Genomic DNA, 66,477 nt, shown 5'->3' on the forward strand with positions numbered 1-66,477 from the left:
TCACCTGTTTAAGGTTTTGGACTTCTGTTTATTAAAACTGAGCTTCCCGCAGGAAAAAAAGGGTAATTAAAAGTCTAAAAACAATGATAATATTAAAGGAGGTAAAACATGGAGTACTATAATTTATTGATATAATAAAAATCAGGCAAGGTACCATGAAAATGATCCCATACTAAAGTAAACACCTTGCTACCACGATGTGTAGTGAGTAAATGCTGCATGGTCGGTTTACAGTACATACATATTTTTGTTGTCTTTTAATATAAACATTGTATTTTGAGGTACTGAAAAACCCTTAATCAGAGTTGGGACATTTAGGTCACTAGTCTCCTTGGGTTGTCAAGAGAGTCATCTGAAAACTTAAGAGATCGTTGCCTTGCACAAACAAGGACAAGGATCTACAAAAATTCACAAAAGAACACTGGCTACACTACCTGGTGGAAAAGAAAAGCTGTCACCGGCTGCCACTAGATTCCTGAGTGAGCAGGTGGGCAAAAAAAAACAAGTCACAGTAAAAACCTGCTACAAGATTTGGTGGCTGCGGGCACTGATGTTTCACTTTGCACAGAAAGGTGCATACTATTTGCCCAAACTCCAAAACTTCTACTGACCCAAGAGTGCAAGAAAAGTCACCTCCAATATACTGAGAACAATATAAATAAATCACAGCAGTGTCTTGGAGCTTTTCAGGCTATGGATCAGCTGTATGTCTAGAGTAGGAAGATTGAAGCATGAATACCCTGCCGACAGTGAAGCATGGTGGTGATGCCATGATGCCTACAGTGAGGCATGGCAAGGTGTCGGACTTGAACCACATAGAAAATCTTTTATAGGACTTGAAGAAGGTGTCTGCAGCATGACAACCTAAGACTATTAACAATATTAGTGACATGGAGGCATTGCCTATGAAAAATTAGCTAATTCTCCAGGAGCACTGCCAGAAACTGGCTATGCATCACCTTTGCAGCAGGTCATAACAGCCAGAGGGGCTCTACTAACCTTGATCATGCATGCTTTGATACCTGATGCCTACACCAAAACGTCACAGTGTGAAACATATTACATGTCTACGGTATGTTCCAGATATGTGAAGATGAATGAAAACAGTGTCTATTTTATGATCGCTCTTCATAACTTGGTAAGAACAAAAAATAAGAATAGTGTTCAAAAGTTGTAGAAGTAACACTAGTAGTAGTAAATGTGTTAAATGCATTAGTAACACTGATAATAATTATAATAATAATAGCAGCAGAAGTAATAAAAATGGTTATAACAGTAGTTGTAATAAAAAACTGTATACACCCCCCCCCAAAAAAAAATAGTAATAATAATATCTGTATTATTTTTGCAGTATTTTGATGCAATCATTTTTTATGAACCTACCTTCTTTTATTTCTAGAATTTGGTAACGTTCATGAAATTATTCACCATTTTTTTAGTTTTGGTACAACGGGCACAGTGCACGATGATGTTCCTTCTATGGAGGGTGTATCACAACACAGTGAGAGCTTTGTGCCCAAACTTCTGCTGTAGTTTTGACCTTATATACATCACTGCCCTCCTCGGTGACACACTGCACCATGCCCCTTGTGTATAATTAGAAATCCGGAAAGTTGTTAAAAGAAAATAAAAATGTGGATTTGACCTGGAAGAAAATCCTCATCAGAATACTATTAACGGGCTGTAATGGTGCGTTAATGTGATATTGTGAGACAGAAGCCCCATATAGCTTTATTAATTCACCATTAGTCCTGTTCCCTTCTCATTCTCCATTTACATCTCAACAGAGGAAGGGGAAGTGGAATTGGGTGTTTTATTAAAGGGAATTTGTCAGATCTTTCAAGATTTAGAGCCACAATTAAGCGTGACAGTCAAGTCCTCATGTCCGATCCTGCCATATGGTTGCAAAAACAATTATTATTGTCATTGCTCGGCATATACAAATTATCTCAGAATAGTCAAGTAGGGTAACACTTCCGCAGAATAGTCCAGCCTTACACTCTCTCGTAAAGGAATCTTTACTGTAAGGGCAGTAAGACGTTAGAGCACTCTAATTGGAAAGCAGGGAGCTCTCTACTGCTAAAACCATGGAGCACAGTAAGACTATAGAATGCTTTATGGTAAGTGAAGGGAGACCATGGAGCACCTTACTGTAAATGCAGAAAGACTGAGACTGTAGAGCTTCCTGTGTTACTACCAGGATTGCATGCTTGACATGTTTGTTTTTTTCTGGACGGCTTATAAAAAAGTAATGGACAAGCAATACCTTTCACAGTCACATTGAAAAACCTTAGTGAATCATTATGATTATCAGTGATTCATGTCTACAGACCATAATTTTGATATGAAGACATCAACTGTAAACTATAAAATGAGGATAATTACAGTCAAAATAATGGTATAAATTTCCTCAGCCTCAAAAAAATCACGGACTCCTTACATTTTTTTTACAGACGGGGGAAAAAAGTGACCAATGACAATGGTTATTTAGATTGCAGTAACATTTGGTTTACACTTTTGGAACTTTTCACTTTATTGGAAACTTTCAAAAGCTTTACTGAATGCAAGTATGCACCACAAGAGCCATAAACTCTACATTTAGCTATCGAACTGGAAAATTAGGTTACATCTTCTTTGGATTCTATTCTGAAACTGGACAAGGTAATGGATAATATTGACAGACAGACCATATGGCAGCCTGGATAAAGAGAAGCAAATCTGGATGGTATGAACGTGTGCGGGAATCCTATCTTCAAGGGATCTGCACTGGTAGAACTGGCCCACAGGTCATGGATTGTGTGTGGAGAGGGACACAAACACCGAGTCCTTCTTTCCTGGGTGGCAAATCCTAGTGTTATGCATGTGGTTGTGGAACCACTGTGCCATGGTCCAGTGAGAGCCTGGAGGGGCATAACTAGACGACCACCTGGTCCTTCACTAGAGCCCCTGATGGTGGGGTTAGAACTGAACCTAGGTGGACACCACGTGCCACTCCAGGACAGACCCTGGAGTCGCAGCAGCTGACCTCCAAAAGGGCACGGAAGCAAGACTAGCCAGGAACTGGTAAACTGACGGACGTGCGGCTGGTTAGACAGTACAGGTTCAGGGTAGGGCTGACCAGCTGGTAGACAGAACAGGTTCTGGATCAGGAACAGAAGGGATAGGTTCAGGAACACAGGGTGGACTCTGGTGCAGGGTCACAGGTGCTAGTTCAGGCTGGACAGGTGAGGGTAGCGGTACACGTGTGGACAAGGTGGATCAGGCTCAGCATTTGGTAGAGGCAGGACGGGCTCAGGGATAGGTCATAGTAGGACGGACAGGATCAGATGCAGACAGGATCAAATTCAGGGAGTACAGGTACCGGGACCTTACAACTAGGTAGCAGGAATACATGCTGGTAGCTAATGTTGCTAAGGCACCTTCCAATATCAGACGTCTCTCAGCTATTGGCTGAGGACGTTTTCAAAAGTGCATGCACTGCCTCTTTAAGAGACAAGAAGCACACTACCAGGAGACTTACGTGCCATGTGCATGTCCTGGAAGGAAGGAGATGCTGCGAGGACCAGAGCAGAGCGTATGGGTAAGTGTACACGTTGGCGTCTCTACTTAGAGGAGGAAGGGACTCGTACGGGAGCGCCGGCACTGTTTTCTCACTACCAAATTATCTTGATGTGCATTCCTGAATTGCCAGAACCTGGTTGACTCTCTCTACCTGTCCGTTGGATTGAGGGTGGTGCACAAAAGAGAAGTCAAGCACTACGTTTAAAAGTCTGCATAAAATTCGCCAGAATCTGGATGTGAATAGGACACCTCTGTCTGACACAATGTGAAGGGAAAACCCGTGAAGATAGAAGATGTGCAGGATGAATCTCTCTGCAAGCTCTGGAGTGGACGGGAGGCCCACAATGTAAAAGAACCTATTTTCGAGAAGTGAGCCACCACTACCCAGATGTTGGAGCAGCCAAAGGGCACAGGGAGGTTCGTAATAAAGTCCATGGCAATATTCTGCCAAGGCGCCGAGGACAAAGGAAGTGGTGGTAGTCTCTTGGACTGGAGTTGCCTGAGTGTTTAGTTTTTTGCATAACAAAGTCAAAACGGGCAAAAAACAGTGACCACCTAGCCTGGCATGGGTTCAGTCTTTGTGAGGACTGTAGATAGGTCAGGTTCTTATGGTCTGTATAAATGATGACGGGATGGACTGCTCCCTCAAGAATGTACCGCCACTCCTCTAGAGCAATCTTAATTGCCAAAAACTCTTGGTCGCATTGTTGCACTCCAGGACAGAAAAGGCCTCGGAGAAAAAAACGCAGGTATCCATATGCCTGGAGGGAGAATTTTGGGTGAGAACTGCTCTTGCACCAGGAGATAAAGCATCTTTCTCGAGAAAGAATTGTTTGCTTATTTCCAGTCGATGTAATACTAGATAGGAGGAAAAGGCCTGTCTCAGGGAGAGAAAAGCATTCTCAAGCTCTGTAGTCCATAGCTTTGGATCGGTACCCCTACGGATCATAGCAAAGATGAGAGTAGTCCAGGATGAGAAATGCAGAATGAATTGTCAGTAGCATTTGGCGAATCCTAGGAATCGGTGGATAGCCTTAACACCAGCATGGCGAGGCCACTGGAGGATAGAAAACACTTTCTCCAGATCTATCTTCAAGCCCATGTCCGAGATTATATAACCTAGGAAAGGCAGGGAAGATTATTTAAAAATGCATTGGTCAAATTTAGTGTACAGGAGATTCTCCCTAAGTTGCGGCAGGACTTGGTGAACATTCCGCCTATAAGAAGAAAGTTCTGGAGAGATGACCAAGATATTGTCCAGATAAACCATGACACAAGTATAAAGGAGATTGCGGAATTTATTGACAAATTCTTGGAAGACAGCTGGGGCATTGCTGACCCAAACGGCATAATTCGGTACACATAATGACCATCCCAGGTGTTGAAAGCCATCTTCCATTCATCTAATTGACGTATCGGGATTAGATTTTATGCTCTTCTCAGATCCAGCTTGTTAAAAATCCTGGCATCTCTGAGGCGATCGAACAACTCCTGGATCAACTGCAATGGATATTTGTTATTAACCATGATCTGATTGAGAGCCCTTTAAACTATGCAATGACAGAGAGTTCCATCCTTTATCTTGTTAAAGAAGAAGTTGCCTCCTCCCAGAGAAGAGGACTTTCTAATGAATCCCTTTGCCAGATTCTCCTTAACATACTCAGACATGACTATGGACTCCTCCTTGGACTTGGAATAGATACGGCTTCGTGGAGGTGAGGATCCTGTAAGCAGTTCTTATAAGGCAGTCGTACAGTGAAGATAGCGTCTCTGCTTCATTCTTGTCGAAGACATCAGCATACGACCAGAAGGCGGATGGTACTCCCGACAGATAAGATGGTCCTACAGGCATCTGAACAGGTACAAGACACCTGTCAAGATCCAGTCCGGTTTTGAGTTCTGTCTGCTCTTTTCCCAAACTGATCACGTCAAGGTTTAACTTTGCTCTGCCTCATTCTGGGTTCAGGTTTGCTATTTAGCTCCGCTGCATCCTGAAGGTGATGTCAATTATATTGTCTGCCTACAGCGTGTGTGTCTGACTCTGGTAGTACCCTGATTGGTCTTGCTGCGCTTTTTGACCTTGACTGTGTCTATTCCTCGTTCCCTGCCAGTCCTGTCTTAGTGTTTTCTGATTGCTGTTGAATTTCCCAGTGTTTGACTCGGCTTTGACTTTGACTTGACTTTCCCTCTGGTCCCTGGTACCTCTGCCTTTTGTCTGGTTTTGACCCTTTGGCTCTTCACTGACTCTGTGCTTGTTTTTTCCCTTTGTACTGCATGACTGTTTAGGTTTTGAATCGGCTTCGCTGCAGCAATGGTCTGCTCTTGCAAACTTGTTACTACCCTATTGCCATCTAGTGGAAGTTGCAGTTACCTGCATAGCGGCAGCATGACAACACTTATCTGAATCTCCAATCAATGATGGGTTCATGCACACTAAGCCACGGAAGACCCAGGAGAAGTGGATGAGACAGACTAGGGAGCACATAAAAGGCAATGTTATCAATGTGCAGCATTCCTATCCAGAGCTCTATGTGCTCGGTGGCCACCCAACTGGCTTCGGATAGGGCCCTCTCATCGACAGATAACACAAACAACAGATTTTGGAATCGTTGAATGGGGATCTGGTAACGATCTTCCACTGCTTGCTGCATAAAATTCCCTGCCACACCGAAATTCAGGTACACCGTCTAAACGAACCAGGAACCTCCACAAGTCACAGATACAGTTAGAATCAATGGTGGAGAGGGATTATTCTTTCCCAGGGTAGCCTTTCCTATGGGACCAACACTTGGGAGTTTCCCAACTTCATGGGACAAGAGCGAATGTAGGTATCCTGTGTCTCCACTATAGAAGCACAAGCCCTTGGCTCAACAGGTATCCTGCTATTGCTCAACCAGCTCCAAGCTGTCAATCTGCATAAGTTCAAGAGGGGTTGCGGCCTTGGAAAGTTGAGGTATGAGCAGACTTTGGAAGAATGGAGCAAGACGTCTCTCGGGAGTGCTCCTGGAATCAGAGGTCGATTAGTTGTAGTAGGAATGTCTCAACTTGCTAGCTCATCCTTATTCCTTCTGGACGATCCTTCCCAGAAGGCAGATACCAGTGCCTTGTTTCAGCCGATTTCAGAAGCTAGTGTGTGGAACGAGACTGCATATTGGCCTACAGACCAACTGGCCTGGCGCAATCTGAGGATGGATGAGGCAGCAGCAGTAACACAGCCAGGCTCATCAAATACCTTGCTGGATGCCTCCAGGAGAGCCTGCAGATTTGAGATGATAGCATCTCCTCTCTCCCACAATGAGTTGAGCCATGACAGGACCTTTCAACCAAGATGGGGTATTAGGAAGGCTACTTTTACCCGATCGGAGGGGAACTGATGGACAAGTAGTTCATGATGGTACAGACGGACGGGGTCCAGGACCTAGTGCATGGCTTGCAGACTAAGTAATCACTGCCAAGGTTGCCGCAGCTTGAACCGGAGCAGTTGCAGCTGCTGATGTCAGAGCATACAGGTGGGTGTTCATAGTTCGCAAATATGACAAGATCTTATCTTGCTGGTCTCTCTGACGGGTCATTTCATGGAACAGAAAGAAAGAACCTGGCACTCAACTTAATGCTTGTGAAATTTTAATCGTAGTAGCTAAAAATGTTTCGGTCCTATATCTGGACCTTCATCAGTTACGTACTATGGTGGAATAGTTGAAGGAAATGACTGAAGTGTCATATAAGGCACAGCATAGTCTGCGTCTGGTATTGCGCAGATAGTATTTAGGCACACAAAATGGACTTATTACGCTGATATGTGCTGTGCTGGTGTCCAGATGCGGTATCCCCGCTAGTCACAAGCATTAAGTTGAGTGCCAGGTTCTTTCTTTTAGTATCACATGGTGTGGGAACCTACCTGGGCACCACCAGTAGTAGTGCACATGGCCTTCTCTTTGACATTTCATGGAACAGGTCTGAGACTGGAGGGGTATGAGAGTCAGCGGGTTCCATGGCCTTAGTAAACTGTTACATACGTAGTTGGGAAATCATTGTGCCACGGTCCAGGGAGAGTCCTAAGGGGCAAACTAAGCAACCACCTGGTTCTTCACTAAAGCCTGTGAAGGATGGCACCAGAGAGATCACGCAGAATCTCACCACTGCCACCACATGTGAAGTATGACACCAGAGAGATTATGCACAATTCTGTTATGATCCGGTGGTTTGGACAAATAATGGACCTGATAGTTACTGATAATAAGGACGAGCTCTGGGACGTGGGAACTCTGCTGACCGCAATCCCTAAACCTATCAAAACACACTAGAAATAGCCGTGGATTGCGCCTAACGCTCCCTATGCAACTCGGCACAGCCTAAGAAACTAGCTAGCCCTGAAGATAGAAAAACAAAGCCTACCTTGCCTCAGAGAAATTCCCCAAAGGAAAAGGCAGCCCCCACATATAATGACTGTGAGTAAAGATGAAAATACAAACACAGAGATGAAATAGATTAAGCAAAGTGAGGCCCGACTTACTGAACAGACCGAGGACAGTAAAGGTTACCTTGCGGTCAGCACAAAAACCTACAAAAGACCACACAGAGAGTGCAGGGAAAAATACCTTCCGCACCGACTCACGGTGCGGGAGGCGCCCCTCTGCATCCCAGAGCTTCCAGCAAGCAAGGCAATATTGACAAAAGCAAGCTGGACAGAAAAAATAGCAAACAAGCAAAACAGCACAGAGGAACTCAGCTTCTGCTGGAGCAACAGGAACTCAGAATGATCCAGGAGCGAACTAGAGCCACAGTACAACATTGACAGCTGTCATGGGGCAAAGATCTAAGTGGAGTTAAATAGAGCAGCCCACTAACGAATTAGCCTCGTCACCTGTGGAAGGAAACTCAGAAACACCCACAGGCACCAGAGAAAGTCCATGGACAGAACCAGCCGAAGTACCATTCATGACCACAGGAGGGAGCCTGACAACAGAATTCACAACAGTACCCCCCCCTTGAGGAGGGGTCACCGAACCCTCACGAGAGCCCCCAGGCCGACCAGGATGAGCCAAATGAAAGGCACGAACCAGATCGGCCGCATGAACATCAGAGGCAAAAACCCAGGAATTATCCTCCTGACCATAACCCTTCCACTTGACCAAGTACTGGAGTTTCCGTCTCGAAATACGAGAATCCAAAATCTTCTCCACCACATACTCCAACTCCCTCTCAACCAACACCGGAGCAGGAGGGTCAACGGATGGAACCACAGGCGCCACGTATCTCCGCAATAACGACCTATGGAACACATTATGGATGGCAAAAGAATCTGGAAGGGCCAAACGAAATGACACAGGATTGATAACCTCAGAAATTTTATACGGACCAATGAAACGAGGCTTAAACTTAGGAGAGGAAACCTTCATAGGAACATAACGAGACGACAACCAAACTAAATCCCCAACACGAAGTCGGGGACCCACACAGCGCCGGCGGTTAGCGAAACGTTGAGCCTTCTCCTGGGACAATGTCTAATTGTCCACCACATGAGTCCAAATCTGCTGCAACCTATCCACCACAGTATCTACACCAGGACAGTCCAAAGACTCAACCTGCCCTGAAGAGAAACGAGGATGGAAACCAGAATTGCAGAAAAACGGCGAAACCAAAGTAGCCGAGCTGGCCCGATTATTAAGGGCAAACTCAGCCAACGGCAAAAAGGACACCCAATCATCCTGATCAGCAGAAACAAAGCATCTCAGATATGTTTCCAACGTCTGATTAGTTCGTTCGGTTTGGCCATTTGTCTGAGGATGGAAAGCTGAGGAAAAAGACAAATCAATGCCCATCATAGCACAAAAGGCTCGCCAAAAACTCGAAACAAACTGGGAACCTCTGTCCGAAATGATGTTCTCCGGGATGCCATGTAAACGAACCACATGCTGGAAAAACAATGGCACCAAATCAGAGGAGGAAGGCAATTTAGACAAGGGTACCAAATGGACCATCTTAGAAAAGCGATCACAAACCACCCAAATGACTGACATCTTTTGAGAGACGGGGAGAACCGAAATAAAATCCATAGAAATATGCGTCCAGGGCCTCTTCGGGACCGGCAAGGGCAAAAGCAACCCACTAGCACGAGAACAGCAGGGCTTAGCCCGAGCACAAGTCCCACAGGACTGCACAAAAGAACGCACATCCCGTGACAAAGACGGCCACCAAAAGGATCTAGCCACCAAATCTCTGGTACCAAAGATTCCAGGATGCCCAGCCAACACTGAACAATGAAGCTCAGAGATAACTCTACTAGTCCATTTATCAGGGACAAACAGTTTCTCTGCTGGGCAATGGTCAGGTCTATCAGCCTGAAAATTTTGCAGCACCCGCCGCAAATCAGGGGAGATGGCAGACAAAATTATCCCCTTTTTGAGAATACCTGCCGGCTGAGAAACACCCGGAGAGTCAGGCACAAAACTCCTTGACAGGGCATAAGCCTTCACATTCTTAGAGCCCGGAAGGTACGAAACCACAAAATCAAAACGGGAGAAAAACAACGCCCATCGAGCCTGTCTCGGATTCAACCGTTTGGCAGACTCAAGATAAGTCAAATTTTTGTGATCTGTCAAGACCACTACGCGATGCTTGGCTCCTTCAAGTCAATGACGCCACTCCTCGAATGCCCACTTCATGGCCAACAATTCTCGATTACCAACATCATAATTGCGCTCAGCAGGCGAAAACTTTCTAGAAAAGAAAGCACATGGCTTCATTCCCGAGCCATCAGAACTTTTTTGCGACAAAACAGCCCCTGCCCCAATCTCAGAGGCATCAACCTCAACCTGAAACGGGAGTGAAACATCTGGCTGGCACAACACAGGGGCAGAAGAAAAACGACGATTCAATTCCTGAAAAGCATCCACGGCCGCAGAAGACCAATTGACCACATCAGCACCCTTCTTGGTCAAATCAGTCAACGGTTTAGCAACACTAGAAAAATTAGCGATGAAGCGACGATAAAAATTAGCAAAGCCCAGGAACTTTTGCAGGCTCTTCACAGATGTCGGCTGAGTCCAATCATGAATGGCCTGGACTTTAACAGGGTCCATCTCGACAGTAGAAGGGGAGAAAATGAACCCCAAAAATGAAACCTTCTGAACTCCAAAGAGACACTTTGACCCCTTCACAAACAAGGAATTAGCACGAAGGACCTGGAACACCATTCTGACCTGCTTCACATGAGACTCCCAATCATCCGAAAAGACCAAAATATCATCCAAATACACAATCAGGAATTTATCCAGGTACTCTCGGAAGATGTCATGCATAAAAGACTGAAATACTGATGGAGCATTGGAAAGCCCGAATGGCATCACCAGGTACTCAAAATGGCCCTCGGGCGTATTAAATGCTGTTTTCCATTCATCGCCCCGTTTAATACGCACAAGATTATACGCCCCTCGAAGGTCTATCTTGGTAAACCAACTAGCCCTTTTAATACGAGCAAACAAGTCGGACAGCAACAGCAAAGGATACTGAAATTTGACTGTAATTTTATTAAGAAGGCGGTAATCAATACAAGGTCTCAAAGAACCATCCTTCTTGGCCACAAAAAACAACCCTGCTCCCAACGGTGATGACGATGGGCGAATATGGCCTTTCTCCAAGGATTCCTTTATATAACTCCGCATAGCTGCGTGTTCTGGCACAGATAAATTGAACAATCGGCCCTTAGGAAACATAATACCAGGAATCAAATTAATTGCACAATCGCAATCCCTATGAGGAGGTAGGGCACTGGCTTTGGGCTCATCAAATACATCCTGATAATCCGACAAAAACCCCGGAACTTCAGAAGGAGTAGAAGACGAAATTGACAAAAATGGAACATCACCATGTACCCCCTGGCAACCCCAGCTGGACACAGACATAGATTTCCAGTCCAATACTGGATTATGGACCTGTAGCCATGGTAACCCTAAAACAACCACATCATGCAGATTATGTAACACCAAAAAACGGATATCCTCCTGATGTGCAGGAGCCATGCACATGGTCAATTGGGTCCAGTACTGAGGCTTATTCTTGGCCAAAGGCATAGCATCAATTCCTCTCAATGGAATAGGATGCTGCAAGGGCTCCAAGAAAAAACCACAGCGCCTAGCATACTCCAAGTCCATCAAATTCATGGCAGCGCCTGAATCCACAAATGCCATAACAGAATAGGACGACAAAGAGCAAATTAGAGTAACGGACAAAAGAAATTTAGACTGTACCGTACCAATGGTGGCAGACTTAGCGAACCGCTTAGTGCGCTTACGACAATCGGAGATAGCATGAGTGGAGTCACCACAGTAAAAACACAGCCCATTCTGACGTCTGTGTTCCTGCCGTTCAGCTCTGGTCAAAGTCCTATCACACTGCATAGGCTGAGGCCCATGCTCAGATAGTACCGCCAAATGGTGCACAGTTTTACGCTCACGCAAGCGCCGATCGATCTGAATAGCCAAAGACATAGACTCATTCAGACCAGCAGGCATGGGAAAACCCCACCATGACATCTTTAAGGGCTTCAGAGAGACCCTTTCTGAAGATTGCTGCCAGGGCACATTCATTCCACTGAGTGAGCACAGACCACTTTCTAAACTTCTGACAATATATCTCTGCTTCATCCTGACCCTGACATAGAGCCAGCAAGATTTTCTCTGCCTGATCCACTGAATTAGGTTCGTCATAAAGCAATCCGAGCGCCAGGAAAAACGCATCTACATCACGCAATGCCGGGTCTCCTGGCGCAAGGGAAAATGCCCAGTCTTGAGGGTCGCCACTTAATAAGGAAATAATGATCCTTACCTGTTGAACAGGATCACCTGAGGAGCGAGGTTTCAAAGCTAGAAACAACTTACAATTATTTTTGAAATTCAAGAACTTAGATCTATCACCAAAAAATAAATCAGGAATTGGAATCCTAGGCTCTGACATCGGATTCTGAACCACAAAATCTTGAATGTTTTGTATCCTTGTAGTGAGATTATCCATCCAAGAGGACAGACCTTGAATGTCCATGTCTACACCTGTGTTCTGAACCACCCAGAGGTAAAGGGGAAAAGTGAGACAGAACACGCTGCAAAGAAAAAAAAATGGTCTCAGAGCTTCACTTATCGCTCTATTGAGATGCATCAATACTTTGGGCCAGCTGTACTGTTATGATCCGGTGGTTTGGACAAATAATGGACCTGATAGTTACTGATAATAAGGACGAGCTCTGGGACGTGGGAACTCTGCTGACCGCAATCCCTAAACCTATCAAAACACACTAGAAATAGCTGTGGATTGCGCCTAACGCTCCCTATGCAACTCGGCACAGCCTAAGAAACTAGCTAGCCCTGAAGATAGAAAAACAAAGCCTACCTTGCCTCAGAGAAATTCCCCAAAGGAAAAGGCAGCCCCCCACATATAATGACTGTGAGTAAAGACGAAAATACAAACACAGAGATGAAATAGATTAAGCAAAGTGAGGCCCGACTTACTGAACAGACCGAGGACAGTAAAGGTTACCTTGTGGTCAGCACAAAAACCTACAAAAGACCACACAGAGAGTGCAGGGAAAAATACCTTCCGCACCGACTCACGGTGCGGGAGGCGCCCCTCTGCGTCCCAGAGCTTCCAGCAAGCAAGGCAATATTGACAAAAGCAAGCTGGACAGAAAAAATAGCAAACAAGCAAAACAGCACAGAGGAACTCAGCTTCTGCTGGAGCAACAGGAACTCAGAATGATCCAGGAGCGAACTAGAGCCACAGTACAACATTGACAGCTGTCATGGGGCAAAGATCTAAGTGGAGTTAAATAGAGCAGCCCACTAACGAATTAGCCTCGTCACCTGTGGAAGGAAACTCAGAAACACCCACAAGCACCAGAGAAAGTCCATGGACAGAACCAGCCGAAGTACCATTCATGACCACAGGAGGGAGCCTGACAACAGAATTCACAACACAATTCCACTGCTGCCATGATATGTGAATCACATTGTATGCTCTCCTTACTTGAGGCCAGCTTGAAACAGTTTTACACAGACATACCCTGTCCACACGGGCCCAGGGAGGCACGGGAGTGAGAGGCTGTGGCCCATGCAGTCACTGACGTGGAACCACACTGGCTCACAACATTGACACGCTGAAATGCCCCTCACTAGCATCAGTGAAACAGCACCTAGTCAGCCCAGTAGGGCTGCCACCAGTTCCTCATTAGATTTAAGACTGGTGCGTTAACGGGATTATATCGGGCCAGAAACCAGCTCTGGTAGCATAGAAAGTTAAGCCGAGTACACAGATGTGTGAATTCATGGATTGAGGTAAAAGAATAGTCCAAGGTTAAATTATATATTTAATTGTCCTAAGGGCACACTAGACAAAACACTAAATCCACAATGGTAATCCATATACAATGGTCAGATATGCAAATATAATAGTGGTAGGTCAAACTATGCAGAATATAAGAGTCAGTTTCCAGTCAGATGAAACTGGCTTGTGGGGAAGTGGCTGCCACATGGGGTGGGAGGCTGGTGGTCCCCTCTGTTCCTTGACTTCTCCTTACACAATATGTTGTTGCGGCCTCTCCAGAGAAAAGCAATAGGCCCTGTTTTACACAAGCATTTAACCTCTTGGGTTCAGTCCCCTCCTGCCCCTGGGCTGGACCTAAATCCCCTCTCCCTACCTCTAGCAGCTAAACATTCCAAAACCCAAGATGGGGCATAACTCCTTAATGGATGGTCCTAGGGAGGCAGTTTTGGTTCCATCGGATCTGGTCAGGCTCCCACTACGCATTGAGACCAAACACAGCTTTGCTACCTGGCTCCTATTAGCCATTCTATGTAGCTCCACACCCTGGGGTGCTAGAACAGATCGAGACGCTGTAAGGCATTCGGCCCACTCCATAAATCTCGAAAATGTAACCAGTGTGTGGCTAGGACGTATGTTAAGTCCATATTCTCTTTATGAAATCCTATCTGTCTGAACAAAGCAGTTATACCGCATGGTTTGAATACTAGCTAAGCTGGTGGGGGTCAGAAGGCTTGGCCACCTGATGAGCCAGGTGACATATTACAGTTATACTTGTTTTCAGGAGGATTGTAAGCTGCCATTAAATCGCCGATCCTTCACAGAGCCCCTGATGGTGTGGTTAGACTTGAACCCAGGTGGATGCCTGGTGTCACTACAGCTGTCCCCCAAAGGTGCAGGGAAGCAAGATCGGCCAGGAACTGGTAAACTGGCAGATGTATGGGTTTTAGACAGATCAGGTTCAGGATAGGGCTGCCTGGCTGGTAGACAGAACAGGTTGTGGATCAGAAATGGACAGGATATGTTCAGGAACACAGGGCAGATTCAGGTGTAGCATCACAGCTACTGGTTCAGACTGGACAGGTGAGGATAGTGGTACAGATGTGGATCAGGCTCTGGACTTGGTAGAGGCAGGACAGGCTCAGGAACAGGTTACAACTGAAAGGTGAGGATCAAGTTCAGACAGGACAGGCAGGATCAGGTGCAGACAGGATCAGATTCAGGGAGCACAGGTACAGGAACCTTACAACTTAGTAGCAGTAATACACACTGATAGCTAATGTTGCTAAGGCACCTTCCAATAGGGGAGGGTGCCTTAAATATCAGATGTCTCCCAACTATTGGCTGGGTATGTTTTCAGAAGCATGCATGCTGTCCCTTTAAGAGGCCAGAAGTGCGTGCGCCCTAAGCACACTCCCAAGAGATCTGCGTGCCGTGCGCAGGCACTGAGAGGAAGCAAACGCTGCGGGGATCGAAGCAACGCAGGGGGGTAAGTGTTCACGTCGGTGTCCCTGCTGACAGGAGGAAGGGGACTCATGTAGGTTCGGCACCAGTGCTCTAACATCTAGCACCATAATTAGCGGAAGGGGGTTGACTCATTTTTATCCCTACTATGCGGCCTCTTCTCTGCAAAATGAACACAAAATAGATTAATAAACTCACAAGGAATCCTTTATCTTTTCTTATTCTATTATGAAACTTTGATTACGGTAATATCATCCTCAGTTTACAGTGTTCATTAGGGAACGATACATTGTCTCTTGTGCTTGTATCAAACTTGGCAAACAAATAATTGGTGACAAAACAAGGGTAAGAAGTCCTAGCAGTACCATCTGGGAAAGAGTTCCCCAGTGACATTGTGGAAGTTGTGTTTACTCATTACCCCATACTAATTAAGAGATCAGTTGAGGATAATTGACAAATAGGGACTAATTACTACTGAGGTGACACTCAGAGATTCCTCCAATCCCAACCTTTCACTATATTGAACATTCACCTGTCATTCTTGTCTATGGGAACTAGATTACTAGTGACCTCCCTCTAGCATTATATTGCCAATAGACTTTTTAAATTCGACAACACCCCGGAGAAAGAAGAACAGGGCCTCACCATAGGGTACAGCAGGTTTCTCAGTGTGTGAGATGGAATGACACAACTCTGATCTCTTGGTTTAACCTAATCCATGGAATAAATGGCGCTATAAAAATGTATAATAATAATAATAATTAGTGCTGGGAGGAGAGCACAGTTGCCTAACATCTTTCAGATAAGGTCCAGGCAATAGTACAGTCACTTGAACTTAATGAAAAATTAGTTCATTGGTTGCCAAATACTTTGATTATTTTTACCTCCACAACGGAAAGGTGAAAAAAACAACAACAAAAAACATATTTTTTTTTGTGTGTCGTGACTGTCACACAGATACGACACATGCAGCTGCAGTGCCGAACAGCTGATTATCGGGAGCGCTCCAGGTATCTGGGTTCTCGATGCAGCTATTCGATAAGTGCAATAGCTATTCATATAAGGACTTATCCAAAGCTATTCGCTCATCCCTATTTATGATGCTATCACATCACACCCAAAGTTTTAATACCATTAATCATATACTCACATAATCCAGGATTATGGCGAAGCTCAGTTAGACTACAGCGCTGACATCATGGCGCTGACACATACACAGAACGTCCTGGCATCACCTCACCGCGCCGAGACTCTGAAGTCCTGCGCATGAGCCGTTGCCTCTGACACTGTATCACCAATGGATAGCAGCAGTGCATGGGGATCGAGTCTCCCTGCACTACCCCACAGCTTAGCTATATTTAACATAGTGGACCTGTCCCACTAAAAATGCCCCTGGTATTCCTCCTAGTGTTAATCTGTTAAATGCTGCTGCCAATCTCTGACAGTGGCATTTAACACGTGTGGTCTGGTTTGCGTGTCATTCCACCCTCCCAGTGGAAGAGTGCCCAGTGACTTGATGGGGCGCTGATGGATTTGCTGAAGATCGTGCCTGTTATTATGATATTTCTGTGAAAGTCAGCATGTGGCTGGTGTTCATAAGAGATCTTGATTTTAGCTACACAAACCACAATCGATCAGACAATTGTAGCTTCATTTGATGGTGATCAATGAGTGGAACAGGCGGCCACGAGAGGTGGTGAGTTCTCCTTCCATAGAAGTCTTCAAACAGAGGCCAGACATACATCTGCCTGGGATGGTTTAGTGAATCCCGCATTGATTAGGGGGTTGGACCATATGACCCAGGAGGTCCCTTCCAACTCTATCATTCTACGGACTATTAAATACAGTAAAAAGTAAGAAAAAAATTACAGATATGAAGAGAAAAAAAAACACAAAATGTCAAATCATCCAATTGTTCTCCATTGCAAATTAAACAATTTAAAAAATGGCAACACAAACAGACATTTTTTTCACAGATTTCCATACTTTATTTCACCATTTTAATAATAATAATAAAAAAAACAACTATACGTGTTTGGTATCTCCATGATTGTACTGACCTGGAGAATCACATTGACAGGTCGATTTTACCATATAGAGAACATGATAAATAAAAAACTCAAAAAATTATTGTGAAATGGCACTTTTTTTTCTTATTTAATGCACTTGAATTTTTTTACCCCCTTTATTGCACATCACATGATATAACATATTATGTCTTCCAAAAGTATAACTGTTCCTGCTAAAAAATAAACTCGGACTCGGCTATGAGGATAGAAAATTAAAAAGGTTATGGATCTTGGAACAGGGGGGAGAAAAAACAAACAAAAAAAGAAATTTGCCCAGTGTGAAGGTTAAAAAGGTTGTCCACTATTCCTTGTCTCAGTCTGTGACATGTTCCTCCATTTGTCATCTTTGGATATTTCTAAGCAGGCTCCATGACAAAATTAATTTACCACATTTCTGATTAAGTGATTTATTTATTGTTATGAGAACGATGCCTGGAGGAATTTTACTCACTATATGTTAGGCGTTTTTCCTAGTTTAACATTAGTCACATTGTATCCATCTATGAGAGTCTATCACTTTTAGTTCTTGAAGAGCCAAAGCACCTGGGCCTTCTGCATTAACACTGAAGTTATCAAATATATCTGCACAGATCTATGAAAGTAAAATGGAAGAGTACGGTGGTGCTAAGAAGGAGAAAAAAAAGATCAAGACAAACCATTAAAATGTAGAATTGATGAGAGAATGATAGCATGACAATGATTCTAAGGACTATGCTCATGAGGACTATTTGTCAACTGTTTGGGGAGTACTGGGAGTCTTTCCTTTATCTGATAGCCTCACGGACACGCCAAAACAGATGACAAATAGACCTTGTCAGGCGTTCTAGAGATTGTGATATCTTGGTTTATCTTGTCAAGTATTGTAAAGTGGCCGTAAAGTGACAAGTTGGCATCTTGACGTAAAGTGACAAGTGGGCATCTTGACGTCACCCTACTTGTCATGCATATGGCCGATGTGCTGAGCATGCAGAACCTTCTGACTTTTTAGAATCTGAAATATACAGGGCATAGGGTGTTAAAGTTTGAACATCTCTTCAGACCTCAATATCGCATATAGTTTTAGACTAAAAAGTCTATTATGGATGATTTCTGGGACAAAAGACATCTGATGGATAATTGAAGGAGAAGGTTGGCTTTCTACTGATGTAAATTCTAATAGTGAACCATGACATCAGTGGCATCCTGCTTGTAGACCATCCTGATGTAAACCTTATCACACGTCTGATCCATTTAGTCCTAAAATCCATCAATGTCTATAATGGATATATTTATAAGTTGTACTTAGATTTACATTATAAATAAACTTTTTAAAAAATGAAAAGAAATTATCATTCTTAAAATAACCATAATAATGATATCACCCAAGGATTACACTGCTGGCTGCATTTACACTGTGTATTCTGATATCACCTTTCGTTTTATTGATTTTATTGTATTTTCCTCTAGATTTAGTGCAATATGGGAAGTACAGTTCTTTTACTAATTTTATACAGTGTTTGCCGTACGGCTTTCTTGATCTCTTGGTTCCTCATACTGTATACGATGGGATTAATGAAAGGTGTCAGCACCGTGTACAGCAAAGATTTCAATGTTTTCCCATAGAAAGTGTCTTGCTCAACTGGGAACATATATATTGTTATTTGAGTCCCGTAGAAGATGAAGATGATGGTGAGATGAGCGCTGCAGGTGGAGAAGGCTTTCCACTGTCCGGCAATGGATGAAATCTTTAGGATGGAGAAGACAATGCAGAAATAGGAGATGGTGATCACCACAAAGGGCATGAACATGAGGGTGATGGAAAATATCAAGTCTTCCATCTCAACTATTAAAGAATCCGAGGAGGCTATGACCAAGATGGGGGCAAAGTCACAGAAGTAATGTTCCATGATTTTGGAGCCACAAAACTTCAATTGGAATAAATATGCAATTTCAATGGGGAATAGGACAAAACAAATGGCCCATGGCCAGAGGTTGAGGTGCAGACAAAGCTTGTGGTTCATCAGAGCCGCATAGCGCAAAGGATGACAGATGGCCACATACCGGTCAAAGGCCATCACCATAAGGATCAGGGACTGAGTAAAAGTGGAGCCGCAGAACACATAATACTGGATGAAGCACCCTGTGATGGACATGTCCCCTCCTCCCATCACTATAAGGTACAACATGCAAGGCATGATGTTGGTGGTAAACAAGAGGTCTGCCACCGAGAGATTTCGGAGGAACAGGTACATGGGCACTTGCAGATGGTGACATGTGGATACCAATATGATAATGAAGACATTTCCAAACAGAATCACAATATAAATCAAGAGAAAGAGAATGAAGAGTGGGATCTGAAAGTTTTCTATGTTTTTAAATCCAATAATAAAGAATTCTCTGACTGTGGACTCGTTACCTTCACACATTCTTATACAAGAACTAATCAACCTGGAATACAATATATAATATTAATGTATCGACAGTATATAAGATCAATCATGGGAAAACCAAGTCAGTGTAAAAGGCAAACATCAGTGTGACCGAACCTGTGATTAACCAGCTGTTAGAAGACTTCAACCAACAGCGTGTCCTGATAACCACAGGGCTTTTGTAAAATAAAGCCACTGACGCACCCATGAGAGATACTGTGGTGTAGTTGCCAACAGTAGCAGAGTGTTATGGTCTGTTATAGACGATCTGGCTACAATCCAGAGGATAACAATTGCCTTTTTGTTTTGAGTTGCCAAAATAAAGACTTAAGTCAGACTAACGTGGGTCACTGCCTTTTTACCGCATTGTGTGAACACCGCTGCATTACAATATATACCGTATATAGTCGTGTATAAGTCGACCCGAGTATAAGCCAAGGCACCTGATTTTGCCACGGAAAACTTGTTGACTCGAGTAGAAGCCAGGTATGCATTGTTCAGTCATTCCTGTCCTGGTATGCATGGCTCCCCATCCCTGTCCTTGTATGCATGGCTCCCCATCCTTGTCCTTGTATGCAGGTCTCCCAATCCCCGTCCTTGTAGGCATGGCTCCCTGTCCCCATCCTTGTATACATGGCTCCCCGTCCCTGTCCTTGTATGCATGGCTCCCCATCCCTGTCCTTGTAAGCATGGCTCCCCATCCCTGTCCTTGCATGTATGGTTTCTATTAAAAAACCAAACATCCTACTTACCTTCCCTGCGCACCCTCGCTGCATCTCGTTCCGGTGCCAGCAGCTCTTCCAGCCGAGCGATCACGTCTCCCCGCTCATTAATGTAATGAATATTCACTCCACGCCCATGGGAGTGGAAAGAGGTGAATATTCATTACCTTAATGAGCGGGCACCTGTGATAGCACGGCCGCTGCTGGAAGCCGGCGGCTGCGGATGTAACTGTGCATGTTATAAGAGAAATGAATATTCATTGTCAGTGCAATGAATATTCATTTCTCTTTAGCAGTGGGCACAGGATTTAGCCACAGTGCCGGCTCCTGTCTCCGTGGCACACTGCTCCCCTCCCCCACCATCATTCTGGGAAAATGACTCGTGGGGCATTTTCAGCACAAAAAAATGTGCTGAAAAACTCAGCTTATATACAAATATACGGTACATAGCATGCACACACCAAGTTGTGTGAAATTCTGTCCAATTTGCTTTTTTTCTCATTTTTTTTCTCTCTATTGTTCCAATACACACAAAGGAAACAAACGTGTAATTTCAATAATTTTCTGGGATAAATGCTTCCTTTTCTGGAACAATTTCAAGGGTGCCAATTCTTTCAGCCATGACTGTAATTCAAGTACCAATTTTCTTACCTGTTTAGAATGTAGAATTTCTGTCAATTACAATTGTGCTTCCCTCTAGGAAAGAAAGTGATTACAAGTCTAATAATAACAATGACAATAATAATAATATTGAAGGAGGTAAAACCTGGAGTGGTTATAATGCATTGATTTAATAAGAAGCATATGAGACATAATGAAAAGGTCCCATACTTAAAAAAAAAGAAAATTGTTAACACAAAATTTGGCGAGTAAACAGTGTCTTGTAATATAGGCTTTGTGCTGTCCTTTATTCAGACTCAGGAGAATGAACAAGAGCAGCTGGCGATTCTAGGTGTTTACAGAGGGGAACATGACATAAGTACCATACTCAGCATTATGTGGAAGAACATGAATGTAGAAATCAAGTTTACACAGAAATATCATTACAAGGCTGCATTATTTTAATGATTGTCTCTGATTTCATGTACTTTGTCCATATCATATAGTATTATTACTATCATCATTATCCACTTCCCTCTGCGGAGCCGGCGTTGGAGGTGATAAACTCCAGGATGCCAATACAGTTGAAAGCAATGATAGAGAATGGAAGCCGTCCACTCAGTACCCCATCATCTCCCTCAACGCCTGATGTCTCAACCAGTAGGCACAATGACATCACTTCATTGCACCACTCTGTCAAGGGCAATGGAGCTGCTGAAAAGAAGAGCTGTAGAGACCGCAGCAGTGGGCGAACGGGGAGAGGTGAGTATTTATTATTTTAAATCAGTGAGTATAATGTGGTGGTTATAATAGTGAATGGAGGACTCTCAGGTGTGCATTATACTGTATGGAGGGCTATGGGCAATGCATTATACTATATGGAGGACTATGGGCGATGCATTATACTATATGGAAGACTATGAGGGTACATTATACTGTATGGAGGACTAATGGGAGTGCATTATACACTTTGGAGTACTAGGGAGCGTGCATTATACTTTGGGGAGTGAATTATACTATAGAGAGGACTATGGGGTGTGCATTATACTATGGGAAGTGTGTTATACTATAGGGAGGACTATGGGGTACATTACACTATATGGAGGACTTTGGGGAGTGCATTATACTATGGGGAGTGTATTATACTATATGGAGAACTATGGGGAGTGCAATATACTATGAGGAGTGCATTGTACTGTGGGGAGTGCATTATACTATATGGAGGACTATGGGGAGTGCATTAAACTATATAGAGGACTATGGAGAGTGCATTATACTATATGGAGGACTAAGGGGGTGCATTATACTATATGGAAGACTGTGTGTGGACCATTATAATATTTTGAGGGCTATGTGGGGACAATTATATTATAAGGAAGACTGTGTATGGACCATTATAATAATTGGAGGGCTATGTGGGGACAATCATAATATTTGGATGGTAATGTGGGGGCCATTATACTATATAGATAGTTAACTGGGAGCATTTATACTTTATGGAGGGGGCAATGTGGGGGCTATTATGCTGTATGCGAGCAATTATACAGTGTGAAGGTATGTGTGGGATCCATCAAAGTGTGTGGGGGGCTGTGTGGGGGCCATTAAATTGTTTGTAGGTCTGTGTGGAGGCCAATTATACTGTTTGAAGAGCTGTGTGGGGTCCATTATACTATGTCTCTGTATGTATGTAATTGACTACTGTACTGTAAGAGCAGGGAAACTATGGAGCTCTTTACTGTAAGAGCAGGGAGAATATTGAGCTCTCTACTGTAAGAGTAGTGAGACTATGGAGCTCTCTACTGTAAGAGCAGGGAGATTATAGAGCTCTCTACTGTAAGAGCAGGGAGAATATGGAGCTTACTACTGTAAGAGCAGTGAGACTATGGAGCTCTCTACTGTAAGAGCAGGGAGACTATAGAGCTCTCTACTGTAAGAGCAGGGAGAATATGGAGCTTACTACTGTAAGAGCAGTGAGACTATGGAGCTCTCTACTGTAAGAGCAGGGAGACTATAGAGCTCTCTACTGTAAGAGCAGTGAGACTATGGAGCTCTCTACTGTAAGAGCAGGGAGTGTTATGAAAGGTAATTCAGTACCACAATGGACATAGAGGTCAGCGCACATACAGTGACCTGGCAATAACCCAAAAAACAAGAACGAGCTCTGAGACGTGGGAACTCTGTTGACCGCAATCCCTAATCCTCTCCAACCACACTAAAGGCAGCCGTGGATTGCGCCTAACGCTCCCTATGCAACTCGGCACGGCCTGAGAAACTAGCTAGCCTGAAGATAGAAAATAAGCCTACCTTGCCTCAGAGAAATACCCCAAAGGAAAAGGCAGCCCCCACATATAATGACTGTGAGTTAAGATGAAAAGACAAGACTTCCGGGAGGCGGAGCCTAGAGATGGCCGCATCTTAACTGAGCTCCTGACCTGAAAGGGACATATATCTGATTATTCTCTATTAAAATCCCCCTCAAAGGTCAGGATAAGGACCAGACAAGGGTCAGTGGAAGCAGACCCGGCTCTCTGGATCCCCGGATTTCCAAGGCGCGGATAGCGCCGAAAACACCGAAACATCCCCCCTCGTGGCTGGAGACCAGCGGCTGGAGAAGAAGCCGCTGAAGGAGAGCGATCAGAACGGTCCATTCAACAGAGCAGCTGAACTGAAGCAGACGGCCGTGGTAAGGAGAGGAGAGAAGCGACGTAGAGTCGCGGTGCCCCCGGTGTGCAGAAACTGAAGGGAAGCGGACGGAGCCGGCGTGGGGGAGTAGGTGGCTGAGCGCCGGCGCCATCTTACTAAAAGCGCGCCTGTCACCACGCGGCTGACCGCACCGGACCACAGCAGCGGACGAGCGCAGGAGAAAAGCCGTCCTGCAGCTGTGACAGAGGAACTGTGAGGGGCATCGCTGAAGGAGATCAGCAGCGTCTCTGGCATCAGCCAACGGTGCCAGCAGAGGTATTGTGCGGAGGAAGTGTGGGAGCTGTGAAAGGGCGGGAGCCATTGGCCAGACACTGGGCTTTAGTGGGTCTTCTACAGGAGGACTATTGAACCCCACAGACTTTGTTCCTTGTTAAGCAGGACCTCTATTCTATTCGCTGGGGGGCATTGCAACTCCTACTGGCACAGAAACTGTGGAACGCTGGGGAAGAGCCCACGTAGAGAGGAGCTTGGCAGCAGGGCTGCAGCAGTTCACTAGACTTTTCAATTTACTATAAAATGTAATGAGCACATTTAGCGATATCACTGACAACTTCCCTTAATTCTCAGGCACCTACTTCACCATGGATAAATTTGTAGGTAAAAACGTTAAACCTGGTAGGGGCTCTGCACGCAGCCAGGCGGCCACATCTCCTGCGTCACAAAACGTTGAAGCTGAGGCCCAGAACCCACAGTCCATTGCAAATGTTATTATTGACCGGTTAATGCCTGAGATTGATAACAGACTAGCAGCTTTTCAAAACTCATTGGACACAATTGTCTCACAAGTTAATTCTCAGGGAGCGCAAATAGCAGAAGCAGAACAAAGAATTTCAGATCTGGAGGACTCCGCTAAAGCCCTCAAAGATAAACTAGACAGTAAAGATAAAGACATCTCAGACATTGTGGATAAGGTGGATGATCTTGAAAACAGATCCCGACGCAATAACTTGAGGCTCATAGGCCTTCCAGAATCTGTCCCCCCCTCGGAATTGGTCAAAATAACATCAATAAGGCTGCCAAAATCCCTTGGAGTTTTACCATCATCAGGTGCAGTAGCCATTGAAAGAGCACATAGACTGGGACCTCCGAGGGGAGGAGACAGTGATAGACCAAGACCAGTCATCTTCAAAGTATTGGATTTTCAGGACAAAATCCGCATCTTAGCAGCATTCAGAAAACAACGTTCCCTGTTATATGAGAATCACAAATTACTCCTGTTCCAGGACTACTCGGCCGCCTTGGCTGCCAGACGTAAAGCCTTCAACCCCGCATGTAAACTCTTGGTGGATAAGAATATCCGGTTTGGCTTGCAGTACCCTTCAACTTTACGCTTTGACTATGGGGGGAAGAATTGGTCTTTCAGTGACCCAGAGAAGGCTTTGAATTTTTTGCAAAAGGAATCCCGGGCACCTGCTAGCCCTGACAAAACATGAACGAGTAGAGCTGTTATAATTTGTCATTTTCTAAGTGATGTCGCGCTTTTGTTAATACCCTTTTGTCTTTAATAGGCTTGTTATTTTTTCACGTAGTGCTCACTCTGTGGATGAGCACCTTGGTTACAGTTAAAAAGTTCGAATGGTGTGGGGTTATGGGAGGGGGGAGGGATCTCTGCATGCGCAAACATAATGATCAGGTCCTGGGAGATCTTTCACTCACTCGCTGGGATGGGTGGGGATCTCACACACAGTATTTATACATAAATCATAGAACTACTCGCAAAGGTATTGGTTAATGGCGGATCAATCTGGCAAAGAAGTTGCCGCAATCCGCGCTTTACAATGGTGCTCATGGAATGTGAACGGGCTGAATACCCCAATTAAAAGGAAAAAGGTTTTAAATTTTTTACAAAAACAAAATATCCACATCATTTTTCTACAGGAAACTCATTGGATTAAAAATAATCATCCTTCTTTACTCAGCAGAAAGTACACGCTCTGTGCTGAAGCTTCTTTTTCTAAAAAACAACGAGGTGTAGCCATATTAATACATAATGACCTTAAATACGAGATAACTGATACACTGGAAGACCCTCAAGGCAGATTTCTTTTGGTTAGAATCGTAATTGAGGGAATGCATTTTAGCCTAGTTAACATCTATGCCCCCAATACACCTGAATCACAATTCCAAACTAGATTGTTCAAGAAAAGCACATCCAGCCCATGAATGGCAGCGCTTCCCAGGACTCACATTCAAAGATGATATTTCATATTTTTTTATTTCATAACTTAAAATAGAAGAGATACAACGCGTTTCGGATACAGTATATATCCTTCTTCAGGTATCATAAAAACACAGTACAAATCCTACTAGTATAAAATTCAATTACACTTATATATAGTATCACACCTTTTATCCCAGTCTCAGAAACTTGATTTGGGGTGTGGACCAAGTTCAGGAAAACACCCACTGATTGATACAGCCTTGTTAACATTGATGCAAGGAAGAGAGAAAAAAAAATTAAAAAAATAAAAAAATATGTATCAAAGGGAAAAAAAAAAAAAAAAAAAAACACAAGAAGAAGGAAAAAAAAAAATCACAAGAAAAAAAAAACACAAGAAAAAAAAAAAAAAAAAAAAAAACTTAAAAAAAAAAAAAATCCTTTAAACTTTCTCTATGATATCATTCAATCCATTTGGAAATAATGTTCCCAAACGATATATCCAAAACGTTTCTTTCCTGTTTAAAAGAGCATTCCTGTTTGCAACTCCAGAGGGTATCTGCTCCACTGGAGTTACTTTTATGTTAAAAATTTTATTATGTTTAAGTAGTAGATGCCTTGAGAGACTATGTTTTAAAAAGCCATTTTTTGCTCTATTTCTGTGGCCATTAATGCGGGACCGCAGTGTCTGTACAGTGCGTCCCACATACTGCAAGCCACAACTGCATGTGATGACATATACAACATGATCACTACTACAGGTGAGTCTTTGTGAGATTTCAAAGACATCACCAGTATTATTGCATTTAATAGTTTTAGCCCCATGATCTAGGATCCCACAGGTGCAACATTTTTTGGAGTTACATTTAAAAACTCCGGTGCCTTGAAGAACTCCACATAAAGTTTGATCCTTATTTTTATAAATGTTTTTTCTTTTTGGATCCAACTGTTTTTTTAATTTACTGGGGGCCACCAAATTTTTCAAAGTTTTCCCCCTTCTATATGTAATCCCTGGTTTATCAGGGAGATGTTTTCCCAAGACAGGGTCACGCTTCAAGATGTACCAATATTTAGAAAGCACAGTTCTTATGATTTTATTGCCCCTATTGAATGTTGTCACAAAATTCAATTTCCAGCGATCATCACTTTTTTCCTTACCAGTAGTCAAAGTGTCCCCCTTCCTGGTTTTTCCTTTTAAACATTCTTCCTGTGTTTTTATTTTGTTGTCCCTATATGCACCATTTATCAAATTTTTCGGGTATCTTTTTTCTTTAAATTTTCTTTTTAGAATTTTAGACTGAGCTACATAATCAGATTCTCTCGTACAATTCTTTCTGATGCGATAAAATTGGCTGTGGGGTATATTAACCTTCCACTTCTTGTAATGTGCACTATTGAAATCTAAAAAGCCATTTGAATCCACTTTTTTGAAGTGGGATTTCGTGATGATTTTTTTACCACTATGGCTGATCTCTAAATCAAGAAATACCATTTTTTCTTTATTAATTTGTGATGTAAAGGTAATCCCCCAGGTGTTATTATTGAGCTCCTTTATGAATTGTGCCGCTTCCTCCTCTGTCCCCTTCCATATGATAATCAGATCATCTATGAAGCGCTTATAAAGCCTTATTTTGTCATAGAAAACAGGCTTAGAAAGTGACGATGAGGACTCGAATCGCCCCATGAATAAGTTTGCGAAACTTGGCGCGACCCGAGTCCCCATCGCGGTGCCGAGCAACTGTAAGTACAGTACGCCTTCAAAAATGAACACATTGTGTTCAAGAATGAATTTCAGACCCTTTAACAGAAAATCTCTTTGTTCGGGGAGCATCTCTGTCTTTGCTAAATAAAAACCCACTGCATTTACCCCCATTTCGTGATCTATGTTGGAATATAATGAATTAACATCCAATGAGATAAAGGAATAATTATCTTCCCATTCAATATCCCTCAGCTCCTCGATTAATTGTGTGGAATCTCTCAAATATGAAGGAAGAGACTTTACTAGATCTTGTAGAAACAGGTCAATATAATGAGAAAGATGACAAGTTAAAGACCCTATTCCTGATATAATTGGTCTACCAGGTGGTTTTTCACAGTTCTTATGCACTTTTGGTAGATGATAAAATAACGCCATGGTTGGCGCAGGATTTGATAAAAACCTTTTTTCTGTTTTATTGAGAATGTTCCTCTCATAGGCTTCCTTAATCATATGGTGATAGTCCCGAACAAAGGATTGTGTAGGATCTTCTTTTAGAATTTTGTAATATCTCATATCAGACAATATGTTCAAAGCTTCCTCAATATAGTCAGATCTGTTTTGCACAACTACTCCCCCTCCTTTATCAGCTTGCCTTATTACTATATCTGTATTTTGTCTCAAATCCTCCAATGCCATTTTCTCTCTTTTAGAGATATTGTTCTCCTTTTTTATCTTGTTTTTTCCAGTTCCATGCTTTTGGATTTTATGTTTATTATTATTATTTTCCCATTTCCTAAATTCTTCAGATACTAATGAAAAAAAGGTATCTATATTTGGTCCTCGGTGTTGATGAGGATTAAATAGAGATTTTGGGTGTACCTCCTTATGGATATATTCCCTTTCTTTGTTTGTCTCTATTGGGATCAGTATTTTTGGGGGATCCCCAATGTCCCCATTTTTTTCGTTCAACAAGAAATGCCTTTTAAGAGTGAGTTTACGAGTGTATGCATTTAAATCGAGAAAAAGATCGAATGCATTCATATCTTGAGCAGGGCAGAAATTTAGTCCCCTACTTAAAATTTCCATTTCTGAGGAGGATAAAATATGGGACGACAAATTAAATATTTTAACCAGAGGCGGATTTAGTTGTTTATAAGTTTCAGGGTTTCTTGTTTTTTTACATATTCTCAGATTTCTATTAGATCCCTTTCCTCTTTTTCCTCTTGCTCTACTTTTCTTTTTTTGGATCTTGATATTACAGTTGGTGCAAAGTAATTTGTAATATGATTCTTTTGTATTGGACTGAAAATTTGAGCTGTTTGTGAAGAACTGATTAGTGGTGGTAAAATTATTTCTGAAACACTTGGACGTGTGGGACCTATCTCTAAAAAAGAGATGTTGGATACTACTGAAGATGGTGATGGAGTGGGCGCTTGTGATACTGTGGTGAATGTAGATGGGGATTCTGTATGATCATGGATAGTTAGTTCATTTATATCAAATTGAACATTGGAAATTTCCAACCTGTGGGAAGCAGTAGGAATTTCCAATGGGGGAAGTCCAGGATTAGGGAGAGGTAATGTTGGAGCATTTTTCATTATAATGATCCTGGGCTCTAATGGAATGTTTTTTTCAATGGGTGGAGGTTTTTTCTTTTTTGCATTTTTATTCAATATGGTGTGAATGTTCTCTGGGGTAGATGTATTTAGAGGTAATTTAATTTGAGATATAGTTGTTTCAATATCATGTATATTTTTTATATTTGAATTGATTATAGTCCTTGTTTGTTTTAAACCTAATTCCTGTGGGACCAGGACTTCTGTTCTTAAATTAGTAGGTTTTTTCTTTGTTGGTCCATTGATACCTATCAGGTTTTTATTCCTGATTGGTTCCTTTGACATTGGTTTAGTTTTAACAGTATCCCTACGAAATTTTTTTATTTTTACATCTACTAGATAATTTTCAAATACTTTGAGTTTCCTGGTAATGTCATCATTCACCAAATTAAAAAAATGTAAACTTTTAAACTTTTCAAGTTCAAGTAATTTCTTTTCACAAATCATTGTGGCTTTACTGGCTAGCTCAGAACGCTTTTCCACTAACAAACTCATAAGACTATAAGAACAATCATTTAAAATATTATTCCAATTATTGGTAAAATTACTGTCATCTGAAAAAGTACTATTAAAATGTATCTTCAAACCATTTGGAACAATTTTTTGATGAATACAAATACCTAGAAATTCTGCATCAATCTGATGTCTTATTTCCATCTTCATATGTTTTTCAAAGTCCAAAAAAAGACCAGTGATGGTCCTTTTTGTCTCAATATCAATCACAGGTTCAGTACAAGAATTATCCAACCTTGTATTAGTCATGTTCTTAATGGATGATAACAGCTCCTTTCTCCTCTCAATTCTGTTGTTATAATACTCCATTTTCACTCTAGGCTGCTCGCTCCCCTTTGCTGTCTGGGGTGTCGATCTTCAACCGATTAGGAAGAACTCCTTTCGGTAACAATATACAAAAAAACCCTGTTTGGGAAGGTGTGATACTATATATAAGTGTAATTGAATTTTATACTAGTAGGATTTGTACTGTGTTTTTATGATACCTGAAGAAGGATATATACTGTATCCGAAACGCGTTGTATCTCTTCTATTTTAAGTTATGAAATAAAAAAATATGAAATATCATCTTTGAATGTGAGTCCTGGGAAGCGCTGCCATTCATGGGCTGGATGTGCTTTTCTTGAACTACTCATCCTGTGTGAGCCTTACTCTGGCTCTCTCACTTGGATCCACCCGAGGCAAGCTGCAAGCCCTGTATATTGAAAAGTATCTCAGAGGGAATTTGGAGGATACACGATCTAAAGCCATTTTAGTCTTTTATCAGGTGAGTGCATAAAATTGTGCACCCTTTAAAGACTATAATATTGTGTTTACGCACTTAGGGCGCCGCGATTTGTCTGTTCTTCTCTCCCAAACAGGGTTTTTTTGTATATTGTTACCGAAAGGAGTTCTTCCTAATCGGTTGAAGATCGACACCCCAGACAGCAAAGGGGAGCGAGCAGCCTAGAGTGAAAATGGAGTATTATAACAACAGAATTGAGAGGAGAAAGGAGCTGTTATCATCCATTAAGAACATGACTAATACAAGGTTGGATAATTCTTGTACTGAACCTGTGATTGATATTGAGACAAAAAGGACCATCACTGGTCTTTTTTTGGACTTTGAAAAACATATGAAGATGGAAATAAGACATCAGATTGATGCAGAATTTCTAGGTATTTGTATTCATCAAAAAATTGTTCCAAATGGTTTGAAGATACATTTTAATAGTACTTTTTCAGATGACAGTAATTTTACCAATAATTGGAATAATATTTTAAATGATTGTTCTTATAGTCTTATGAGTTTGTTAGTGGAAAAGCGTTCTGAGCTAGCCAGTAAAGCCACAATGATTTGTGAAAAGAAATTACTTGAACTTGAAAAGTTTAAAAGTTTACATTTTTTTAATTTGGTGAATGATGACATTACCAGGAAACTCAAAGTATTTGAAAATTATCTAGTAGATGTAAAAATAAAAAAATTTCGTAGGGATACTGTTAAAACTAAACCAATGTCAAAGGAACCAATCAGGAATAAAAACCTGATAGGTATCAATGGACCAACAAAGAAAAAACCTACTAATTTAAGAACAGAAGTCCTGGTCCCACAGGAATTAGGTTTAAAACAAACAAGGACTATAATCAATTCAAATATAAAAAATATACATGATATTGAAACAACTATATCTCAAATTAAATTACCTCTAAATACATCTACCCCAGAGAACATTCACACCATATTGAATAAAAATGCAAAAAAGAAAAAACCTCCACCCATTGAAAAAAACATTCCATTAGAGCCCAGGATCATTATAATGAAAAATGCTCCAACATTACCTCTCCCTAATCCTGGACTTCCCCCATTGGAAATTCCTACTGCTTCCCACAGGTTGGAAATTTCCAATGTTCAATTTGATATAAATGAACTAACTATCCATGATCATACAGAATCCCCATCTACATTCACCACAGTATTACAAGCGCCCACTCCATCACCATCTTCAGTAGTATCCAACATCTCTTTTTTAGAGATAGGTCCCACACGTCCAAGTGTTTCAGAAATAATTTTACCACCACTAATCAGTTCTTCACAAACAGCTCAAATTTTCAGTCCAATACAAAAGAATCATATTACAAATTACTTTGCACCAACTGTAATATCAAGATCCAAAAAAAGAAAAGTAGAGCAAGAGGAAAAAGAGGAAAGGGATCTAATAGAAATCTGAGAATATGTAAAAAAACAAGAAACCCTGAAACTTATAAACAACTAAATCCGCCTCTGGTTAAAATATTTAATTTGTCGTCCCATATTTTATCCTCCTCAGAAATGGAAATTTTAAGTAGGGGACTAAATTTCTGCCCTGCTCAAGATATGAATGCATTCGATCTTTTTCTCGATTTAAATGCATACACTCGTAAACTCACTCTTAAAAGGCATTTCTTGTTGAACGAAAAAAATGGGGACATTGGGGATCCCCCAAAAATACTGATCCCAATAGAGACAAACAAAGAAAGGGAATATATCCATAAGGAGGTACACCCAAAATCTCTATTTAATCCTCATCAACACCGAGGACCAAATATAGATACCTTTTTTTCATTAGTATCTGAAGAATTTAGGAAATGGGAAAATAATAATAATAAACATAAAATCCAAAAGCATGGAACTGGAAAAAACAAGATAAAAAAGGAGAACAATATCTCTAAAAGAGAGAAAATGGCATTGGAGGATTTGAGACAAAATACAGATATAGTAATAAGGCAAGCTGATAAAGGAGGGGGAGTAGTTGTGCAAAACAGATCTGACTATATTGAGGAAGCTTTGAACATATTGTCTGATATGAGATATTACAAAATTCTAAAAGAAGATCCTACACAATCCTTTGTTCGGGACTATCACCATATGATTAAGGAAGCCTATGAGAGGAACATTCTCAATAAAACAGAAAAAAGGTTTTTATCAAATCCTGCGCCAACCATGGCGTTATTTTATCATCTACCAAAAGTGCATAAGAACTGTGAAAAACCACCTGGTAGACCAATTATATCAGGAATAGGGTCTTTAACTTGTCATCTTTCTCATTATATTGACCTGTTTCTACAAGATCTAGTAAAGTCTCTTCCTTCATATTTGAGAGATTCCACACAATTAATCGAGGAGCTGAGGGATATTGAATGGGAAGATAATTATTCCTTTATCTCATTGGATGTTAATTCATTATATTCCAACATAGATCACGAAATGGGGGTAAATGCAGTGGGTTTTTATTTAGCAAAGACAGAGATGCTCCCCGAACAAAGAGATTTTCTGTTAAAGGGTCTGAAATTCATTCTTGAACACAATGTGTTCATTTTTGAAGGCGTACTGTACTTACAGTTGCTCGGCACCGCGATGGGGACTCGGGTCGCGCCAAGTTTCGCAAACTTATTCATGGGGCGATTCGAGTCCTCATCGTCACTTTCTAAGCCTGTTTTCTATGACAAAATAAGGCTTTATAAGCGCTTCATAGATGATCTGATTATCATATGGAAGGGGACAGAGGAGGAAGCGGCACAATTCATAAAGGAGCTCAATAATAACACCTGGGGGATTACCTTTACATCACAAATTAATAAAGAAAAAATGGTATTTCTTGATTTAGAGATCAGCCATAGTGGTAAAAAAATCATCACGAAATCCCACTTCAAAAAAGTGGATTCAAATGGCTTTTTAGATTTCAATAGTGCACATTACAAGAAGTGGAAGGTTAATATACCCCACAGCCAATTTTATCGCATCAGAAAGAATTGTACGAGAGAATCTGATTATGTAGCTCAGTCTAAAATTCTAAAAAGAAAATTTAAAGAAAAAAGATACCCGAAAAATTTGATAAATGGTGCATATAGGGACAACAAAATAAAAACACAGGAAGAATGTTTAAAAGGAAAAACCAGGAAGGGGGACACTTTGACTACTGGTAAGGAAAAAAGTGATGATCGCTGGAAATTGAATTTTGTGACAACATTCAATAGGGGCAATAAAATCATAAGAACTGTGCTTTCTAAATATTGGTACATCTTGAAGCGTGACCCTGTCTTGGGAAAACATCTCCCTGATAAACCAGGGATTACATATAGAAGGGGGAAAACTTTGAAAAATTTGGTGGCCCCCAGTAAATTAAAAAAACAGTTGGATCCAAAAAGAAAAAACATTTATAAAAATAAGGATCAAACTTTATGTGGAGTTCTTCAAGGCACCGGAGTTTTTAAATGTAACTCCAAAAAATGTTGCACCTGTGGGATCCTAGATCATGGGGCTAAAACTATTAAATGCAATAATACTGGTGATGTCTTTGAAATCTCACAAAGACTCACCTGTAGTAGTGATCATGTTGTATATGTCATCACATGCAGTTGTGGCTTGCAGTATGTGGGACGCACTGTACAGACACTGCGGTCCCGCATTAATGGCCACAGAAATAGAGCAAAAAATGGCTTTTTAAAACATAGTCTCTCAAGGCATCTACTACTTAAACATAATAAAATTTTTAACATAAAAGTAACTCCAGTGGAGCAGATACCCTCTGGAGTTGCAAACAGGAATGCTCTTTTAAACAGGAAAGAAACGTTTTGGATATATCGTTTGGGAACATTATTTCCAAATGGATTGAATGATATCATAGAGAAAGTTTAAAGGATTTTTTTTTTTTTTAAGTTTTTTTTTTTTTTTTTTTTTTTTCTTGTGTTTTTTTTTTTCTTGTGATTTTTTTTTTCCTTCTTCTTGTGTTTTTTTTTTTTTTTTTTTCCCCTTTGATACATATTTTTTTATTTTTTTTATTTTTTTTTCTCTCTTCCTTGCATCAATGTTAACAAGGCTGTATCAATCAGTGGGTGTTTTCCTGAACTTGGTCCACACCCCAAATCAAGTTTCTGAGACTGGGATAAAAGGTGTGATACTATATATAAGTGTAATTGAATTTTATACTAGTAGGATTTGTACTGTGTTTTTATGATACCTGAAGAAGGATATATACTGTATCCGAAACGCGTTGTATCTCTTCTATTTTAAGTTATGAAATAAAAAAATATGAAATATCATCTTTGAATGTGAGTCCTGGGAAGCGCTGCCATTCATGGGCTGGATGTGCTTTTCTTGAACTACTCATCCTGTGTGAGCCTTACTCTGGCTCTCTCACTTGGATCCACCCGAGGCAAGCTGCAAGCCCTGTATATTGAAAAGTATCTCAGAGGGAATTTGGAGGATACACGATCTAAAGCCATTTTAGTCTTTTATCAGGTGAGTGCATAAAATTGTGCACCCTTTAAAGACTATAATATTGTGTTTACGCACTTAGGGCGCCGCGATTTGTCTGTTCTTCTCTCCCAAACAGGGTTTTTTTGTAAACTAGATTGTTGGAGAGTTTGGTGGGGTGGGAGACGTCTCGGATAATTATGGGCGGAGATTTTAATGACGTAGCAGACGGGACCATGGATAGATCTGGCTCTGGGGTCACTCACGGACAAGGACGAGGGAATGGCATCCAATCACTCTTGGAACACCTAGATTTGGTCGACGTGTGGAGAATACACCATCCCCTGCATAGGGACTACTCCCACTACTCTCATGTACACGATTCCCACGCTAGGATTGATTGTTGGTTGGTGCACTCGTCATTAATACCCCTAATTACACATTCAAACATACAAAATATCCATATATCGGATCACGCCCCAGTAACATTCAATTCTAACCTAACAACTCCAATACATCAGGAGAGGATGTGGCGTTTTCCTTCATACCTTTATCAGTCGGACGATTTTAAAAAATATTTACAGATGTCTTGGGAGGTCTATAAGGGTGACAACCGTGCTCATTGTAATGACGCTCATTTGTTTTGGATGGCCTCTAAGGCCGTATTGAGGAGCCAGATTATCTCTTATGTCAGTCACAAAAAAAAGAATTGATGAAACGTGTAGTAGACACACAAACATCATTAACTCAGGCATACAAGGACTTTAAGCTAAGCAATACACCAGCAACAAAAGAAAAATTCTTAAGGGCTAGGGAGGAGGCGGATGCGTTGGCTCACGAAAGGGCCTTGTTCAACTTAGACTACCAGAAACATAAATATTTTAAATGGGGTAATAAACCAGGGAAGGTGCTGGCATCCCTTACACGTCCATATAGGAAAGCAAAGAAAATACACAAAATCAAACGACGTGATGGTCACATATTGGCAAACAATGAGGAAATAGTAGACGAATTCAGAACATTTTTTAGTGAGCTATACAGCTCGGAGTCAGGAGGGGAAGAGGCGAGTGGAGAATTTCTTAAAGATTACCTAGCACCGACACTTACAGACGAAGAGAGGGAGGCCATCAATTCTCCTATAACACCCTCGGAGATTTTACAAGTTATAACTAAACTGAAATTATCTAAGGCACCAGGCCCAGATGGGTTCAGCAATGAGCACTATAAAATCCTGGGAACCAGCCTGACCTCACACTTGTGTGAGTTATATAATAGCATAGTTGAGTTTGGCCACCTTCCTGATCGGTTCAACGAGGCGGTTGTCATTATTCTTCCAAAACCAGGCAAAGATCACGCGCAGGTTGAAGGATATAGACCAATATCGTTACTTAACTCAGATTTCAAAATATTCACAAAAATTTTGGCTGACAGATTACAAAGAATTATCCCTAGTCTGATCTCACCACAGCAAACTGGGTTTGTACATGGGAAATCCATTACATACAACATCAGAACAGCCCTGGGAGCCATATCCTACTGTAGAGCGAAACGACTTATGAAGCCTATCGTGGTTAGCCTGGACGCCGATAAGGCGTTCGATAGGGTGGCATGGGGTTACCTGTTTGATCTGTTATTATTTAGTGGGTTTGGTTCATGGTTCTGCAAGGCAGTTAAATCTATTTATAAAAACCCACTGTCTAGGATGTTAGTTAATAACACACTATCTAAGCCCTTTGAAATCCAGCGTGGAACACGCCAGGGTTGCCCTTTGTCTCCCCTTTTGTTTAATTTGGCACTAGACCCATTCTTGAGAACATTACAGAGTGAGGCGGCGTTTGAAGGGGTGAGAGTGGGAACTACATCCTTAAAGATCTCGGCTTTCGCAGACGACATCCTTTTATTTATTGCCAATCCAACTCAGGCAATTCCGGCTATCATGATCAACTTGGAGAAATTTGGTAAATGTTCTGGTTTCAAGGTGAATTATAGCAAGTCTGAGGCTCTGGCGGTATTCAAATCTGGGAGGTTGAATGATCCCTCGTTTCCATTTCAATGGAGCCAGGAATCTATTAAATATTTGGGGATAAGATTGCCTGCAGACCCCTCCATCTTATATAGAGTAAACTGTCAACCTTTGATTTCTTCCATAGTTGGTCTTCTCCAATTGTGGAAGCATTTTACACTATCATTCTCAGGTAGATGTCATTTAATTAAGATGATAGTTTTCCCTAAATTGTTATACGCCTTTCAGACGTTGCCACTGCTCCTGACTAAGGCAGACCTTAGTATACTAAATTCAAATTTTCGTAAATTTATATGGGGGGTGGGAGGCAGAACGCGTATAGGTCTTTTTAAATTGCAGGCGACGAGGGCAGAAGGTGGTATAAATTTTCCTGATCTGGGTAGATATAACTTAGCAGCCAATTTTAGGTACGCCATTGACTGGATAAGGGGTGTCTCTCATTATGCCAACATTGATCTAGAACAACAATTTTGCCCGCATATCTCACTGTCGGCATTGTTACATCTGAAGGGGGAGGATCTCCCATTGGAGATACGGGATCATCCAACTATGTGGCAAACGATGCTGACCTGGAGACATAGTAGGAAAATTTGTAAATTAAAGGCAGGTTTGTCTCCATATCAGCCCTTCTTGGATAATCCGGGGTTCTTAAGGGGCTCCGCACCATCTTTCTATAGACGTCTGGCTTCTCAGGGCTGTAGACAAGCAATCGATCTATTGGATCTTAACCTTTCGGTATTATCCTTTGAGGCGGCATCACAACGCTTCCCACTATTTAGTAATAACGCTTTTCTTTTTCTTCAGGCGCGTAGCCTAGCACAGAAGTGTCAGCTGAGTGGGGGGGGCGGAGGAGGGGAGGACAAACCTGGATGAATTTATTAGAAATACAAGAACACAACCGGCATCCATAAGCAACATCTACTCAGTACTACGGAAAAAATGGACGTGGGAAGGTAAAACTACAGGAGTGGCTAGGTGGTTGAAGGACCTCCCAGGTCTCAAGGTGGAGGATCTTCTTGACGCAACATTAGCACAAAGGAAAGTACTGTCATATAGTAGTTATTCTGACATGGCTCTACTAATTTTACATAGAGCCTACATCACGCCTTATTTGCAGTTTAGGATGTCTCCGGTCTCAGTCTACTTGTGTTCCAAATGTAAATCCCGCAACACAGATATTTATCACCATCTGTGGAGCTGCCCGAAGATCCAGGAGTTGTGGAGTAGTGTTCATGATGAGTTACAAAAGTTGTGTGGAGTCAATTTCGCGCTCACCCCTCAATGGGCTATTTTTAATATTCTGGATGAAACACAAAACAAATTATCTAAATATATCAAAGCTACACTCATGATTTGGGCATCGGCGACCAGGAAGAATATACTTCATTCATGGTTAAATCCGGTAGCCCCGTCGCTTTCTCTTGTTCGTACAAAAATCCAATTCATATTTAAAATGGAATGGATGGATGCTTTGTCTAACAAAGAAAAAATGGTAGGCAAATTTTTGTCTACATGGTCTTCTCTCATCCCGTCTCTACCTTTGGAGACTAGGGAGAAGCTGAAAGCGCAGTTTGAAAACACACAATGGTATTTGTTACAGAGGATAGGCGGCAATACACCAGTTCCGTGAATTGCTTTGTTGGTTATGCGCATGCAGAGATTGGGGTTCTTGGGAGGGGGAGGGTTTGGGTTGAGTTTATGACTGTTAATTCTTCATGTCATTACCAATTGTATGATGATTATATTGGAAAATGTAATAAACAGATTTTGAAAAAAAAAAAAGATGAAAAGACAAACGTAGAGATGAAATAGATTTAGCAAAGTGAGGCCCAACTTTCTGAACAGAGCGAGGATAGGAAAGGTAACTTTGCGGTCAACACAAAACCCTACAAAAACCACGCAAAGGGGGCAAAAAGACCCTCCGTACCGAACTAACGGCACGGAGGTACACCCTCTGCGTCCCAGAGCTTCCAGCAAGCAGTAAAAAACAAATTGACAAGCTGGACAGAAAAAAACAGCAAACAAATAGCAAAGAGGAACTTAGCTATGCAGAGCAGCAGGCCACAGGAACGATCCAGGAGGAAAAAGGTCCAATACTAGAACATTGACTGGAGGCCAGGATCAAAGCACTAGGTGGAGTTAAATAGAGCAGCACCTAACGACTTCACCACATCACCTGAGGAAGGAAACTCAGAAGCCGCAGTACCACTTTCCTCCACCAACGGAAGCTCACAGAGAGAACCAGCCGAAGTACCACTTGTGACCACAGGAGGGAGCTCTGCCACAGAATTCACAACAGTACCCCCCCCTTGAGGAGGGGTCACCGAAACCTCACCAGAGCTCCCAGGATGACCAGGATGAGCCATATGAAAGGCACGAACAAGATCGGGAGCATGGACATCAGAGGCAAAGACCCAGGAATTATCTTCCTGAGCATAACCCTTCCACTTAACCAGATACTGGAGTTTCCGCCTTGAAACACGAGAATCCAAAATCTTCGCCACAATATACTCCAACTCCCCCTCCACCAAAACCGGGGCAGGAGGATCAACAGATGGAACCATAGGTGCCACGTATCTCCGCAACAATGACCTATGGAATACGTTATGTATGGAAAAAGAATCTGGAAGGGTCAGACGAAAAGACACAGGATTAAGAACCTCAGAAATTCTATACGGACCAATAAAACGAGGTTTAAACTTAGGAGAGGAAACCTTCACAGGAATATGACGAGAAGATAACCAAACCAAGTCCCCAACCCGAAGTCGGGGACCTACACAGCGTCTGCGATTAGCGAAACGTTGAGCCTTCTCCTGGGACAAAGTCAAATTGTCCACTACATGAGTCCAAATCTGCTGCAACCTGTCCACCACAGTATCCACACCAGGACAGTCCAAAGACTCAACCTGCCCTGAAGAGAAACGAGGATGGAACCCAGAGTTGCAGAAAAACGGTGAAACCAAGGTAGCCGAGCTGGCTCGATTAATAAGGGCGAACTCAGCCAAAGGCAAAAAGGACACCCAGTCATCCTGATCAGCAGAAACAAAGCATCTCAGATATATTTCCAAGGTCTGATTGGTTCGTTCGGTCTGGCCATTAGTCTGAGGATGGAAAGCCGAGGAAAAAGACAAGTCAATGCCCATCCTACCACAAAAGGCTCGCCAAAACCTCGAAACAAACTGGGAACCTCTGTCAGAAACGATATTCTCTGGAATGCCATGTAAACGAACCACATGCTGGAAAAACAATGGCACCAAATCAGAGGAGGAAGGCAATTTAGACAAGGGTACCAAATGGACCATCTTAGAGAAGCGATCACAGACCACCCAAATGACTGACATCTTTTGAGAGACGGGAAGATCTGAAATAAAATCCATAGAGATATGTGTCCAAGGCCTCTTCGGGACCGGCAAGGGCAAAAGCAACCCACTGGCACGAGAACAGCAGGGCTTAGCCCGAGCACAAATCCCACAGGACTGCACAAAAGAACGCACATCCCGCGACAGAGATGGCCACCAAAAGGATCTAGCCACTAACTCTCTGGTACCAAAGATTCCAGGATGACCAGCCAACACCGAACAATGAACCTCAGAGATAACTTTATTCGTCCACCTATCAGGGACAAACAGTTTCTCCGCTGGGCAACGATCAGGTTTATTAGCCTGAAATTTTTGCAGCACCCGCCGCAAATCAGGGGAGATGGCAGACACAATTACTCCCTCTTTGAGGATACCCGCCGGCTCAGATACACCCGGAGAGTCGGGCACAAAACTCCTAGACAGAGCATCCGCCTTCACATTTTTAGAGCCCGGAAGGTATGAAATCACAAAGTCAAAACGGGCAAAAAACAACGACCAACGAGCTTGTCTAGGATTCAATCGCTTGGCGGACTCGAGATAAGTCAAGTTCTTATGATCAGTCAAGACCACCACGCGATGCTTAGCTCCTTCAAGCCAATGACGCCACTCCTCGAATGCCCACTTCATGGCCAGCAACTCTCGATTGCCCACATCATAATTTCGCTCAGCAGGCGAAAACTTCCTGGAAAAGAAGGCGCATGGTTTCATCACCGAGCAATCAGAACTTCTCTGCGACAAAACAGCCCCTGCTCCAATCTCAGAAGCATCAACCTCAACCTGGAACGGAAGCGAAACATCTGGTTGACACAACACAGGGGCAGAAGAAAAACGACGCTTCAACTCTTGAAAAGCTTCCACCGCAGCAGAAGACCAATTGACCAAATCAGCACCTTTCTTGGTCAAATCGGTCAATGGTTTAGCAATACTAGAAAAATTGCAGATGAAGCGACGATAAAAATTAGCAAAGCCCAGGAACTTTTGCAGACTTTTCAGAGATGTCGGCTGAGTCCAATTATGGATGGCTTGGACCTTAACAGGGTCCATCTCGATAGTAGAAGGGGAAAAGATGAACCCCAAAAATGAAACCTTCTGAACACCAAAGAGACACTTTGATCCCTTCACAAACAAAGAATTAGCACGCAGGACCTGAAACACCGTTCTGACCTGCTTCACATGAGACTCCCAATCATCCGAGAAGATCAAAATGTCATCTAAGTACACAATCAGGAATTTATCCAGGTACTCTCGGAAGATGTCATGCATAAAGGACTGAAACACTGATGGAGCATTGGCAAGTCCGAATGGCATTACTAGATACTCAAAATGGCCCTCGGGCGTATTAAATGCAGTTTTCCACTCATCGCCTCGCTTAATACGCACAAGATTATACGCACCACGAAGATCTATCTTGGTGAACCAACTAGCCCCCTTTATCCGAGCAAACAAATCAGATAACAATGGCAAGGGGTACTGAAATTTAACCGTGATCTTATTTAGAAGGCGGTAATCTATACAAGGTCTCAGTGAACCATCCTTCTTGGCTACAAAAAAGAACCCTGCTCCTAATGGCGACGATGACGGGCGAATATGCCCCTTCTCCAAAGACTCCTTCACATAACTCCGCATAGCGGCGTTCTCAGGCACAGATAAATTAAACAGTCGACCTTTTGGGACTTTACTACCAGGAATCAAATCGATAGCACAATCACAATCCCTATGCGGAGGTAGGGTATCGGACTTGGGCTCATCAAATAAATCCCGGTAATCAGACAAGATCTCAGGAACCTCAGAAGGGGTGGATGACGAAATAGTCAGAAATGGGACATCACCATGTTCCCCCTGACAACCCCAGCTGGACACAGACATGGATTTCCAATCTAATACTGGATTATGGAATTGTAGCCATGGCAACCCCAACACGACCACATCATGCAGATTATGCAACACCAGAAAGCGAATAACCTCCTGATGTGCAGGAGCCATGCATATGGTCAGCTGGGTCCAGTACTGAGGCTTATTCTTGGCCAAAGGCGTAGCATCAATTCCTCTCAATGGAATAGGACACTGCAAGGGCTCCAAGAAAAACCCACAATGCCTAGCATACTCCAAGTCCATCAAATTAAGAGCAGCGCCTGAGTCCACAAATGCCATGACAGAATACGATGACAAAGAGCAGATCAAGGTAACAGACAGAAGAAATTTTGACTGTACCATACCAATGGTGGCAGACCTAGCGAACCGCTTAGTGCGCTTAGGACAATCAGAGATAGCATGAGTGGAATCACCACAGTAGAAACACAGCCCATTCAGACGTCTGTGTTCTTGCCGTTCAACTCTGGTCAAAGTCCTATCGCACTGCATAGGCTCAGGTTTAAGCTCAGGTAATACCACCAAATGGTGCACAGATTTACGCTCACGCAAGCGTCGACCGATCTGAATGGCCAAAGACATAGACTCATTCAGACCAGCAGGCATAGGAAATCCCACCATGACATCCTTAAGGGCTTCAGAGAGACCTTTTCTGAAAATAGCTGCGAGCGCACCTTCATTCCACTGAGTGAGTACGGACCACTTTCGAAATTTCTGACAATATACCTCTATTTCATCCTGACCCTGACACAGAGCCAGCAAATTCTTCTCTGCCTGATCCACAGAATTAGGCTCATCGTACAGCAATCCGAGCGCCAGGAAAAATGCATCGATATTACTTAATGCAGGATCTCCTGACGCAAGAGAAAATGCCCAGTCCTGAGGGTCGCCACGCAAAAAAGAAATAACGATCCTAACTTGTTGAACTGGGTCACCAGAGGAGTGAGGTTTCAAAGCCAGAAATAGTTTACAATTATTTTTGAAACTCAGAAATTTAGTTCTATCTCCAAAAAACAAATCAGGAATAGGAATTCTCGGTTCTAACATAGAATTCTGAACCACAAAGTCTTGAATAGTTTGTACTCTTGCCGTGAGCTGATCCACACATGAAGACAGACCTTTAATGTCCATTGCTACACCTGTGTCCTGAACCACCCAAATGTCTAGGGGAAAAAAAAGGCAAAACACAGTGCAAAGAAAAAAAAATGGTCTCAGAACTTCTTTTTTCCCTCTATTGGGAATCATTAGTACTTTGGGCCTCCAGTACTGTTATGAAAGGTAATTCAGTACCACAATGGACATAAAGGTCAGCGCACATACAGTGACCTGGCAATAACCCAAAAAACAAGAACGAGCTCTGAGACGTGGGAACTCTGTTGACCGCAATCCCTAATCCTCTCCAACCACACTAAAGGCAGCCGTGGATTGCGCCTAACGCTCCCTATGCAACTCGGCACGGCCTGAGAAACTAGCTAGCCTGAAGATAGAAAATAAGCCTACCTTGCCTCAGAGAAATACCCCAAAGGAAAAGGCAGCCCCCACATATAATGACTGTGAGTTAAGATGAAAAGACAAACGTAGAGATGAAATAGATTTAGCAAAGTGAGGCCCAACTTTCTGAACAGAGCGAGGATAGGAAAGGTAACTTTGCGGTCAACACAAAACCCTACAAAAACCACGCAAAGGGGGCAAAAAGACCCTCCGTACCGAACTAACGGCACGGAGGTACACCCTCTGTGTCCCAGAGCTTCCAGCAAGCAGTAAAAAACAAATTGACAAGCTGGACAGAAAAAAACAGCAAACAAATAGCAAAGAGGAACTTAGCTATGCAGTGCAGCAGGCCACAGGAACGATCCAGGAGGAAACAGGTCCAATACTAGAACATTGACTGGAGGCCAGGATCAAAGCACTAAGTGGAGTTAAATAGAGCAGCACCTAACGACTTCACCACATCACCTGAGGAAGGAAACTCAGAAGCCGCAGTACCACTTTCCTCCACCAACGGAAGCTCACAGAGAGAACCAGCGAAGTACCACTTGTGACCACAGGAGGGAGCTCTGCCACAGAATTCACAACAAGGGAGACTATGGAGCTCTCTACTGTAAGAGCAGGGAGACTATAGAACTCTCTACTGTAAGAGCAGGGAGAATATGGAGCTTACTACTGTAAGAGCAGTGAGACTATAGAACTCTCTACTGTAAGAGCAGGGAGACTATAGAGCTCTCTACTGTAAGAGCATGGAGATTATGGAGCTCTCTACTGTAAGAGCAGGGAATCTATGGAGCTCTTTACTGTAAGAGCTGGGAGAATATGGAGCTCTCTACTGTAAGAGTAGTGAGACTATAGAGCTCTCTACTGTAAGAGCAGGGAGACTATGGAGCTCTCTACTGTAAGAGCAGGGAAACTATGGAGCTCTTTACTGTAAGAGCAGGGAGAATATTGAGCTCTCTACTGTAAGAGTAGTGAGACTATGGAGCTCTCTACTGTAAGAGCAGGGAGATTATAGAGCTCTCTACTGTAAGAGCAGGGAGAATATGGAGCTTACTTTGTAGGTCTGTGTGGAGGCCAATTATACTGTTTGAAGAGCTGTGTGGGGTCCATTATACTATGTCTCTGTATGTATGTAATTGGTCCATATATGTGTCGGTAAGTATGTGCTCCGTCCATGCATGCATCAGTATGTACTGTATGTGTTCCTTCCATGCATGTGTCTGTATGCAAACTGCAGATATGCTGCTGACAACATGATACTGTATGGGGACGGATTGATCTTAGATTGATCTATTAGTGATTGCTCTGTCCCCATCATTCTTCCTCAGCCGGTGTAAAGAGGCCGGGAAACAAGCACCGAAGGATTATTATATTGTCGATCAAACTTCTTTAACTACCTGCACTCAGCGCATGTAAATGCTACGTAAATGTTTCTGTGTGATGGTGCAATATGTTAACATTTATCGCCCAAACTTTAAACATTTGCCAGGGGTCCCACTGTGTCTAAAACCAGCCCTGTCCCCCTCCAGGCATTCCTGACTAAAGCAAATTTAGCTACAGTACCTTGTTATGCCTTTATTTCTCAGGTTATAACTTGGTAGAGTTTGTATTTATCTCATGAATTTGATATTGTTTTATTTTTCAGGAGAAACAGGGCTTCCTTGGGTGATGTAAATTACAGGTATTCATTTCTCTTTTATTTCAAATCTTACTGAAAGTCCAAAAAAGTGAGGAAAAATTACTGTTTTCTTCAATTTCATCTCTGATATTTTGCAAATGTTTTTTTATTTAAACTTTTATATGCGCATAGATTTATTTCTGAATTTATTATTACATGAGTCCATCTATGTTAGTTTATGATATTTTTAAGTCTAGTATTTAATCTAAAATACAATAATGTGCCGTAACGTACTGATCACTGAAGAGGGAAATTCTGTTTTGGAAATTAGATAAGGCCTGACATTACTTTGTAGACCATAGCGCAAATGTAGAAGAATAAACCCTTCTAAAGACCATTATTACACACCTAAATGTATGCTCACATGAGTAGAGCCTGTCCTTTGACAAATAGTTTTTTCCTGAAATGAGACATAAAATATTTAGATATAAAAGGTTATACATTTTTCTTAATATTTTTTATTACTTTTATGTAGTTATTTTACTGCCCTAATCCTAGCTCTTTCCTTATTCCTAAGTGTAGCCCTAACCCTAGTTATTGTAAAAAATACACAAAAATTATTAAAATGTGGCCGAGGCATGGAGATTTCAGAGAGACTTGCAGCACAATATTTTTCATCCATAAAAGGCATATTATGGACCATTGTGGAATTATTATTATTATTATTAGTATGCTCTATGCATCTAAAATGAATAAAAAATTGTCCTTTTTATTATTTGTTTTTTCATAACTAGGCAAGAACTAATATTAAATTTAATAATTGTAACAGTAACAGAAATAGTAATAACATTAATAATAATAACAGTAGTGTTTGTAGTAAAAGAAAAAGCCCAGAAATAGCTTAAAAAAAACAGGATTGTGGTAATATTTTTTTCTTGTGATAAAACCTATTTTTCTTATGAACTTACCTTCTTTTATTCCTAAAATTTGTCTGCGGTCATTAAATTACTGATAATTTTCGCCATTTTTTGGTTGCGGTACAATGGACACAGTGTAACTATGATGTTCCTTCTTCTATGGAGGGTGTATCACAGCACAGTGAGAGCTTTCTGCCCAAATTTCTCCTGAAGGTTTGACCTTTTATACATCACTGCCCTCCCCGCTGACATACTGCACCATGCCCCTTGTGTATAATTAGGAATCTGGAAAGTTAGAATTAGATTCCTTGATAGGGCGTTGATCCAAGGAACTAGTCTGATTGCCGTATGTGGAGTCGGGAAGGAATTTTTTCCCCAATGTGGAGCTTACTCTTTGCCACATGGGTTTTTTTTCCTTCCTCTGGATCAGCATGTTACGGCATGTTAGGTTAGGCTATGGGTTGAACTAGATGGACTTATAGTCTTCCATCAACCACGATAACTGTGTAAGTATGTTACTAAAACTAAACTGAATAAAAATGCTGATTGCTGTGACCTGATGCTAAATTATGTTACCCCGGGGACTGATGAACTTGAATGTAATGGATGTGACCTGGAAGAAAACATCCTCATCAGAACAGTAATAATGGACTAGAATTGTGATTGAATGTAACATCAGTAGTTGGAAAACCCAAATTGTATTATTATATCATTTACTTACAAATCATAATCAACTGTTTCATCAGATTTGCTGAAACAAGAAATAGACATCTTCACATGTAATGGCTGCAAAGACTCATGAAACATGGAAACCTTTTTGTAAGATCAATAAAAATATGGAGCTCTCTACTGTAAGAGCAGGGAGATTATAGAGCTCTCTACTGTAAGAGCAGGGAAACTATGGAGCTCTCTACTGTAAGAGCAGGGAGACTATAGAGCTCTCTACTGTAAGAGCAGGGAGACTATAGAGCTCTCTACTGTAAGAGCAGGGAGATTATAGAGCTCTCTACTGTAAAAGCAGGGAAACTATAGAGCTCTCTACTGTAAGAGCCAGGAGACGATGGAGCTCTCTATTGTAAGAGCAGGGAGACTATGGAGCTCTCTACTGTAAGAGCAGTGAGACTATAGAGCTCTCTACTGTAAGAGCAGGGAGACTATGGAGTTCTCTACTGTAAGAGCAGTGAGACTATAGAGCTCTCTACTGTAAGAGCAGGGAGACTATAGAGCTCTCTACTGTAAGAGCAGTGAGACTATAGAGCGCTCTACTGTAAGAGCAGGGAGACTATAGAGCTCTCTACTGTAAGAGCAGTGAGACTATGGAGCTCTCTACTGTAAGAGCAGGGAGACTATAGAGCTCTCTACTGTAAGAGCAGGGAGACTATAGAGCTCTCTGCTGTAAGAGCATGGAGACTATGGAGATCTCTACTGTAAGAGCAGTGAGACTATGGAGCTCTCTACTGTAAGAGCAGTGAGACAATAGAGCTCTCTACTGTAAGAGCAAGGAGACTATAGAGCTCTCTACTGTAAGAGCAGGTAGACTATGGAGCTCTCTACTGCAAGAGCAGTGAGACTATAGAGCTCTCTACTGTAAGAGTAGTGAGACTATGGAGCTCTCTATTATTAGAGCAGTGAGACTATGGAGCTATCTACTGCAAGAGCAATGAGACAATAGAGCTCTCTACTGTAAGAGCAGGGAGACTATAGAATTCTCTACTGTAAGAGCAGGGTGACTATAGAGCTCTCTACTGTAAGAGCAGTGAGACTATGGAGCTTTCCGCCCCAATATGTTTTGATGTTTGATTTGTTGGAAGAGTTCATGCGAGGCCTGCATGTGACTAATATACGAATATATAATAATTACGTTACATGTATTAGATTATTGGTGATGAGTAAATGTTCTTGAATTTTCTATTGACCTCCATTTGGAGTTTGAGAATATTTTTGTTCTCCCCAATATAAAGATAATTAGGAACTATATCATAGAAAAATATTTAGAATTGAGAGTCCTCAGTGGTTGATACCTTTTAATAGCTAACTGAAAAGATGGTAACAAATAGCAAGCTTTCGAGACTACTCAGGTCTCTTCATCAGGCATAGACTAATACAAATTCTGAAAAAAACACATATTTATGCACAATACAGCCCAGAAATATTGGCATGGATAAGACAGGTGACGTGAAGCAGAGCTACCATTATGTGAGAGTGATAAACAGTTGTGTCCATAAATATTGGAAAAGTTCATAGATAAGGAGTGTGAATGTTTTGTCCTCTGATTGAGGTCTGGTTTTGTATTCTGATGCCCCCATGCGGTCTGAGGAGCAAATTCCTTAAATGATGTAAAAAGACATAAATCCATGCGACACATTAATTCCTGCACTGAATGTGTCAAAGGTCATCATCAGTTTATATTACTAGATTCTTCTGTCTCTTTGAGATTTTAAATGACCCTTTATACAAGTAATCTCATTCCCATGGTGCAATGATCAGGGAGACAAAAATGTTTTGCCACAGGTACATCTATTCTTTTTTCTCTTATTGTGTGGCGATGAGAGTTCATCCTTGTTCTCATTTTTTGCCCTGTCTCCCCTACATACAGACCTCCAGTTGGACATTTAGTACAAATAATTAGGTACACCACATTAGATGTGATGCAGCTCAAAGTACCTGGGATCTTGTAGTCCTGATGTGATGTCTTGTGGTCCTGATCTTTGTCTTGTCCGTGGTCATTATGAATGGACAGGTTTTACATTTTGCAAGGAAAGGTTCCTGCAGCTGTTGAGAGGACAGGGAGCTTCTGACAATGATACTTCTTAGATTTGGGGGCTACCTAAAACACAGTAGTGGGGGGGTCTGGAAAAATGCATTGTAAGTGGGCATCTTTTTGTAGTAAAGGTTGGAATTTCCGGGCAGTTCCCCTTAGCACCTCCAGATTTGGATTGTACAGTTAAGTCCATATATATTTGGACAGAGACAACATTTTTCTAATTTTGGTTATAGACATTTGGTTATAGACATGCAGTTGAAGTTCAGACTTTCAGCTTTCATTTGAGGGTATCCACATTAAAATTGGATGAAGGGTTTAGGAGTTTCAGCTCCTTAACATGTACCACCCTGTTTTTAAAGGGACCAAAAGTAATTGGACAGATTCAATAATTTATAATAAAATGTTCATTTCTAGTACTTGGTTGAAAACCCTTTGATGGCAATGACTGCCTGAAGTCTTGAACTCATGGACCTCACCAGATGCTGTGTTTCCTCCTTTTTGATTCTCTGCCAGGCCTTCACTGCGGTGGTTTTCAGTTGATGTTTGTGGGCCTTTCTGTCTGAGGATAAGTCTTTAACAAGTGAAATCCATGCTCAATTGGGTTGAGATCAGGTGACTGACTTGGCAATTCAAGAATATCCCACTTCTTTGCTTTAATAAACTCCTGGGTTGCTTTGGCTTTATGTTTTGGGTCATTGTCCATCTGTAGTATGAAACGACGACCAATCAGTTTGGCTGCATTTGGCTGGATCTGAGCACACGGTATGGCTCTGAATACCTCAGAATTCATTTGTCTGCTTCTGTCCTGTGTCACATCATCAATAAACACTAGTGACCCAGTGCCACTGGCAGCCATGCATGCCCACGCCATCACACTGCCTCCGCCGTGTTTTACAGATGATGTGCTATGCTTTGGATCATGAGCTGTACCACGCCTTCGCCATACTTTTCTTTCCATCATTCTGGTAGAGGTTGATCTTGGTTTCATCTGTCCAAAGAATGTTCTTCCAGAACTGTGCTGGCTTTTTTAGATGTTTTTTAGCAAAGTCCAGTCTAGCCTTTTTATTCTTGATGCTTATGAGTGGCTTGCACCGTGCAGTGAACCCTCTGTATTTACTTTCATGCAGTCTTCTCTTTATGGTAGATTTGGATATTGATACGCCTACCTCCTGGAGAGTGTTGTTCACTTGGTTGGCTGTTGTGAAGGGGTTTCTCTTCACCATGGAGATTATTCTGCGATCATCCACCTGTCTTCCGTGGGCGCCCAGGTCTTTTTGAATTGATGAATTCACCAGTGCTTTCTTTCTTTCTCAGGATGTACCAAACTGTAGATTTTGCCACTCCTAATATTGTAGCAATTTCTCGGATAGTTTTTTTTTCTGTTTTCGCATCTTAAGGATGGCTTGTTTCACCTGCATGGAGAGCTCCTTTGACCGCATGTTTACTTCACAGCAAAACCTTCCAAATGCAAGCACCACACCTCAAATCAACTCCAGGCCTTTTATCTGCTTAATTGAGAATGACATAGCAAAGGGATTGCACACACCTGTCCATGAAATAGCCTTGGAGCAGGGGTGTCAAACTTCATTCCTCGAGGGCCGCAAACCATGCATGTTTTCAAGATTTCCTTAGCATTGCACAAGGTGCTGCAATCATTATGTGTGTAGGTGATTAAATTATCACCTGTGCAGTACAAGGAAATCCTGAAAACATGACCTGGTTGCAGCCCTCGAGGAATGCAGTTTGACACCCCTGCCTTGGAGTCAATTGTCCAATTACTTTTGGTCAAACTTTTAATTTGATTCAAAACTTTCAAAATGCAGAGTCTCATCACAAAAGCAGTACATTGTACTACCCGGCATGGAAACTGTAACAGGAGGTTAGACATTCTTCTGTCTCTATTCTAAAACTCAGAAGGTTACACAAAAGGGCGAATGGATTCTGCAGACGGGCCATGGTGCACATTTGATAATTCGGACCATTTCTGGATTTTCCTATCCTCTGTACTATTTGGTAGAGTACACAAGTGCAGCCATCCTATCTCTGAGGGATCTACACTGATGGCCTTGACCCAAGGTTCATGTAAAGGGTGTGGAGGAGGCACAAACACCAGGTCCTTAGCCCTGGGTGGCAAATTCTGGCACCATAATGGTGTTGGTGGTGATGGTGGAGAGGGGGTTGAGGTCCCTTCTCTTAGTCTGCATGATGTACAAAAACAGAATACCTTAACAGCCTCTTGTGGCATTGTGTCATAAGGTTAATTGATAGTAGGTTGAAACTGCAACTATTATTGTCCTGAGATTATTGTGTCCTCTTGAGAATGATATACTGTGCCCTGTGCTTGCATCAAACAAAGAAAATAATTAATTGGTTAGAAAACAAGAAGACATCCCAGCGGTACCGTCTGAGGAAGAGTTCCTTGGGGACATCAGTGGAAGTCATGTTTACTCATTGAATAATACTTATTAGTAGCTCCAGGATAATGTAGGGTCTGGAACTAATTGCTGCTGAGTTGGCAAGACTGAGAGATTCCTAAAAACTGGAGATGAATGAATCAATTCGATGGGAATCCAAGTCATCTTGATTTGTTAGGAATTCACTGAACCCAGTAAATTTGAATCATTTGTCTTTTACGAATCATATCACATAGAATAGCACTGCCAATCTAGAGGGGCTAACATTGCATGTATAAATGCCTAGACAGGGAACGTAGCAACCATTTTATGGCATATCTGGACTGTAAGGCGACATCACAGTTCACAGATTAGCCATAGAGATAGGTACAGATAATATGAAACAGCACAGCAATTAAGAAGTTTAAGGTGTGATGAAACTCCTGCACAGAGGCCCACCGGGGAATTTACCTGTTCACCTATGGGCCAGCCCATGCCTAATTATGAAAACCTTTTAGTCATTCTTCGAGTTTCATGGATAGTTTTCTTGTAGTACAACAACTGGTCACAACTATTCACCATGTCAATATGCAACACAGAGCGCACAATGTATTGGTTGGAGTAATGTTTACCACATACAGATGCTTCTCGCAATATTAGAATATCATCAGAAAGTTAATTTATTTCAGTTCTTCAATACAAAAAGTGAAACTCATATATTATATAGAGTAATTACAAATAGAGAGATCTAGTTCAAGTGTTTATTTCTGTTAATGTTGCTGATTATGGCTTACAGCCAATGAAAACCCAAAAGTCATTATCTCAGTAAATTAGAATAATTAACAAAAAACTCTTGCAAAGGCTTCCTAAGCGATTAATAAGGTCCCTTAGACTGTTTCAGTAGCTCCACAATCATGGGGAAGACTGCTGACTTGACTTTAGGAAGGCAAAGTTTGACCAGCTTAGAGATGCCCTTAATCTGGTAGACTGGGACAATATCCTCAGAAATAAGAATACAGATAATAAATGGGAAATGTTTAAGAACATCCTAAATAGGCAGTGTAAGCGGTTTATACCTTGTGGGAATAAAAGGACTAGAAATAGGAAAAACCCAATGTGGCTAAACAAAGAAGTAAGACAGGCAATTAGCAGTAAAAAGAAAGCATTTGCACTACTAAAGCAGGATGGCACCATTGAAGCTCTAAAAAACTATAGGGAGAAAATACTTTATCTAAAAAACTAATTAAAGCTGCCAAAAAGGAAACAGAGAAGCACATTGCTAAGGAGAGTAAAACTAATCCCAAACTGTTCTTCAACTATATCAATAGTAAAAGAATAAAAACTGAAAATGTAGGCCCCTTAAAAAATAGTGAGGAAAGAATGGTTGTAGATGACGAGGAAAAAGCTAACATATTAAACACCTTCTTCTCCACGGTATTCACGATGGAAAATGAAATGCTAGGTGAAATCCCAAGAAACAATGAAAACCCTATATTAAGGGTCACCAATCTAACCCAAGAAGAGGTGCGAAACCGGCTAAATAAGATTAAAATCGATAAATCTCCGGGTCCGGCTGGCATACACCCACGAGTACTAAGAGAACTAAGTAATGTAATAGATAAACCATTATTTCTTATTTTTAGGGACTCTATAGCGACAGGGTCTGTTCCGCAGGATTGGCGCATAGCAAATGTGGTGCCAATATTCAAAAAGGGCTCTAAAAGTGAACCTGGAAATTATAGGCCAGTAAGTCTAACCTCTATTGTTGGTAAAATATTTGAAGGGTTTCTGAGGGATGTTATTCTGGATTATCTCAATGAGAATAACTGTTTAACTCCATATCAGCATGGGTTTATGAGAAATCGCTCCTGTCAAACCAATCTAATCAGTTTTTATGAAGAGGTAAGCTATAGGCTGGACCACGGTGAGTCATTGGACGTGGTATATCTCGATTTTTCCAAAGCGTTTGATACCGTGCCGCACAAGAGGTTGGTACACAAAATGAGAATGCTTGGTCTGGGGGAAAATGTGTGTAAATGGGTTAGTAACTGGCTTAGTGATAGAAAGCAGAGGGTGGTTATAAATGGTATAGTCTCTAACTGGGTCGCTGTGACCAGTGGGGTACCGCAGGGGTCAGTATTGGGACCTGTTCTCTTCAACATATTCATTAATGATCTGGTAGAAGGTTTACACAGTAAAATATCGATATTTGCAGATGATACAAAACTATGTAAAGCAGTTAATACAAGAGAAGATAGTATTCTGCTACAGATGGATCTGGATAAGTTGGAAACTTGGGCTGAAAGGTGGCAGATGAGGTTTAACAATGATAAATGTAAGGTTATACACATGGGAAGAGGGAATCAATGTCACCATTACATACTGAATGGGAAACCACTGGGTAAATCTGACAGGGAGAAGGACTTGGGGATCCTAGTTAATGATAAACTTACCTGGAGCAGCCAGTGCCAGGCAGCAGCTGCCAAGGCAAACAGGATCATGGGGTGCATTAAAAGAGGTCTGGATACACATGATGAGAGCATTATACTGCCTCTGTACAAATCCCTAGTTAGACCGCACATGGAGTACTGTGTCCAGTTTTGGGCACCGGTGCTCAGGAAGGATATAATGGAACTAGAGAGAGTACAAAGCAGGGCAACAAAATTAATAAAGGGGATGGGAGAACTACAATACCCAGATAGATTAGCGAAATTAGGATTATTTAGTCTAGAAAAAAGACGACCGAGGGGAGATCTAATAACCATGTATAAGTATATAAGGGGACAATACAAATATCTCGCTGAGGATCTGTTTATACCAAGGAAGGTGACGGGCACAAGGGGGCATTCTTTGCGTCTGGAGGAGAGAAGGTTTTTCCACCAACATAGAAGAGGATTCTTTACTGTTAGGGCAGTGAGAATCTGGAATTGCTTGCCTGAGGAGGTGGTGATGGCGAACTCAGTCGAGGGGTTCAAGAGAGGCCTGGATGTCTTCCTGGAGCAGAACAATATTGTATCATACAATTAGGTTCTGTAGAAGGACGTAGATCTGGGGATTTATTATGATGGAATATAGGCTGAACTGGATGGACAAATGACTTTTTTCGGCCTTACTAACTATGTTACTATGTTACAGATGTCCAGAAGGCCATCATTGACACACTCCACAAGGAGGGTAAGCCACAAAAGGTCATTGCTAAAGAAGCCGCCTGTTCACAGAGTGCTGTATCCAAGCATATTAATGGAAAGGTGAGTGGAAGGAAAAAGTGTGGTAGAAAAAGGTGCACAAGCAACCGGGATAACTACAGCCATGAAAAGATTATTAAGAAAAGGAAATTTAAAAATTTTGGGGGGATTGACATGGAGTGGACTGATGCTGGAGTCATTGCTTCAAGAGCCACCACACACAGACGTATCCAGGACATGGGCTACAAGTGTCACATTCCTTGTGTCAAGCCACTCATGACCAATAGACAACGCCAGAAGCGTCTTACCTGGGCCAAGGAGAAAAAAAACTGGACTGTTGTCAGTGGTCCAAGGTGTTGTTTCAGATGAAAGTAAATTTTGCATTTCATTTGGAAATCAAGGTCCCAGAGTCTGGAGGAAGAGTGGATTGGCCACAATCCAAGCTGCTGGAGGTCTAGTGTGAAGTTTCCACAATCAGTGATGGTTTGGGAGCCATGTCATCTGCTGGTGTAGGTCCACTGTGTTTTTATCAAGACCAAAGTCTGAAAGTCAAAGAGTATGCATACCACTAGGGATCACCTTAACACAATAATTTTTATTTCTCTGGATAGGAAAAAAAGACTAAGTGTGCAACCAAAGTATTCAAAACATTTAAAATGCCAAAATATGGCTAACAAAAACCTGACCAAATAAGGTCCTCTCCAAGACATAAATAAGACATCGCCCCTGAGGAAGACACTATTCAGTGTCGATACGGGTGGGGTACCCGCTCCCCTGGCTGCACATAGTACTTTACCTCTGAATGATCATATGGCTGCCTACAATCCTTTCAGCATATACCGGTGGGAATCTTATTTTGCAATAGCTCTGACATTTTCATCAGGGCATTACTTCCTAGCTGTTGACTTTATTTATCTGCATTTTGGTTGCTATTTTTTGTAGATCTATCTATAGCTCATTAGATAGGGCTGGCAGCACACCATCAAATTATTTGAGTATTGTCAATGTGATTTGAATTCTAGCTCCTGTATTGCAAATCCAGTCTTTTTTATACTTGCATTCACATTGTTTTAAAATATTGATATCTATTATCGTGTTTGATTCTGTATCCTTATTTATGTCCTGGGGAGGACTTTATTTTATCAGGTTTTTGTTAGCCATCTTTTGGCATTTTAAAAGTTTTTAATAATTTGGTTGTATACTTATGCTTTTTTTTTGTATCCAGAGAAATAAAAATCATTTTGTTAAGGTGATCCCTAGTGGTATGCATACTCCTTTTTCTCTTTGACTTTCATACCTAGTTCAGTATGCAGGAGGTTGATCCCTGACAATTATTAATTCTTATTGTTGTGGTGCCCGCTACAATCTATATTATCAAGACCAAAGTCAGCGCAGCCGTCTACCAGGAAATTTTAGAGCACTTCATGCTTCCCTCTGCTGACAAGCTTTTTGGAGACGGAAATGTCATTCTCCAGCAGGACTTGGCACCTGTCCACACTGCCAAAAGTACCAATACCTGGTTTACAAACAAAAGTATCACTGTGCTTGATTGGCCAGCAAACTCTCCTGACCTTAACCCCATAGAGAATCTATGGAGTATTGTCAAGAGGAAGATGAGAGACACCAGACCCAACAATGCAGACGAGCTGAAGGCAGCTATCAAAGCAACCTGGGCTTCCATAACCCCTCAGCAGCGCCACAGGCTGATCGCCTCCATGCCACGCCGCATTGATGCAGTAATTGATGCAAAAGGAGCTCGACCAAGTATTGAGTGCGTTTACTGAACATACCGTATATACCCGAGTATAAGCCGACCCGAGTATAAGCCGACCCCCCTAATTTTGCCACAAAAAACTGGGAAAACTTAATGACTCGAGTATAAGCCTAGTGTGTAAAATGCAGCAGCTACCAGTAAATTTCAAAAATAAAAATAGATACCAATAAAAGTAAAATTAATTGAGACATCAGTAGGTTAAGTGTTTTTGAATATTCATATTGAATCAGGAGCCCCATATAATGCTTCATACAGTTCATGATGGGCCCCATATAATGCTCCATATAAAATATGCCCCATATAATGCTCCATACAGTTCATGATGGGCCCCATTAGATTATCCATATTAAAATATGCCCCATATATAATGCTGCACAAATGTTGATTATGACCCCATAAGATGCTGCATACAGACATTTGCCCCGTATAATGCTCCACAAATGTGGATTATGGCCCCATAAGATGCTCCATACAGATAACTGCCCCATATAATGCTGCACATGGCCCCATAAGATGCTCCATACAGATATTTGCCCCATATAATGCTGCACATGGCCACATAAGATGCCCCATACAGATATTTGCCCCATATAATGCTGCACATGGCCGGATAAGATGCCCCATGCAGACATTTGCCCCCATATAATGCTGCACATGGCCGGATAAGATGCCCCATACAAACATTTGCCCCCATAAAATGCTGCACATGGCCGGTAAGATGCCCCATACAAACATTTGCCCCCATATAATGCTGCACATGGCCGGATAAGATGCCCCATACAGACATTTTCCCCCATAGAATGCTGCATATGGCCGGATAAGATGCCCCATACAGACATTTGCCCCCATATAATGCTGCACATTGCCGGATAAGATGCCCCATACAAACATTTGCCCCCCATATAATGCTGCACATGGCCGGATAAGATGCCCCATACAGACATTTGCCCCATGTAATGCTGCACATGGCCACATAACATGCTCCATACAGATATTTGCCCCATATAATGCTGCACATGGCCGGATAAGATGCCCCATACAGACATTTGCCCCCATGTAATGCTGCACATGGCCGGTAAGATGCCCCATACAAACATTTGCCCCCATATAATGCTGCACATGGCCGGATAAGATGCCCCATACAAACATTTGCCCACCATATAATGCTGCACATGGCCGGATAAGATGCCCCATACAGACATTTGCCCCCATATAATGCTGCACATGGCTCCATACAGATATTTGGCCCAAAAGCTGTTGCTGCAATTAAAAAAATTACATACTCACCTTTTCCGTTCCGCCGCTGACCGCCGCTGTGTCTTCCCATCCTCTGCACCAACGTTCAGGAAGAGGGCGGCGCGTACTAATCGCGTCACCGCGCCCTCTGACCTGAGCGTCAGTGCAGAGGATGCGGAGACGCAGCGGCGCCGCTGATGGCATGAGGAGCAGCTGAGTATCACGCACTGCCCCGTCAAACTTACCTGCTCCTGGCACCGTCGCTGCAGGTCTGTTTCCCGGCGCCGCATTATCTTCCTGTAGTGAAGGGTCACCGTTACCGCTCATTACAGTAATGAATATGCGGCGAGCCGCATATTCATTACTGTGATGAGCGGTACCATGTGACCGCTCAGTACAGGAAGAATCTGCTGCTGCCAGCGCCGGGGAAGCCAGGGACCTGCAGGGACCGCGCCAGGAGTAGGTAAGTATAATTACACAGCCCCCGCTCCCCCTCCCCTGCCGACCCCTGCGTATGACTCGAGTATAAGCCGAGAGGGGGACTTTCAGCCCAAAAACGTGGGCTGAAAATCTCTGCTTATACTCGAGTATATACGGTACATTTCAGTAGGACAACATTTCGGATTTTAAAATAATTTTTCAAGCTGGTGTAAGGCTTGATGCACACGTTGCGGATTAGGCTTAGGAATTTCTGGTGCGGATTCTTCCTCTCCTGGCAGAAAACGCACCTGCGGATTAGTCGCATTTTTTCTGCGGTTCCGCAGCGTTTTTTTGCATTTTTGCTGCGGTTTTCTTGCGGATTTGCTGCGTTTTTTACCCCTGCGGTTTTCCATAATGGAATGGGTACAAAAACGCTGCAGATTCACAAAAAAGAAGTGACATGCTACTTCTTTTAATCAGCAGCGTTTCTGCAGTGGATTGCACAGCATTTTTTTTCTCATTGATTTACATTGTACTGTAAATTAGTTGCGGATCTGCAGTGTTTCTGCACTGCAAAAATGCTGCGGATCCGCAGAGAATCCGCAACGTGTGCACATACCCTTATAAAGTATTCTAATTTACTGAGATAATGACTTTTGGGTTTTCATTGGCTGTAAGCCATAATCATCAACATTAACAGAAATAAACAATTGAAATAGATCACTCTATTTGTAATGACTCTATATAATATATGAGCTTCACTTTTTGTATTGAAGAACTGAAATAAATTATTTTTTTGATGATATTCTAATTTTGTGAGAAACACCTGTATGTGTGATTATGGATTTTCTGGGTCATAACTGCAATAATCCACCACAGTGCCCTAGAACACCAGGAACTTCACTACCATAAATTGAAATGAGTCCTGAAGCTCCCAGTGTTGTAGGGTGCCATTATTTGGGAATTGAATTGCAGCATTAGGTAGGAATAATAGATATAATAGAGCATATACTTCACATTTTCCCTCAAAGGTCCCATTAGCGGCCTCTTTCGTGTGTCAGCTTTTGGGGGTCGCTGGAAAAAGATTATGATACAGGTGAGTCGCCTGGCTGGGCCGTGGGGTACTCGGTACCGGGTGCGGTACTTAAAGGGACGTGTCACGGCGGTGACCTGGTCCATGGCCCTGGGTGTCCATGTTAAAGGGAAGGTCTTTAAAGGGGTTTTTGAAATAAAGAAAGTTTGTGATGCCACCTGTGGTATTCGGTCAGAGGTGACCAACGCTGCTTAAAGGGGTCCTCTGGGGTGATGCTATGACAGCCAGATGGTATAACTTCCCACAGGTGAAGTAGGTCCCCAGGGCTCCCAGTGAATAGATGGAAGATGGTGAGTGGCGCAGTAAAGAACGAAGGATGCAGTTGTGCAGTCTTTTTACCTGGTTTACTGATGGTAGCAGGTAGCCACAGTCCAGGGCACCAGATCACAGGTACAGGCAGGGTCCGGCCGGCTTGGAAGCGAATCCAGAGTTCCCCTTTACCAGGAGGAGATGAAAGCCTTCCTCTAGCGCGGTGGTGTTATAGGCCCTTACTGCCTATGGCTTTGTAGCAAGGTCCTCTCAGTTCTCTCTGTCCTTTGTTGAACTGGGACATAAACCTGTATGACAGGTGATTCAAGCCTTTTTACAGGGTCTCTATCATGTCCCGGGCTCTATGTGTCACTGTGTCTCCTGGGTGTTAGGGCGAACAGGTGATATATAATCCAGCTGCAGCGCCCCAGAGATCTGGTCGTTGCAGTATGGCACTCTGCCGCTAAGGGGAGTGGCGGTATGTCTGATGGCACTAAGGAGTTCTCCTGACCAGGTATCACCAGCACACATTACACTTCACACTCCGGCCACTAGGGGGAGAAAAAGGCTTTATTTATTGGGCCACTCCTCACACTGGTAAAACTAGGGGCTGGGGAGGAAGTTAGTTAGAAGCTGACTGGGTTGGATTCAGGCAACATCCTGTGGCAGGGGGTGTTGCAGGGAGAAGGCACAGGGGGGTCCCTGTCAGGCGTGGGAACCTGGCAGGTGCCTAGCGAACAGAACAGAACGTAACGGAACCGCGCCTGCACACCCTGCGACGGTATCCTAAGAGAGAGACACGAAGGGAAAGATATTGTGGAACAGTGTAAACAAGATCAAGCACAAAGGAGAGCCAGTAAGAGTCGTGCCGAGAGAGAGAGAGGCAACATCTTACTGAGGCGCATAGTCGGTGGCCGGAACACCGTAGGAGTAACTGACTTCAGGCCTTACTTCAAACTCCGCCGGACAGTTAATTATAGGTTGGCTGTCTACCTTAAATTTCCTAAGAAGACATAGGGGGCAACATTGGGAGAGGGGCGTCTCTAGGGTCCCGGAAGACCTCCAAGCCTTCCCGTCATACGGGTGCGTCCTAGCCAAAATATACCTGGGGGACGAGAAACTAGTAACATCTGGAACTAAAGAAAAAGAGAGAGCTGTAGAGAACGAACGAACGAGAACAGCAGTTGTGAGGACTATTCCGAATGCTCAGCAGGGTAGGACTACAACACACAGGCGCTAGTGGTAGGCAACGATTTCCATCTGCGAAGGAAACTCTGGATGTGCCCATCGGACCGGCCGGTCTCTGATAGCCCTGTTAAACGTACTCTGGATTGAGGATCCTGAAGCCTTCAGTAAAGAGGTAAAGAGACTGCAACCTTGTGTCCTCATTATTGCCTGCACCTCACACCATTGCCACCTACACCACTGGGAAGCCCTGGGGACATACTTCACCTGTGGGAAGGTATACCATCCAGCTGCCATTCCATCACCCCAGCGGACCCCACAGCAGCGTCGGTCACCCTGACCGAACACCACAGGTGGCGTCACGAACCCCTGACAGACTTTCCACAACCTTTATTGGATGCCCCTTAGCAGGGTTGCGGACCGGGCCTAGCCACCGTGACAGCCTCAGCACCGAACCAGAGAGGCCCGGTACCGAAACGCATGGCCCTGTGTCTGGGGGGCGATCCAACTTGGCGTCACGAACAGGATCGTACTTAAGCCTGAAGAATCAGGTCATGTGTGCCTTGGAACTGTGATTCAAACGTGTTGGACTGTGATTTATTGCAAAGACTGTGTACTGCTATTGTCGCGAGGTTCCCGCCGAAACTGCCGCCATTGTAGCACCACGAGGAGCGCAAGAGAAGAAGAAGGGCGTGGAAGTGGGCGTGAGTAAGCTGGAGAGCGCGAAAGATAATGGCCGCCCAGTCTAAGCATTGCTGTATCCTGAGGGCATGTCCGTCAGCAGCTGAGATCCGCCTCCTCATTCTCCATGGAAGGTGAAGACAATGGAGATGGGACCGCCCTCGGAAAAGAGCCCGGGAAGAAGACCCAGAGGAAGAGACAAAGATGGCGACGTCCAGGCCACCGCATGGCGACAACCCGGCCAGGCAGCGACCTGCCTCCCCTGCAGCGACTTCGGAGTCATCACCGCTGCAGAGACTGCCCATCGCGGAGCAGCCAGAGGGAAAACCCAACGGATGGATGCCCATCGGTGGGATGGCCGCGGCTGAGGCCCGGCAGCTGGCGCGCTGCCTGAAGGCCCAAGCCCGTGTGAGTTCCCGATTGGGCCACCCGACAGAGATTCACCTGTCGCCCATGTCTCCTCCTTTACCCGCCCCGGCCGCGGCGGACCCCCGAACCCGGCCAGGGGATTGTGTACCGCAGCGACACCTGGTGGCGGCCCGGAGGAAGCAGCCTCGACCCGCGATCATAGTCGACCTCACGGAGGAAGTGGAGGTCTTGCCGTCGCACTGGGGAGTGGTGGTCTTCTACAACCCCAAGGAGGAGAGGGGGGTCATCCAGGAGATTGGAGGGTCCCTGCAGGTCCGTGTTGATCGAAGCGAGGTGGAGCCGTGTTGGGGGACGGTCGAAGACCGCGACTTAAGACCTGGAGATGCGGTAACTTATACCCGATGGTCGAAGGGGGAGGCTGGACGGCCCGAGGCGTTCAGCGGTGCGCAGTCCTCCAGGTCGCGGCGGGGATGCCGGATGATGAGGTCCCCGCTGCGGATCGCTGGGCTGACCAGGCCCCACAGGCAACTGTGAATCCCACCCGTGCTCAACGGAGAGGAGTGGTCTGCGAGGTAAGACCACAACCTTTACAGCACTAAACCTCGAAAATCCGAAAATTGTATATAGTTAACTGTTTCCTGCTGTTGCTGCTACTTTAAACCCGACCAGGGTTAACTCCTAGGGATCCCTTTGTTTACCCAGGATCCCTAATGTTCTCTATTTCTTGTCTACGTTTGCACAAAGTTCATCATTGTTTCCAAAAACTGCCGGATCATGGACGGTGAATGATTCAAAACTGTTTTTGTATATAGTTTGCACCTTCTTAAAGGTGCTCCCTACTGGTTTTACAAGTGAAAGAAGACTTTGCGAAGATAATGCTTCTGGGGTTAGAGAGAGAGTCCTCCTGAGAGATGTAGAAAGATGGTCGGCACAATGGCAGTAGGCCCAGCCAAGGAGCTAGGTGGTCCTGCATTGGTGAAGTTGGAACGGAAAGAAAGTTGAATTGTTGTTATAGTATTTTATAGTAGGCCTTTAGTGGGTTCAGCTTATACGCCCTTAAAGGAAAAGTTAGATCAGAGTTTGCACTTAGTAGAATACCCGGCTGGGTACTAAGAGTTATTTATAGTCAAAGTGTTATTTAAAAATATTTAACTTTTATATTTGTTTGTAACGTTCAAGTGTCCTTACCTCCCATAAAGGGAAGCACCTTTTCTATTTACTTATTTTAGCATTTCAAAAATTTTGCATGTCTTTTGCTGTATTATATTGTTCTTCTTCCCAGTCCAGGAGTACTGGATTTAACCGGGGGGGAGTGCAGCGCCCCAGAGACCTGGTCGTTGCAGTATGGCACTCTGCCGCTAAGGGGAGTGGCGGTACGTCTGATGCCACTAAGGAGTTCTCCTGACCAGGTATCACCAGAACACATTACACTTCACACTCCGGCCACTAGGGGGAGAAAAAGGCTTTATTTATTGGGCCACTCCTCACATTGGTAAAACTAGGGGCTGGGGAGGAAGTTAGTGAGAAGCTGACTGGGTTGGATTCAGGCATCATCCTGTGGCAGGGGGTGTTGCAGGGAGAAGGCACAGGGGGGTCCCTGTCAGGCGTGGGAACCTGGCGGGTGCCTAGCGAACAGAACAGAATGTAACGGAACCGCGCCTGCACACCCTGCGGCGGTATCCTAAGAGAGAGACACGAAGGGAAGGATATTGTGGAACAGTGTAAACGAGATCAAGCACAAAGGAGAGCCAGTAAGATTCGTGCTGAGAGAGAGAGAGGCAACATCTTACTGAGGCGCGTAGTCGGTGGCCGGAACACCGTAGGAGTAACTGACTTCAGGCCTTACTTCAAACTCCGCCGGACAGTTAATTATAGGTTGGCTGTCTACCTTAAATTTCCTAAGAAGACATAGGGGGCAACATTGGGAGAGGGGCGTCTCTAGGGTCCCAGAAGACCTCCAAGCCTTCCTGTTGTGAATTCTGTTGTCGGGCTCCCTCCTGTGGTCATGAATGGTACTTCGGCTGGTTCTGTCCATGGACTTCCTCTGGTGGGTGTTTCTGAGTTTCACAGGTGACTAGGTTAATTCGTTAGCTGCTGCTCTATTTAACTCCACTTAGATCTTTGCTCTATGCCACCTGTCAATGTTCCAGTATTGGTCTAGTTCACTCCTGGATCGTTCTTGTGACTTGTCTTCCCATCAGAAGCTAAGTTCCAGCTTGTATTTCTTTGGTTTTCTATTTTTCTGTCCAGCTTGCTATTTAATTTGTTGTCTTGCTTGCTGGAAGCTCTGGGACGCAGAGGGAGCGCCTCCGCACCGTGAGTCGGTGCGGAGGGTCTTTTTGCGCCCTCTGCGTGGTCTTTTTGTAGGTTTTTGTGCTGACCGCAAAGTAACCTTTCCTATCCTCGGTCTGTTCAGTAAGTCGGGCCTCTCTTTGCTATATCTATTTCATCTCTGTGTTTGTATTTTCATCTTTACTCACAGTCATTATATGTGGGGGGCTGCCTTTTCCTTTGGGGAATTTCTCTGAGGCAAGGTAGGCTTTATTTTTCTATCTTCAGGGCTAGCTAGTTTCTTAGGCTGTGCCGAGTTGCATAGGGAGCGTTAGGCGCAATCCACGGCTATTTCTAGTGTGTTTGATAGGTTTAGGGATTGCGGTCATCAGAGTTCCCACGTCCCAGAGCTCGTCCTTATTATCAGTAACTATCAGGTCATTCCGTGTGCTCTTAACCACCAGGTCCATTATTGTCCTGACCACCAGGTCATAACAGTACAGGTGGCCCAAAGTAATAATGCATCTCAATAGAGGGATAAGAGAAGTTCTGAGACCATTTTTTTTTCTTTGCAGTGTGTTTTGTCTCTATTTTCCCCTTTACCTCTGGGTGGTTCAGGACACTGGTGTAAACATGGACATTCAAGGTCTGTCCTCTTGGATGGATAATCTCACTACAAGGATACAAAACATTCAAGATTTTGTGGTTCAGAATCCGATGTCAGAGCCTAGGATTCCAATTCCTGATTTGTTTTTTGGTGATAGATCTAAGTTCTTGAATTTCAAAAATAATTGTAAATTGTTTCTTGCCTTGAAACCTCGCTCCTCAGGTGACCCTGTTCAACAAGTAAAGATCATTATTTCTTTGTTACGTGGTGACCCTCAAGACTGGGCATTTTCCCTTGCACCAGGAGATCCGGCATTGCGTGATGTTGATGCGTTTTTCCTGGCGCTTGGATTGCTTTATGACGAACCTAATTCAGTGGATCAGGCAGAGAAAATCTTGCTGGCTCTGTGTCAGGGTCAGGATGAAGCGGAGATATATTGTCAGAAGTTTAGAAAGTGGTCTGTGCTCACTCAGTGGAATGAATGTGCCCTGGCAGCAATCTTCAGAAAGGGTCTCTCTGAAGCCCTTAAGGATGTCATGGTGGGGTTTCCCATGCCTGCTGGTCTGAATGAGTCTATGTCCTTGGCCATTCAGATCGATCGACGCTTGCGTGAGCGTAAAGCTGTGCACCATTTGGCGGTACTATCTGAGCATGGGCCTGAACCTATGCAATGTGATAGGACTTTGACCAGAGCTGAACGGCAAGAACACAGACTTCGGAATGGGCTATGTTTTTACTGTGGTGATTCCACTCATGCTATCTCCGATTGTCCTAAGCGCACTAAGCGGTTCGCTAGGTCTGACACCGTTGGTACGGTACAGTCTAAATTTCTATTGTCTGTTACTCTGATTTGCTCTTTGTCATCCTATTCTGTTATGGCATTTGTGGATTCAGGCGCTGCCCTGAATTTGATGGACTTGGAGTATGCTAGGCGCTGTGGTTTTTTCTTGGAGCTTTGCAGTATCCTATTCCATTGAGAGGAATTGATGCTACGCCTTTGGCCAAGAATAAGCCTCGGTATTGGACCCAATTGACCATGTGCATGGCTCCTGCACATCAGGAGGATATCCGCTTGCTGGTGTTGCATAATCTGCATGATGTGGTCGTTTTGGGGTTGCCATGGCTACAGGTTCATAATCCAGTATTGGACTGGAAATCTATGTCTGTGTCCAGCTGGGGTTGCCAGGGGGTACATGGTGATGTTCCATTTTTGTCTATTTCGTCTTCCACTCCTTCTGAAGTTCCAGAGTTTTTGTCGGATTATCGGGATGTATTTGATGAGCCCAAAGCCAGTGCCCTACCTCCTCATAGGGATTATGATTGTGCAATTAATTTGATTCCTGGTAGTAAGTTTCCTAAGGGCCGATTGTTCAATTTATCTGTGCCAGAACACGCCGCTATGCGGAGTTATATAAAGGAATCCTTGGAGAAAGGCCATATTCGCCCGTCGTCATCACCGTTAGGAGCAGGGTTCTTTTTTGTGGCCAAGAAGGATGGTTCTTTGAGACCTTGTATTGATTACCGCCTTCTTAATAAAATTACAGTCAAATTTCAGTATCCTTTGCCGCTGCTGTCTGATTTGTTTGCTCGGATTAAGGGGGCTAGTTGGTTCACCAAGATAGATCTTCGAGGGGCGTATAATCTTGTGCGTATTAAACAAGGCGATGAATGGAAAACTGCATTTAATACGCCCGAGGGCCATTTTGAGTACCTGGTTATGCCATTCGGGCTTTCCAATGCTCCATCAGTATTTCAGTCCTTTATGCATGACATCTTCCGAGAGTACCTGGATAAATTCCTGATTGTGTATTTGGATGATATTTTGGTCTTTTCGGATGATTGGGAGTCTCATGTGAAGCAGGTCAGAATGGTGTTCCAGGTCCTTCGTGCGAATTCCTTGTTTGTGAAGGGGTCAAAGTGTCTCTTTGTATTTC

The 66,477-nt window shown here is 42.9% G+C and overlaps 1 protein-coding gene across 1 annotated transcript; it reads right to left on the reverse strand.

Annotated features, from left to right (window-relative positions):
* Positions 1–18,853: 18,853 nt before the first annotated feature.
* Positions 18,854–19,537, reverse strand: LOC138666302 (olfactory receptor 226-like). The gene has a single exon (XM_069754528.1). It carries the CDS (start codon positions 19,535–19,537, stop codon positions 18,854–18,856), a length of 684 nt encoding a protein of 227 aa, XP_069610629.1.
* Positions 19,538–66,477: the final 46,940 nt, after the last annotated feature.

Source organism: Ranitomeya imitator, chromosome 2 (assembly GCF_032444005.1).
Source record: "Ranitomeya imitator isolate aRanImi1 chromosome 2, aRanImi1.pri, whole genome shotgun sequence".
In the NCBI taxonomy this organism is placed as follows: domain Eukaryota; kingdom Metazoa; phylum Chordata; class Amphibia; order Anura; family Dendrobatidae; genus Ranitomeya; species Ranitomeya imitator.

Coding starts and splice junctions, on each gene's coding strand:
- LOC138666302 (XM_069754528.1), bottom strand. CDS start 19,537: ATGTCCATCACAGGGTGCTTCATCCAGTATTATGTGTTCTGCGGCTCC.